This window comes from Dreissena polymorpha, chromosome 6, assembly GCF_020536995.1.
Source record: "Dreissena polymorpha isolate Duluth1 chromosome 6, UMN_Dpol_1.0, whole genome shotgun sequence".
In the NCBI taxonomy this organism is placed as follows: domain Eukaryota; kingdom Metazoa; phylum Mollusca; class Bivalvia; order Myida; family Dreissenidae; genus Dreissena; species Dreissena polymorpha.
Genome location: NC_068360.1, coordinates 14,273,077 through 14,342,070, shown reverse-complemented (window position 1 = coordinate 14,342,070; position 68,994 = coordinate 14,273,077). Strand labels below are relative to the sequence as shown.

Here is a 68,994-nt window from a genome sequence, read left to right as displayed (position 1 = left end):
AGAGCCCATATGGGGGCATGCATGTTTTACAAACAGCCCTTGTTATCTCTAATAATGCATAAAGAACAATATTGAAATCACCTCCAATTAAAATGTTTTTATCTTTGTTATTTATTTTAGTGGAATGTAATGTTTCATAAAATTTGGATTGATCTATATTCAGGCCGTAAACGTTTATTAATGATAATTGTGTTTCGTGTATTATTATCCCCCGCCAGAGGCGGAGGGATATTGTTTTGGCGTTGTCCGTCCGTCCAGCTGTCCGTCCGTTGGGCACTTTTGTGTCCGGAGCCATATCTTGGAAGTGCTTTGGCGGATTTCATTGAAACTTCGTATGAGGATATATATATATGCATAAAAGGATGATGCACGCCAAATGGCATTGTACACCATCTTTTTAAAACAGAGTAATGGCCCTTTATATCTTGAAAAAATGCTTTTTACAATAGGAACTTTTGTGTCCGGAGCCATATCTTGGAAAAGCTTTGGCGGATTTCATTGAAACTTGGGTGTGTATATATGCATAACAGGATGATGCACGCCAAATGGCATCGTACACCATCTGTTAAAAACAGAGTTATGGCCCTTTGTATCTTAAAAAAATGCTTTTTACTATAGGCACTTTTGTGCCGGAGCCATATCTTGGAAGTGCTTCGGCGGATTTCAATGAAACTTGGTACGAGTATATATATGCATAAGAGGATGATGCACGCCAAATGGCACTGTATACCATCTATCTGTTGATACATTCTGTTCATTAAATGGATCTACGTACTTGTTCATTTATTATGCCCCCCTTCGAAGAAGAGGGGGTAAATTGCTTTGCACATGTCGGTCTGTCGGTCGGTCCGTCCACCAGCTGGTTTCCGGATGATAACTCAAGAACGCTTGGGCATAGGATCATGAAACTTCATAGGTACATTGATCATGACTCGCAGATGACCCCTATTGATTTTGAGGTCACTAGGTCAAAGTTCAAGGTCACGGTGACCCGAAATAGTAAAATGGTTTCCGGATGATAAATCAAGAACTCTTAGGCCTAGGATCATGAAACTTGATAGGTAGATTGATCATGACTCGCAGATGATCCCTATTAATTTTGAGGTCACTAGGTCAAAGGTCAAGGTCACAGTGACCCGTACTAGTAAAATAGTTTCCGGATGATAACTCAAGAACGCTTAGGCCTAGAACCATGCAACTTGATAGGTAGATTGATCATGACTTGCAGATGACCCCTATTGATTTTCAGGTCACTATGTCAGAGGTCAAGGTCACAGTGACCTGAAATAGTAAAAATGGTTTCTGGATGATAACTCAAGAACACTTACGCCTAGGATCATGAAACTTCATAGGTACATTGATCATGACTCGCAGATGACCCATATTGATTTTCAGGTCACTAGGTCAAAGTTTAAGGTCACGGTGACCCGAAACAGTAAAATTGTTTCCGGATGATAACTCAAGAACGCTTTTGCCTAGGATCATGACACTTCATAGGTACATTGATCATGACTCGCAGATGACCCCTATTGATTTTCAGGTCACTAGGTCAAAGGTCAAGGTCACAGTGACAAAAAACGTATTCACACAATGGCTGCCACTACAACGGACAGCCCATATGGGGGGTATGCATGTTTTACAAACAGCCCTTGTTATTACCGACTTACAATTTCTCAAACACGATCGAAGCTTTCAACTTCGAAGTCTATGCACTTGTAAAATATCAACACCTTCATCTACTGACAACAGAAGACAACTATTCACCATTTTGTAAGATTTATTCCCCTTTTCCGACTTCAATTTCTCAATCATTAAAAGCTTTCAACTTGAAATTCAACACTCTTGTAGAATGATTATGTGATGACCTTCTTCTATTGACATGAGGAAACTATTCCTCTTTTTGGATTTGAAACTTAGTCTGTGTCAAGCACTTGTATTCCAGCGTCCTGCACCCGTTGGCAGTGCTCTTGTCAACACTTGATACTGCTTGTCCAGAGTATATATGAGAAGCTTGACATCCGATTAACACTTCAGTTAAAGAAACCTAGCCTTACTTATGAATCTTCCTCTTCATCTCTTAAAAATGTTTGTCTGTTAAATACAACCATAAATCTAATATTTAATTTAAACTTGTTCATACATACATTGTTTTAATGCCCCAAAGGCAGGCATATGGTTTCTGAACTGTCTGTCCGAAACATTATACTTTTGCCATAACTTCCATACTACAGGATATTTTTTTCACTTGATATTTGTACACAACTCTTCTTTATCAACACCTTCCCACGGACATATTTCTTGATAACCTTGGCCCTTGAACTCAAAAGTCAAAGCACCCAATAACTTAACATTCAACATAACTTTGTGGTTCATGATTGGATTTACTTTATTTTTGTCCTTAACTCCCCTTTGGACAAGACCTTCCCACTGACCTATTTTATGATGACCTTGACCATTGAATGACCTTAGCTTAAAGGTCGAAGTGTTTAAAACTATATAGACATATTGAGCACGATTAACATATTAAACCTTCAACTTCATAACATCAGCATACATGTACACTGTATCTGGCAGTAAAATAGCGTGGATCCGTTTACATTGACTTCAGTTTAGTCATTACACTTCTTTCCAAGCACCCTAAATCTAGCCCCAGGCCTTCAGCGCCTACGGCGCTTTGATTTTTGATGCGGACAAATAATTGTTACTACATTTCAATAATAAAACCGAATACAAGTGTTATAGTTTAGTTATTCACAGCAATTTTATACTTGAGTACAACTATTTCTATGTCAGTTATTAATCCATGTTGAAATAATAAAACATTGACAAAACTGCGAGAGCATTTTAAAATTTTGCACTTCCAAAGTTAAAAAAAAGTTTCTTTCTTTTTTTTTGCGTGAAAACGTTTTCAAAGTTGTGAATATCATTATCTAAGTACTTTCTCTTTCTCTGAAAGGATCGATAAATAAAATGACACTGTTGATACTATGATAATATAATTTATAAAGATAAGACATATTAATTTCTAAATATAAATTAACAATATTTATTTTCGCGGAAACGAATGTTGTTTACTGGTGTCTATAGGTACGATTACGGAATACTTTTGTCCGTTTCGTTATGTACGGAATGCCTCGGACAAGTGATATTACGTCATTCCTCCTTTTACAACTGACTGTGCTAGCGTTCAGATCGGCACAACACTTGTTTAATTATTAGCTCGAGTAATCTTCGGAAATGCCTCGCGGCAGGAAAAGATAAACAAACGGAAACTCTTGAGGAGACATTGGAGGATAACAACAGATTACTCCAACCAGATCAAGGTAGTCATTTTATTGATTTTGAGGAGATTTTAAGTGCTTCTAAAATTGTTCCTCTTAATACACACAACGAAGCGGGGATGCGGTGTTATTGGGCAATCTGTTCCAACATTAAGTCTTGATTTGGCAAATAATCGTGGGCGACCCCTGAACACGGGTAAGTCGCACTAATTATGGCGTTTAGCGCACGATGACTTGGCCGCGCACGCGCCAGTCTCGCTTGAACAACAAATTGCGAGGGGCGATTATGTGAACTTGGCCTTGTTGCTTAAAGGCGCTTTAGAGTTGTCAGATTTTTGTGGGGGATAAATTTGTAAAATTTATTGTGGCGGAAATTCTGTTTGCCGGGGGCATGCGCATTTATTCTAAACATTTATCTCTCGAATGGACTTCTCTGGCTACATGCGTAGTATATCAACGCAGTCCTTTCGGGTGTAGCAATTTTTAAAGTTATTAAAGATTAAGCTTTAAAAATAGAAGCAATACCGTAGGGGAAAAACGTTAATGTGTCATTGGTATTTTAAATGTCCGAGTAAGTATGTGAAAATGGAGTATCGCTGGTTGTAAAAGTGTGATCGCAAGTGTAGCGATTATTGATATTGAAAGAGTCAAGTAATAGTGTGATCGCAAGTGTAGCGATTATTGATAATAAAAGAGTCATGTAAAAGTGTGATCGCAAGTGTAGCGATTATTGATAATAAAAGAGTCATGTAAAAGTGTGATCGCAAGTGTAGCGATTATTGATATAAAAGAGTCATGTAAAAGTGTGATCGCAAGAGTAGCGATTATTGATATTGAAGAGTCATGTAAAAGTGTGATCGCAAGTGTAGCGATTATTGATATTAAAAGAGTCATGTAAAATAATCGTAAGTATAGCGATTATTGATGTGTGATCGCAAGTGTAGCGATTATTGATATTAAAAGAGTCATGTAAAAGTGTGATCGCAAGTGTAGCGATTATTGATATTAAAGAGTCATGTAAAAGTGTGATTGCAAGTGTAGCGATTATTGATATTAAAAGAGTCATGTAAAATAACCGCAAGTGTAGCGATTATTGATGTGTGATCGCAAGTGCAGCGATTATTGCTATTAAAAGAGTCATGTTTAAGTATGATTGCAAGTGCAGCGATTATTGATATTGAAAGAGTCATGTGAAATTGTGATCGCAAGAGCGATGCTAAATGGTCAAGCAATTGGCAAAACTAGGTTTAGCCCAGTCAAGTATATGGTTTTTCCTAGTTCGGTCGCTTGATGAGCAATAGCATTTTTTATTGTGGGAAGGCGGTGTTGCTGCTATAACGGCGTTACTTCACGTTTGTAATTCTAACGTGAGCTCAACCACCTCCGGTAGGCATATTTTTCATCCCACTTTTTACTTGTATAATAAATTAAGTAGCAGGTTTCCACGAGAGAATCGCCGATCTTTCGGGTCTCGTGGTTACCACCGACCGTTTTTTTCTGTTTAACGCTACGGCCATTATATACCACTTTTTACTTGTATAATATATTTAATAGATCTGTTAGTGAATACTTTATGCATTCTCTTACATTTTTGTGATGTTTATGGGAGACAAAATATATTGGAAAAGTGTCATTAAACTAGTTAACTGAAGTAATGTGTTTTATTCGTTGCAGTCGTTAAATAATTACTTTCAGCACAATCATAATTTACAAACTAACTAAGATGTCCAAAAGTCAAGGCATGTCCTCTAATAATTCAATTTGGTGCCAGGAATCAATATATGCACAAAACAGGACGGGATGTTGTTAACACGGTATGAAAACAAAATATAGTCTGTATAATGCTAAATGTTCATTCGCAGATTGTGTTATTAGCGTTTAATCGGTAAAACAACACAAAAAGAACTGGGTTTCAATACTAAAATTCATGTTTGAATATGTTTATCCTAACACAAAACCAGTTATATTGTATAACATAATATATAAACAAAACAATATTATCTGGGTTAATGCATACAATAGTTTGATTTCGTTGACATGTTACATGTATTGTAATTATTGTATTCAAAATTATAATAACATGTAACTTATATAATTATCAGTTGTATACTAAATATTAAATATTAAAACATATAAGCAATCGTCATGGATCATTGATGACGATAAATATGCAAAAATGTATGTAACTTATAACTGCACATGAGACAATCCTTACATCAATCTAAAGTTATACTAATAAAAACTACAAACGCGTCACATATTGAGAGCTGTTAAAATACATAGGACAATTAAGTAAACCAGTATTCGCCGTTCGATTGACGCGCTGACTGTATTTGTTAGTCCATGCGGCGGATATACAATTCATGAACGTTTCTTCTTCCTATACAACACTCTTTCTAAAAAGAAGATTTTGTGCCAGAATCAATTTATTTCAAGATTTCAACGTTATCAACACATCATACTGTTGATCGTTAGCAACAAAAGTCGTGTTGGAAAAAAGACGAAGTAGACGACACAAACGTAGATTGTGACGCCGAAATACATACAAGTAAAAAAGAACACGCACACAGACAAGCAAACAATGTATCTAATGCCATTAATAAGATTTAATCATGATTTGCATAAGTAACAAACAAGGTAATTAAAATAACAATATTTACGGAAAATTTGTCTTACGCCGCTTGCCATAATTTGAAACATGATGGTATAGAATGTCTAAGTTGAAGAAGTGGCATAACGTGTGTTACTTTTAAATAAAGGGCGACACAAATCACACAAACACAATTTCATATCCTAAGAAAAATATGCAAGCAAATTTGAATTTTGGACGCGGTATATTTAGGAGAGCACCTGTCAGCAAGTTTTTGTCAACATATGGACAGACTGACGGAAGGAAGTCCATAGTGATTTAATGGTGGCACAGTGGAGGGGGGGGGAGGTATAAATTACCTAATGGCATACCATATTTCCGTTCAGCTATTGCTTGATTATAGACTATTTGACAACGGACAATACTACTGTGAAGCCGTATTAACATAATGTAATGAACGTTTTTGTTTGCTGTTCCAATATATTATGAAAAACATCGTGGCATCAATGTATCGTATTTACATTGTAACACGTAGATTTCATAAAAACCATTTATTTCCAAATGCGAAACCAATGTAATCGATTTGTATAAGTAACAAACAATGCAATTTATTTAAATAACAATATTTACGGAAAATGTGTCACAATATGAAAAATACCATTGACGTTCAGCTATTGCTTGTCATATGATTAACGAAGCCATACGCGCTCCAAGGACGTTAAAATTAACCCTTTTTAATAGAAATGATTAGAAAAAAAGCTATAAAGGGAGCTGTTAATGTAGCTATATGAAAGTTCACGCGAGTCTATTGGACAGCGGACAAATATGCTATTCTGAAGCCATATTAAAATACAATAATGAAGGTTTTTTTGTTGTTCCAATATATTATGAAAACCATCGTGGCATCCATGTACCGTAATTGATGTAAACATGTATTCACACATCATCAAAATTATACCCGAATATAGAAAACAAGCACTGTTTATATTGTGTGAATTTCCTTATCGCTTGATGTTGGATGTGTTTCAAGAATTGAAATTACCTAACAATGTACTTTTGCATGTTTATTTTCCTCTTTGTGTTATATGATGTGTATTCAAATAAATTCACATACATACATGCAAGCATAGACATAGCGTCCCATAAGCCCTACATAAACACATAAACAGTACAAACACGAGCAATGTTATAAAATGATTGTTCCATTCTCAACAATTGCATCATATGAGAAACGCGAAAGTGAATTAATAGTGTGTGTATGTTTGTGTGGATATTCTGATCAGCACGTTGTATATACATCGACTTTAAAACTTTCACAAAATAATAGTTTGCAGGGCATTGAAATACAGTATTTTCATCTCAAAATTAATGGCAAATGTCAGATATTAAATTCAGGATGACACATGACACATAATTGTGTTAAAACGGTAGTAAAATGATACAATGTGATTGCCAAGATTAATGGGTCCGACATAACAACGGTAACGTAAAAAGATAAATTAAGAAGACACAATAACTCATTAGTAGTAAACAGGACTGTTAAGTGCTCTGTTTGTACTCGTTATGACACTTGTCGTAATTTTGATATACCTGCACTGCACTGCAAATCAGCAACGTTGTATGTCAGAGACAAAGAGCTTCATTATGTTAATATGTTTAAAGCAGATTTATTGCTGTTAGTTGCTGCTACTGCTTAAGAATTCGTAGTTGTAATAGTAAAAGAAACAGCAGTTTAAGAAGAAGAAATAATAATTATACAACATACGCCATCATAATACTGATCAACATTTGGTTTGATTGTCACAGCCGGAGTCAAGAAGGAGACATCCTTCTCGATTTGTTGATAATTAAGAAAGTAAATTCCGTTTTTTATCCTTTATATTTCATGTGTATCGTGGTCGGCCACCACAAACCTCCATTTTTCTATTACGTTGATGAATGAAACAGGAAGTAAAATTTGGTCCATTGTACGTTTAATATGTATTATGTATTCGTCAGTAAATGCAAAATATACAGTTTTTTTTCATTTGCGGCATAGCCCTCGTCAATATTCTACGATGTTGTAAACACGTGCTGAAATATACGATTCAACGCTCGAGACGGATACAAATCATATAATGTCTGTCTTCATGTATTAAAGAAAACGGTAAAAAACTGAGTGATTTAAGTAACTGTTAAAGATTTTACACTACTGTAAACCTTGTTTTGTTCTTCAGTATTTTCAACAGTTCCGTTCAAGTACTTTTTGCGAGCTGACCGGATTGCATTCTATAAGGTTTCATGCGAGCCATACATGTATAAAGGCACATGACCTTTTGACATGTGTTCTGGGTCGTTGGCACAGCGGAAGTATGGATTCAGTCAATAATTAAGGTCGAGGATGAAGAATTACGTCTAATATTATTTGTAAAGACATTGACCTGCAAATAATTCATTATACGCTTTTTGTGAAAATAAAAAAGAAAACAAAGACACACGTAGACATTCAGTTTGTACAGGTTCGATTATTAAAGTCACGCGTTTCAACTTCAACATTGGAACTTAAAATGTATTTCCGCCAGATTACGTCACCACTTTTCAAACATCAAAGCTGATTTAATTGGTATGAATATGCGAACGCTTTTTACATGACGAATTTGTATGCCCCCGGATAGAAAGAGCGGGGGTACATTGTTTTTGGCCTGTCTGTCTGTCATTCTATGTGTGTGTCTGGCACAAAACTTTAACCTTGGTTAAGGTTTTGCAATAAAGTTTGCAATATTGAAGATAGCAACTTAATATTTGTCAAGCATGTGTATCTCATGGAGTTTCACATTTTGAGTGTTGAAAGGTCAAGGTCAAGGTCATCATTCAAGGTCAAAGGTCGAATATATGGCTTCAAAGCGGCTCAGTATTGGGCATTGTGTTTCTGACAAACGCATCTCTTGTTAAAACATGGAATTAATATCTTGTTTGAGATAGATATGTTTTAATGCAATCATTATATGAATGATTATATTGTTCACACAAGAGCAAATAATCAGATTCCTCTTTTATTGATGATTTCCAGGGAATAAATCAAACAAAGACCGTCTAAAGATATTGTCTCTTTGTGTTCCTAACCATTTCATAACCAGGTAGTGTTATTCCCAGGAGGGCAAAGGGGCATGGCGCCTTACTTTCAAAAAGGGCATTTTAGCGCGCAGTTTAGGCAAAAAAGGGCAAAAACGTTCCCGGAATACCTGAATTACGGGGAAACATGTAATCGCATCAGAAGCAGTTGTGGAAAAAATAACATATAAACAAGCACATTTATTGGTAATAGATGTACAAATGTATTTAACTTACTATGATTTATATTAATATATTTACCTTGCAATGTACATTTAAGTCCCATGCTGTTTTAATAAACTGTACAGCACGACAAACATAATAAAGCAATATATGCATATAAATCTGATTATACACAGATCCACTAACATATAAATGAAACCATGTTTGTCTTATTCCATTTTCTAACAATAATCTTGACAGATGTTTAAAATAACATTGCGAGTAAATTGATCGCTAACAATATGCAAACACTCTTTTCCGTGACATACATCCACCGAGTAGATTACAAATAAATGAATAACGTTGTTGCTATCTAAAACATTTTTATGCATCGTTGATTATCACAGACATTTCATCAATTCTTTCTTAATGTATAATCTCCATCGTTAATTCGATCGTTTACGACGTTATTTGCCATTTTTGCCGAGTCACAATTTAATTCTGTATAGTCCGCCATGTTGATAAAATGTCAAATGATGTAAGCGACAGGTGCGCATAGCAACGTTAAATCGTATACGCGATTCGCATTTTGTTAAATTAGCATACGTATCAGTTATTATTTTAATAATTAGATCTAATTATCATAAAGACAAAAAAGATAAAGAATAAATTTGTTTGTGATTTTAAATGTTATTATGCATAAAAATATATGTTTTGATATAACTGAATAATGCATGCAATGCACAATTGCCACGAGAATAACATCGAGTTTTTCATCAAAAGTCTCCGAAGTAATGATTTTATCGTGGAGGAGTACACATTGCCGACCGAAAAGTGCGCTTGGTATAACATAGCCTCCGGCATTATCGATTGATACTGATACGGGGTTATTCACGCATGACTAATTCACAGCTTAGGAGCAGTCAGTTTGACTACCTATAAATCTACTCGATTAATGTAGTCGATTAGACGTTGACGTCTCTCGAGTAAATCAAGCACAGTCGTAGCGCCACAGACAATCAAGGAAGCTGATTTTGCGGACCAAGTTAGATCGTAAGGCAATAAAGACGTTATTGATAAGGGCGCGTGGCGAAATTTGCCTTTGAAAAGAAAAGCGCGTGGCGAAATTTGCCTTTGAAAAGGGCAGAGTGGCGATCCGGGAGGGCGGCGTGGCTTTTCGCCACGCTAAAATGGCCTGGGAAAAACACTACCAGGGAATCCGTTAATATAAATATTCTTATCTATTAAAACAAATACTTTGGTATTGTTAATGTCATAAATGTTTTTCTTTGTGTTTATTCACATAAAAGCCCATTTGTCATCAAACTCGTAATTGTTAATATCCTAATATTGATTTTTCTTCTTGTCGATACGAATCACTAGTCAAAATTTTGTGAAATTTTTATTATTACAATTTAAAATGTCTTATTAAATCAAGCGATAATATTCAACTGACTTATATTAAAGATTGAGAAAAAACTTAAGAAAATCATACTCTTACCATCGGTCCATGTTACACAGGCTTAATGATTCCCATGAAACGCCTAACCTGGATTTTATTTAGGATAGTTGTGTCTGTCGGGAATCCGTTCGCAAGCTTTGACCTGCTCAATACTTTTTGTCACGAAGAGTAAATACTCTCTACGAAATTAAATTGAAGAATACATGTTTTCTTTGCTCCTTGTTTATATATAAATTCGAAGTATTCTAAGCTGATACTAAACTGTACCTTAACGTGTGTTCAGCATTCGAAAATAATCTAAGGTGAACTTAAGCTGAATAATTCAAACGTTGAAACTGTGACCTTTTTGTTCAAATCTCACAACAATATGTATAAAATCATTTCTAGATTAAAATTGATGTTGTTTTTTTCAAAAGGAGCCAGACATGCCCCGTTTAAGTGTTTTAACACACACATTCCGCACGTCAGATGTATATATTATGAAGTTAGACTAATTAACAATTAATCATTAGTCAAGTAAGTATTACGAACATGCGATGATATGACTATGTCGATAAATAAATCATAGACGAATATTTTAGGTTTCTTGATAGTATTATCACTCGTCATAATTGTTATTTTGGTGTGAGGCTGTAAACGGTTAAATATTAAACAAGAGAACAATGATGGCCCTGAATCGCTCACCTGACTAACCAAATACAATCCCAACCCAGATTTCATCAAGATAAACATTCTGACCAAATTTCATAAAGCTTGGATGAAAACTGTGACCTCTAATGTCTACACAAGGTTTTTCTAATATTTGACCTATTGACCTAGTTTTTGACCCTAGGTGACCCAAATACAATCCGAACCCAGATTTCATCAAGATAAACATTCTGATCACATTTTATAAAGATTGGATGAAAACTGCGACCTCTATTGTCTACACAAGGTTTTTATATTATTTGACCTAGTTTTTAACCTAGTGACCTAGTGTTTAACCTCAGATGACCCAAATACAATCCCAACCCAGATTTTATCAAGATAAACATTTTGACCAAATTTGATAAAGATTGGATGAAAACTGCCACCTCTATTGTCTACATAAGGTTTTTTAATTATTTGACCTAGTCTTTGACCTAGTGACCTAGTATTTGACCCCAGATGACCCAAACACAGTCCCAACCTAGATTTAATCAAGATAAACATTCTGACCAAATTTCATAAAGATTGGATGAAAACTGTGACCTCAACTGTCTACACAAGCAAATTGTTGACGGACGCACACACGCACACACGCACGCACGCACGCACAACGAACGCCGGATCATCACTTCGTGACAGGTGAGCTAAAAATGTGCGCGAAAAACCCTGAAATAGGGAAAAATTGTGTTGTGTAGTCTTCATATGGGGAAATTGGTGTATTTGATTTTTTTGCTCCCAAATTATTTTAAAAACAAATTGATAACTAAGTGTTTGTAAGTTGTCAATATTATATTTACTTAAGTTCAAGCCATAGAGTTGCGTAGGGAAACTAACTAAATGATGCATTTTATTTAAAAAAATAAATAATATATATATATATATATATATATATTTTTTTTTATATATATTTATTCGAGACCCTCAATTGGGATTTTTTTTAGAGCAATTGGGAAATTTGTATTTTTTTCCTCCTTGGAAAAGTGCCATTTTCCGGTGCTTTATAAAGAAGGAAAAAATCGCTGCATGCCAGTAACTGACAACTTTTCTGCTTAAATGAGAGGTATGGGGAAATGGCCATAACAACCGCAGATTACGTGTGATTCTTAGATTTGTAGTCAATCACTCTACCAACTAACCCTTTAAATCTTAGATACCTATTATGACACGTATGTAGTCCATCACTCTACCAACTCACCCTTCACCACTTAGATACCTATTTTGACACATTTGTAGTCGATCACTCTACCAACTCACCCTTTACCACTTAGATACCTATTTTGACACATTTGTAGTCCATCACTCTACCAACTAACCCTTTACCGCTTAGATACCTATTTTGACACATTTGTAGTCCATCACTATACAACTAACCCTTTACCGCTTAGATACCTATTTTGACACATTTGTAGTCGATCACTCTACCAACTCACCCTTTACCACTTAGATACCTATTTTTACACATTTGTAGTACATCACTCTACCAACTAACCCTTTACCACTTAGATACCTATTTAAACACATTTGTAGTCCATCACTCTACCAACTAACGCTTTACCACTTAGATACCTATTTTGACACATATGTAGTCCATCACTCTACCAACTAACGCTTTACCACTTAGATATTTTTACACATTTGTAGTCCATCACTCTACCAACTAACCCTTTACCACTATGATACCTATTTTGACACATATGTAGTCCATTAGAAAGATACATTTAATTGAAAACCATCTTTACTAAATTCAAGTTTTAAAGGCTTCATTTCGAACCCTTAGTTGTTGATGAGGAGCAAACAACATAAATTATGAACAGAATGCGAGTTACTCGCAGGCTGTTCTGATTTTATGCTTGTTGCAAAAGCCATTTTCCCTTTGCTTCTAATGGGGGAAAGGGCTAAGCTAGTGGGTCCTTTAGTCGCTTTTTCACTTCACAATAGCCAGTACAAATTCAGCTGTTACCATATTCAAGAACTTAAATCATTCTCTAACAACGGCATTCAACAAGAGCCTCAAGATCTGTTGCTATTATATATTGGTGCATTTTCTTTTTTTAACAAGATGACATGAAATTTACTAAACTAGTACATATGTACCATGTTCCCAGGTTATATAACATTTAATTGGCTCTGGAAAAGGTAAAATAGTGGGCTCTAATTAGCTGATGTGGTTTCTGTAATGTAGGTTTTATTTCATTACTTTTAACCAGATGGAATTGGTTATTCATACTGCCAGATGTACCATGACTCTAACTGCAGGAGTACTAAGGTACTGTTATATTTCCTCTGGAAAAGGTGAAATCTGACGAATGGTGAGAATAAAAGATCAAATCTATTGATTAAACATTTGAGTCTTGCTCCAGAAGAAATGTTAATGTGATTAAAATCTAATAAAATAGTGTCGAGTTTGTCAACAAATCATAAGACCCTGTCTAAAATGTGGTACAAAACAAAAGTCTGTGTTTGACCAGCCCTGCGTTGCCCCACAGTTGGTACTGGTTACGCAATTTATATGACAAGGTAAAGGTCAAATTAAAGGTCATGTGATATATGCAGTGTTTTTTTTCACCATTTTGGAAACCTTCCATTTGGGAATTTTTAGCTCCCATTTGGGAAAAATATATACTTTTTTCCATTGGGAATGGGGCCGATTAACGGACCCGATTTTGATTGAATAAATAAAAACATTGCTACGGGTTGGATCAGGAATGGTTACAAGCAACAACTGTCTACGTCTCTCAAAATATTTGAACAAATCTTCATAGTCTCTCATGCACAGAGAGACGGACGGACAGAGAGTCAAGTCGATCACACAATGTGTTCTGTATTATGATAACGGGGGCATAAGGGATGTTTACTATTGTCACATAATACCATGTCATACAATGTATGGAAAAAATAGTGGATTTCATGTAAGAATGCCAAGCTGGTATACGAGATTTGCAAACACGGCAAGCACAAGTTGTCAATAATCTTGTTTAAATGGAAAAAATATGGTTAATTATACTGTTAAGTACACATTTATTTTATAATTTCGCTAGAAAAAGACATCATTACCAGCATGATGGCACAAAACGTCATTCAATTGCTTCACTTACTTGGTCGCCTGTAGAGTATGAAAGTAATGACATTTCTTGTTGGCACAAAAATCAACGAAATAATAAATGATATATCTACCTGTAATACTATATGCAATGCGTAGGAAGTTGTATTTTATGGTCAGCGATAGTTATTTATGTTCTTGTCGGAATAACTGTCAGGCAGTTAGAAATTTCTTGAACAATTGTCATGTTTTTCATCTTAAACACCACCCAATACAAACACTTGGCATTCTAATTTGGCAGTTATTGAAATAGCGTGAGTAAAGCGGAGAATTTTCCAGGTTCATGCTGCGATTTATTTTTATCAAGTTGAGTGAACACTGGATAAAAACTGAATACTACAGTGAAAAAGAACTCACATAATTATCATGAATAAAATGGACATTCAGATTTTACCTTAAATGATAACCTATGATTCTCAAAGGTGGGTTGCAAAAAGTAAAATTGTGTAACGTTAGCAGCAACAAACATGTGCAAAGGTGCATCTGTACTTAATGGCAAGGCAGGCGTGAAGGTGGAACTATAAATGATCTTAAGAAAACAAGGGTTAATGAAATGTGCGTCAAGAATTGTCTGCACAGGCTAATCAACAAGACACTTCACGCGTTTATGTTATTTTCCGTATACAGCATATGTCTTATAATCAAAATCTACTTTAAGCGGAAAGTGTTGTTGCTTGTTAGTCTGTGTGCTCATGGTAATCCGGAACAACAATTTCATAAACTGCAATAAGCCCCTTTTCTCAACGCAAAACTCAAAAAAATAAAATGAGCCGCGTTCTGAAAAAACTGGGCTTGATGCATGTGCGTAAAGTGTTGTCCCAGATTAGCCTGTGCAGTCCACACAGGCTAATCAGGAACGACACTTTTCGCTTTTATGGTATTTTTAGTTTCAAGATAGTCCCTCCTTACCAAAAATCAAGTTAAGGCGGAAAGTTTCGTCCCTGATTAGCCGGACTGCACAGGCTAATCTGGGATGACACTTTACGCACATGCATTAAGCCCAGTTTTCAGCCAGAACACGATTCAAATAAAAAAGATCAACTTTGAAATGTGTCTCTGCATTCTTAAGAAGGGTCTGAACTAAACAACAACTGCTGAGTTCTTTATGTTTGGAACATGAATCAGTAATCTTGATTTTTATCTTAAGATGATAATTCTTCATACGAAAAAAACGAAAAGCATTATTTAATTTTTGCAAATAAACCTAATGGCTAAAAAATGATCTTCACAACATTACAGAGCAGTCTTAAAGATCCGATCAGGATCACATTCACCAGCAAAATCATGTTATAAACTAAAGACAGAGCAGCAGAGGAAGCCTGTGTAGTAAACTATTAAACTCTTTGGCTAATGCATCGTAAGCACTGGTGCCATTTAAAAGCAAATGAGAATTTGATTAAAAACGTTGGAAATGTCTCAATCTAGCGATAATGCACACGTGCAAATTTGATGACTATAGAAAATCAAATGTACATCTCATAAATCAGACACTGATTTCTCGACTTTTATTTTCTAACAGGTTGAAGTTTCTTTATAATGGTTGAAAATAGAATTTTGCAACGTAATATAATCCTCAAACAATTTAAATATTTATTTATTTTTTTCTTTACAACAGTATTAATAAACACCTCATAACACGACTATGATGCATTGACTTTAATTAGGATTTCATTTTATTTGAATTGGAAGGTCTTTCACAATAACTCTTCTGGACTTTGACAAACCTTGTAGACTGTTAACAAATATTTTACTATCATGATGAACATGTGGGAAGCAATTAATGTCTTAGTTTTCTGGAAATGGAATAGTGACACAAAAAAGATAGGTAATTTAAGAAGAACACATTTAAATGTTCAAACCCAAAAGGATCCATTAACCCTTTCCCACTTAGAAGCTAAGTGAAAATGGCTATGTGCAAACAGCATAAAACCAGAACAGCCTGCAAGTAACTCGCAGTCTGTTCAGGTGTTATGCTGTTTGCTGCTCATCCGTATCTAAAGTTTGGAGATGAAGCCTTATAAAATTGAATCTAGTAAGAAAATTCTTAAATAAACTATTATTAACTATAACTTTCTCAAAGTGGTAAAGGGTTAAACTGTTATCAACATTCATTTCTTGAATATACCAAGCTATGTCTCAGCAGTGATTTATGCAGTGTAAGAAGAGATGTTCCTAAAACATATGTGCCCCCAATTTGAATGTCAACATAATTTGCAAATGTAAAGATTTTGATTTAACAATCATGCCCATGTGACCTTGAACTTTGGACTTTTAATCTAAAACACGATTTTGCACCATCCTTGGTAAATGTTCTTAAGATATTACGTGGAAGCATTTTTCATACCTCCGTAACCTTGGCCTTGAACTGGTTCACCCCAGAATCAATAGGCTTCTTCGTTAGTCCAAAATAAAATGATTATTTGCATGTTCTCTATAAAACAGGTAAAAAACACAAATAGAGTTAAGAAAAAAAATGTACATGCATGTGATCTTGACATTTGACCAATTAACCTAAAAGTTGATAGGTTTCTTCCCTCGATTCCTAGAAACTGGCATGGGCATTTGGATGATCATGAAAAAAAGTGCTCTATAAGCATTGTGCAGACACACATTTCATACTAAAATCAGCTACGTAGACTTTTGACCTATTTAACCCAATATCGACATGTAGTTTCCCTTCATTCCAACTAACCAGTATACCAATGAATATAATCATAGGTAAAAGCATTATCTAGTCACTATGTAAAAACAAATTTAATGCTAAAAGCCAATGCAACAATGAATTTTGACCTACTTTACCAAAATTAACAGGTAGTTTCCCTTCATTCAAACTAACCAGTATTCAAATGAAGATCATCATAGGTAAAAGCATTACCTAGTCACTATGTAAAAATGAAAGGCCCAAAGTGGCTCACCTGAGATAACAAGATATTATTGGGATAAATCTTCTGACCAAGTTTAACGAAGATCGGAAAATAAATGTGGCCTCTAGAGTGTTAACAAGGTTTTACTATAGCCATAGAAGGAAAAATGCCCCGCCCCTGGCAGCCATGCTTTTCAACCAACCGGCATCATTTTTGAACTCGTCCAAGATATTATCGGGATGAATCTTCTGACCAAGTTTCATGAAGATCGGACAGTAAATGTGGCCTAAAGAGTGTTAACAAGATTTTACTAAAGCCATATAAGGAAAAATGCCCCTCCCCTTGGAAGCCATTTTTTTCAAGCAAACATAATTATTTTCAAACTCATCCAAGATATCATTGAGACCAATCTTCAGACCAAATTTTATGACGATTGGACAATAAATGTGGCCTCCAGAGTGTTAACAAGGTTTTACTATAGCCATATATAGCCATATAAGGAAAAATGCCCCACCCCTGGTGACCATGTTTTTAAACTTAAAAGCAACCAAAACCATTTTCGAACTCATCCAAGATATCATTGGGACAAATCTTCTGACCAAGTTTTATGATGATCGGAAAATAAATGTGACCTCTAGAGTGTGAACAAGGTTTTACTATAGCCATATAAGAAAAATAGCCCCGCCCCCGTGGTGGCCATATTTTCAACCAACCGGCATCATTTTTCAACTCTTTCAAGATGTTATTGGGATGAATCTTCTGACCGAGTTTCATGAAAATCGGACTATAAATGTGGCCTTTAGAGTGTTAACAAGATTTTACTATAGCCTAATATAGCCATATAAGGAAAAATGCCCCGCCCCTTGGCGGCCATGTTTTCAAGCAAACGTAACCATTTTCGAACTCATCCAAGATATCATTAAGACAAATATTCTGACCAAATTTCGTCAAGATTGGACAATAAATGTGGCCTCTAGAGTGTTAACAAGGTTTTACTATCGCCATATAAGGAAAAATGCCCCGCCTCCTGGCGGCCATGTTTTTCAACTAACCGGCATCATTTTCAAAGTCGTCCAAGATATTATTGGGATGAATCTTAGAACCAAGTTTCACGAAGATTGGACAATAAATGTGGCCTCTAGAGTGTTAACAAGATTTTACTATAGTCATATATAGCCATTTATAGACAAATGCCCCGCCCCTTGGCAGCCATGTTTTTCAAGCAAAGGTTACCATTTCTGAACTCGTCCAAGATATCAGTGGGACAAATCTTCTGAGCAAGTTTCATGAAGATCGGAAATAAATGTGGCCTCTTGAGTGTAAACAAGGTGTTACTATATCCATATAAGCAAAAATGCCCCGCCCCCTGGCGGCCATGTTTTTCAACTCACCGACATCATTTTCGAACTCGTCCAAGATATTATTGGGATAAATCTTCTGACCAAGTTTTATGAGGATCGCACAATTAATGTGGCCTCTAGAGTGTTAACAAGATTTTGCTATAGCCATATACAGCCATATAAGGAAAAATGCCCCGCCCCTTGGCAGCCATGTTTTTCAAGCAAACGTCACCATTTTCGAACTCATCCAAGATATCATTGAAACCAATCGTCTGACCAAATTTGATGAAGATTTGACAATAAATGTGGACTCTAGAGAGTGAACAAGGCAAATGTTGACGTCGCACGACGGACGACGGACAACGGACGACGGACAAAAGGCGATCACAAAAGCTCACCATGAGCACGTTGTGCTCAGGTGAGCAAAAAACAACATAATAACACTGTGCACTTCATTCCTATAGGTTCGTGAATGTGTATTAATTCGTGATTTTTTTTATGACGTAATTTTTAAGCCGTCCGTGCACTGCACGCTTCCGAATTCGATACAATTACAACCCGAATATTTTTCGCTGTCAACAAAATCCAAAAAATGAGGACAAAGAAGGTAAGTAGTTGTGTTTTCACCATAATAATTAAACACAAAATGTACACAAACACCAAATAAATAGAAAAAAATCACCTTTTAAGTAAAATATTTCCAATATGTACGTTTTCGAATTATCCGGGTTCCTGTGCTCGTATTTGTCAAGGTCATTTTACTGTACATTATCGACTCAGATCGGCGTTGTCATATTACAGAGGCCCATAAAGGGGTTTATGGTATCCACTCGAAAATCAATTAAAATCTTAATAACGCCACGCGGATTTTTTAACGTTGTAGGCCAATCCTCAGAGATACCATGGCGGGTATGGAGCATACGACCCCGATATTCTGCTTAAAGCAGTAGCTGATGTTAAGATGAAAAACTTACCTGTTCGTCGAGTGGCACTTCAATATTCCATCCCATATCAAACATTAAGAGATAGGATTAGCGGACGTGTAGATCCCAACAAGTTTCTGAAGGAGACAATTTTTACACATGACGAAGAGTTAGGCCTTGTTGAGCATGCTGAAATTTACGCAAGGCTTGGCTATGGGTTAAGCAATACAGCCATGCAGAAGTTGGGTGGTGAATTGGCGCACCACCTAGGGAGGAGTGATACGGAAAAACCACTAAGCAACTGTTGGCTGTATGGATTCCTTAAACGGTGGGAGTCAAGAATCTCTACCCTCAAACCATCAGCGCTGGAGTCCAACAGGGCAAAATACTCAACCCCAGAGGTTGTTGAGCAGTTCTTCAACAATCTAGAGGCGGCTGTGGCGGAATACGGGTTACAAGAGAGGCCGGACTGCATTTTTAATCCGATGAAACCGGAATCTCCCCAGAGCATCGTCCCCCTAATATAATCGCTTCTGTGCATGAAAAGGCACAAGCAGTAACATCACCACGCTCAGCGACAACAACGCTGATCGCATGCGCCAGTGCGTCTGGAAATCACCTTCCGCCATATTTAATATTTAAAGGTTGATAATAATACGATTAACAAACGAATATGAAACTATTTTACGAACAATATCACCAACATTAGTTCAATTCTTACTTCATAAAACTTCTTAAACACGTAATATAACAGTATACATTCAGTTAGCCCAATTAGTAAATTAGTAAAGTCATTTAATACATGATAATATGCTTTCATTAATTAAGTGTTACAAGCTGTAAATATAATCAGATTTAATCAATTCAATTAAAACATAAATTATGATAAATATGTAGCTTCAAATGTTGATATCTTTCATAACTGTAGGGAAGCGAACCAATGAAAATCTGGCGAAAGACCTGACGCCAGGTGCGAAAGTCACAATGTCTGAAACAGGGTGGTCATCGACCTCGACATTCAAGGACTACCTTGAAAATCATTTCTTGACAAATATCAATAGGGGTGATGGCAGTCAACCCGTGATCTTATAACTCGACGGACACACAGCGCACACGTCAACGGAGATGATGAAATGGGCCCGCGAGAGAGAAACATTCATCTGTTCTGCTTGCCAGCGCATACTTCTCATATCCTTCAACCGCTTGACGTAGGTGTGTTTGGTCCTTTCAAACGATTCTACTACAGCGAATGTGCTTCGTACATGAAGGCCAACCCCGGGAAAGTAGTAACGAAGGCACTTAGCCCTTGGAACATCGTGTCAGCCTTCAGGAAGGCCGGTGTGTACCCACTAAACAAGAATGCAGTGCCTTCAGAAAAGCTCGTGCCATGCGAGTCATTCCGAGACTCGACACCTCTTCAGAAGTTATAAGCAGTACGGGCTGGCAAGCAGGCAGTTGAAGAGTATCTCCGGGCAAAAACAGAGTCACCAACCCCTACCACATGCAGATGCCAAAAGAAAATGTCGTCGAAACCAAAACCTGGCGGGAAATTGATAACAAGTGATGCATACATCGAAGAGGTGGAGATGTACGACGCCAAGAAAAATGCCAATGCCGTCATATCTCAAAGCCAGATGATGTGTAAAAGCCCGATGTCGTCAACAAGTGGCATACAAAAGTTTCACGCCAACGTTGTTAGAGAAGACTCTGATACCGAATCGGACACGGACGATTCCGAAAAATGTTGCGTATGTGGACAATTTAAGTTGTAAGTTTTTTGATGTTACGCATGTTTGTTGACGATTTTTTTTCATTGTTTTATGAAACATGGATATTTTCCTTTTTAAATCTTACATTTTTCTAATAATACAGACGCTCATTGTACGCATGCGCGAGTTTGAATGCTTAGGTGGCCGAACCAACAGGAAAAGTGGCTACTATTTTATTAGATTTGTCCAATTATAAATTATTATTTTGTATGCTATTTAGCAAGGAATAATTCGTTAAAAAAACATGTATGCAACGTTGGTTATAAAATGAGTAACACAATAAATTATTGACGGGTTTACAACAATAATGCTACCAACAGTATGCAGACAAGTGAAGACTACGTGTAGCAAGTTTAGTCCGTCATTTTCCCGAGTGGGGGGGGGGGTATATTTTCAAGAGGATGTGGGGGGGGGGGTATATTTTCAAGAGGATAATCCCCCACAAGACCGAGCACGGTCATCTGGCGAATTAGTTGCTAGTCATTTGAAAATACAATGTGGTTTACTTCCAAATCACCTGACATAATTGTATTGAAAATATATGGTTACTCATTGAGAGAAAATGGACTTAAAGAACAGTATATTAAAAAGCAACAACGATAATTCTGTCTCGCGGTCAATGATATTTGGGCCAGCCTTGGTCATCGGTTTATACAAAGTCCGAATGCTACGTAGCAAAAAATAATAATCTGTAAAATACTATGAAAAATGTTATATTTTTGTTTACGTTTTGATGTTAATGTTAGTGTCGTTTGGTTTACTGTATAACATTTACTGTACATTAGTTTATTTACTCAAATGCAATAAATCAAACTTAAAGAAAACAAACTTGCTACGTGTTCGAGCATCAACAAAGCCGATGCAACTTCGTTTTACAGTGAAGGTCAATATCTAATCTGGTTATACGTTTGTTTAGCTTTGATCCCATCGATGAACGTCAACAATTAAAATTCACATCGCAACAACAACATATTGCCTTTAGTAGTATTTTGATTACAAATGTATCCGTATGATACAACGAAATCACAATAGGTGTGCAAACGTTTGTTGTCAGAAATTCATTTATCTTTTATAACTGCTTAAATGATATAGTTTAAAAAAATCATTTTCACAAAAAAACATACATACATTAAAATGAGTGTTTGCATGCTCGACCTTTCCATACATAAATCATAAAATGTTCTAACAATTGAACTTTAAAACATAAAGCATGTCTTCGTTCAGTTTATTGTAGAGATGGTAGAGATTTCTATGACAATAGTCAGATAAGAAACAAATTATCTAAATCTTTTCGCTGCATCATATACTGTGTTTGTGTTATTGAATGTACCTAATGTTCTTTTTGAATGATTGAAACAGTCGTAAGGTTTCTTTCTTAAGTAGCGATCATCTTAACTTTGACCTCAAATCATTCTTGCAAAATCATTAAATATGTTTTGTACTAGTTTTACAAAATTAATGACAGAATCTAATGCAATGCTCGAGTTATCACATTTATCATGTGAGGAATTAAGGGTACATTGTGTAAGTTTATAAGCTGTATTCGATAAAATAATTTATTAGCTTAAAATCCACACGTTCTTTAATCTAAAACAGCTGCAAGCGAACGTTACGAAAATTATGCAAAATAACAAATTAAAATAAAAGCAACAATTGCCAAAATATAGACCAATACAGAACCCCTAAAGAGGTAAGTGTCAACTTTGTATGCAAAATTCATTCTGACCACATTTGATGAAACACCATTGGACTTCTCAGCATTTGCGTCATTAAATTCGTCTTTATGACGATCATCTCTTCTCACATCGCATTCGTCTTCATGTCTATTCAAATGCACATATCTTACGATCGCTATGGACATAATGGTTATACATTCCGAGAACAAAATATCAAGAATAACAAACACTTGAAGGAATGCCACGTTTGAAACCTTAGGCGCAGAATCACTCACTGCGTTCAACAGAACTGACAATGTAAGAAACAACGAAACGCAATATGAAACCCGCTCGCCACATTCAGGAGGGATCATCAAGCTTAAAATATTTAAGAAACACAAACGAGTATGGGAATGAAAATGTTAATAATGTAAAAGGCCGGTTTTCGGCGTATATTTATTTCACTAGCTATGTCTGTAAAATTGGGATGATAGACGTACTGTTTCATTTCAGTAGAGATTATAGACCATTCATCATGATTTCTGTTCCAAATCTTCAATCTTTCTGTTTCCTGTGCCATAATCATTTTCTTGTCAGTGTCGTACAGCTTCACAAGTATTATATGACACGTTTTGCACATCAAATGGATACATTGTAATTGTTACCTCACACTTTGTAACCAGGTTAAACCAAACAGAAAGTTGTACACGTCCATTCGAATGAAGTAAGACCATTATATCATCTGAAGCCTCAGTCAATGGTGAAAACGTTGTCATTGTGTTCAGTACGTGAATTCCATGTATCCAGGTTTGCTCTTGTGGCATTGTAACCATGTCCATATCACTAAATTCTGACATGTTCCAAGTAAATATATCCTGACTCCATCTAAGCTCTAGACCAAACGATGTTTTCAGTATTTGTTCCCTTGCATCTAACTGAATAAATGCACTAAGATGTGGAATAATTGTCACGTTAATTGCTTTAGTCTGATCAAGAGTCGGCCTTATTCGCGGATCAAATGAGGACTTGATTAAGTCATACAAACGTCTTTGGTCAGCATATGTTGTACAACTACAGCTGTGCAGAACAAAAAGTAATAAAACACCAGTGATAACCATTTTCAAAGAATGCATTTTGTATTGAAAAGCTACATGCATGTCAACTTCTATATCCTTTAACGAAAATGATACAAATTACGTCCTAGTTCACTGTCACCCAATTCAAATATTATTTTCTATTCGCGTGCAATAATTTCATAACATATTTAAACAAGTTATAAAGTACGAAATGGAAAGTTTGTTAACTTTTATAGGGATAATACACGTTTTCGAGGGCATGATTCATCATCGCAGATGATCATGTCCGAGAAAATATGTATTTTTGCTATTTTTGCATAAACAAATCACACATACCAAAATTATTTTAAATAACATTGAAAACAATGTTTGTTCATTCGACATCGACAGAATAATTCGATTATTTCAATACAGTTCAAGGTTGTGTTTTACATATGCCTCACTCGGTCATCATCCGAAATGACGAGGCTTTACCTTCGGATAGGCAGTTTTCGATTTAAAATGTGTTTAAACAGTTAATTAATGCAAAGTTGAAATGCAGCCGCGCAAAGTAAGAAATGAGGAATTCACTGGGGGCTGACGAGGTCAAAGCGTAGTCCGTTTCGCAACGACGTCGGGTATATGTTTTACTACGAAAACATTGTTAAAATACACATGACATCGATAACGGAGTAGTAGAAAATTATGTTTAAAACATGTAAGATTATGCTTTTCTTCTAACAAAACTCTGAATTTAAGCACAATGACATTTCATAGGTCTGTTACATCAAATTATAATCCAAGATGTGTCTGGTTTATGCGGTTAAACATGAAATATACCGCTGATTTATCAAACCGAAGTCAAGTTTCACTTTAAAAAATGCAATTTAGGTTTACAACTGTGTTTAATGACACAATTTTACAATTTCCAAATTTATCTATGTATCGTTAAGCCACTGGTGTGTTTAGAAATGTGTAGGGTGACCCAGTTATCAGAAGTAAAGGCTATTATTATTACTTTTATTAGGCATGATCATGTCTCTGACAGTATACGTATATGCCTCGCTACGACAACGCTTTAGCGTGTATGCGTTTCTTACAGAAGACGTATTGGTTATCTCTCGAAGGCAAAAAAAGAAAAGTTTTTTCAATACAGAGTCATTGAGTGGCTGGATGTTTCCTTTGAGGACGAGGTAGTAACAACGGCACAACATGATCCGAAGCGCACAGTCGACATGGTAATGCACATTATTATGATATAATTAAATTCACGACAAGGCCAAAGGAAACGATTCAAATCGAAAATCCATATATAAGATGACAGTTGAGAGTCGAGAACCTAATGTCGTCGGTCTCAATAAAAATGACTTATCTTCTCCTCGTGACAATCCCTTATACGTTTATTTTGATAGAGAGCGATGATAGGTTTTCAGCATACGGTACTCTTTATCAAATAACATTCGATTCTCGTTATCCCCAACTCGCTTATCTCGAAACGCTGCTTATGTCAAAGTAAATCCCATGTCCCAACTTCGATCATTATTTATCAAATACAGATTTTGATTTTTACATTGTAAATATCAAAGCGATTTTCTTGAAAATCGGTTATCGTCAACTTATTTGAGATGAACTTTATGTTCGTGTACATGATTTCACCTGTAAAATCCACACCTGTAACAGCCGTAAGGTGTGGAAAGTAGGACCCCAATAGCACAAATCCGCAATTGCATAACCAATATATTGTTGTAAAGGTGTGGCAGTGGGTTTCTGTCACAGGTTATTGTTTACTGCGTACATGACGGCTGGTTAATTTACCTCGTGTTACAATGCGGTTAAGGCCCAGTCTCACTATGACGCCGGCGGAGCCCTAGTGCGTGATCAGGCATCTACCGGGATGAACCGGGGCCCTACCGGGATGATCCGGTGCTCCACCGGGATGAACCGGGGACAACCGGGGCTCCACCGGGAAAGTATTGAAATGTTTAATACCTATGGGATGAACAGGGAGTCACCAAGTAGGACCGGCAACGACCGGCGTGGCACCGGGAACAACCGGGACTGTACCGGGAACAACCGGGACGGCACCTTAGCTCCACCGGGGCCCAAACACACCCCAGCAAAGCCTAGGCAACGCCCCGGTGGAGCCCCGGTGAATGCCGGCAGAGTCTCTTTATAGCTACGTTACATAAGTAAACTGGTGCTCTGACGGTGCCGTCCCGGTTGTTTCCGGTGAAGTTCCGGTTGTTTCCAGTGCAAAGCCGGTCATTGCCGGTCCTTCCCGGTAACTCCTGGTTCATCACGGATGTATTAAACATTTGAATACTTTCCCGGTGGAGCCCCGGTTGTCCACGGTTAAACCGGGGCGTTGCAGCAGCTCTGCCGTGGTTTGATGCCGTTATAGCCCCGGTGAGTGCCGGCGGAGTGACGGTATACCGGGGCTCTGCCGGGACTCTGTCGGCTTTCACCGGGTTCAACTTTTTCGTTTGGATGTTAATGCGCACAGTGAAGCACGGCATCTTTTGCACTGGAAAATAGCAGTCTGCAGTAACTGCAAACTGCATGTGATATGTCCTGAAATAGATACAGAATCTTCGTTGAGCAACCTATACATTATATTTGTACTTCGTTGCGCAACCAATACATACTCTGTGCGAAACCTATACATAAAGCGACTTGTAATTTCCTTCGAAACAAAGCATTTGAATGATTAAAAAATATGTTCGTAACCTGTTTTGTACTTTAAAATGTGAAATGTACACTGAATCAAAGTAACATGTAGTTTTATTTAAGTTACCGTAATTGGCTAATTTAACAGAATAACCACCTTATGCATTGCTTCAAATCGAAATATTTCGATTTTAGCTCAAAATAAACTTAAAGGTTGCAACTACGCGCATTTGTTATTAGTTTATTATTGAAAATAAGTACCTACCATTACTGGATGTTCCGTTCTCTAATCCATAAACACCAGAAAAGATGAAACTCGCCTGATTAAGTAGTGTATTTACACAATGTTTTCGTAGTAAAACATATACCCGACGTCGTAGCGAAACGGACTACGCTTTGACCTCGTCAGCCCCCAGTGGAATTATTTTGGAATTTACAGCAGGAACGTTGAAGGTACATAAACACTTACATTTACAGCATAGTCTTTTGAAAGTGTTGAGTAAATAACCTTAACTTCATTGACGTTGCCAATAAAATAAAGCTGTTGTCAAGAGAGTGCAGATGGTATAACTTGAAAAGTGGATTAAAATAGTCATTATCCCTGCATGCATGAGGAAACTGGTGCTTATTCAGTTCCCCATTTATGCTTGGAAAGTCGTCGAAGGCTGGAGAAGGGAAGTAACTGCGCGTGGACCAGATTATGGATATGAAAAACACATAACAGGGCTTGAACGGCACGTGAATCGCATTGTCAATACACGATTTCTCCCGTTCAAGCCCTCATTTTGCCAAGTTTCTGCACCCCGCCAGAGGGCATTATAGATAGAGTTTATGCAATAATAATGTATGAATACCATATATATGTTGAATTGTCCATTGTGCGTTATAACATTCGCTTATTGTCTCAACCAACGTCCTATTCTTTGAGTCTACCCGACCGATTCAAACTATTCTGTCACATCACATTATCCATTAAAAACATAATAATGTGTCGACATCGACATTGGAAGTATTCATTACAGATCTCATACAGCCATACAGTGTCGGGGGATTCGACCAATCGCTAGCTCTGGCAAAGTTAACATTGGATTATTACAAACAGACTGCAGGACATGGGTTGGTTTTACTGTCGATAAACATGGCATCAATTAAAGCGATAATAGCGATGAAAGACCGTTGCCAAGAGAAATGATGACACAATAGTAACAATCTACTGATTGAGATCTACATGTATTCAATTTAAAATCTTACTTTTAACAAGAGTGTCGTATGTTGCCATAGTAAATAATGGGATAGTAACAAAAGGAAAATCAGAAGAAGTTACATTTTAACAGGGTACTAAACAAACAAGCGAATATGTCCAAATATGGTCCAGCTCAAAGAGAGGTAGGGTTTTGTAGGAAGATTGGGAATGGTTTAAAGAAACACACGTATAAGTAAAAAGGAGCCGAGTGTTGGTCCTAGACGATCATTTAATCTGCAAACTGTCACAGACGATAACCAGAAAATATTTTTTATGTTTTTGTGCGCTACTTAAATTAATCAAAGCGCTGAAGGCACTTTAATTTTTTGCTTTTGCATAATATTGCATTTTTTTCAAATTTAGGTTATAACCTTTTAAACATCAAGTTTGAAATAAATACAACCCATTCAAATTTATAAAGAGAGAGTCTTAACGCACAGTTCGAGATCTGTGTGCACTGTTTATCATCCTATTTATTCATCCTATTTATGTTATAGAGATAACTGAGACAAAATAGAAAAATGTCCCCATTAGACATTCTGAAAGCATTGAAAATATAATGAAAATGCTAGGACCAGTTAATATACAATAAAATTAGCAATCACCATCATATTAATTAACATTGTTGGCATATCGAATACCCATCACACTAAAAATAGAATTTCATGATAGGCTTGAGCTACGCTAGTCAATACGCCATTAAGACCCGTTTTCGCATGACGCGGCTATGAAAGTGTGATTTGAATTTTTTCAAAAGAAAACTGTGTGTTAATCAAATATTAACATACGATATAATTCGATGGTGAAGAAATAAACTAATTATAAGCCATATGAGGACACATGATAAAAACTCCCGTAGTATATTTTTTATCTCTACACTATTGTGTTTTATGACTATATTAACACACATTCCATGCGGTGAAAATGCGACATACGAGTGCAAAACACGCTATTAGTTAAACTTTTGTTTTCTATTTAATTATTCGTAAACGTACATTTTTAAACTTAATTTCAAAGTCAGCATTTATGCCGAATATCTATTTAAAGATATTTCTTGTTATTTTATAATTGAGAATTGTGAATATATACAAACTTAACCATTTACTAGTTCGTTGTTATCAATTGAGAATACAGGAGAAATCGCCTCTACCTGTTGAGCACAAAGAACTTTCCCGGGCATATCAGATTTAACGCCGCTGTACTAGCAACCACTATCCACTAGGTTACGCAACAGACGCAACAGACGCGTAAAAGCGTATTGAACTCTTCATATCCCACTATACTCACTGGGAATAAACAAAAGTTGTAACATGACCCTCAAGTCAACGTTAGTAGGCGTTGTTTTGAAGATGAACTTGGGATTTCAGTCGGACCAAAGTCATCGTCCGTGGAACCAACAATAGAAAAATGCTCTCCGCTAAATTACTCCACTTTGGATTGAGGCATTGATTCAGTGTTTTTAATAAGGTAGTTTGCATGCTTACGTATCTTGTGAGTCCAACATGGTTCCGTCAACGTCATGAGTAACGATAGAAAGAAACACAAAACAACACGATAACTGCAGTTGTAATGGGGTATAGTCCATAAACAGGTTTCTTGCATGCAGACATAGCCATAGTTTGCATATGAGGCCATGGGACCCACGTCGTGGTCAACATTACAAAAACGTATGTAAGGATGGAGGTATAGCGCTGAAAGTTTGAATGTAGGTTGCTTACATGCGATCCTAGCCTGGGATTGCACAGTTTTTGAATTAAAATAAATACCTTTAACGTTGGAAACCCGGTTTTATAGCATTGCAGTTGTTCGTACTCTTTATATGAGGGAAAGTTTGATTGCAAAGAAGCGATCACAAGCTTACTGTCGACATTTATTCCCAACTGATCATGCCTTTAAAACAACGTATGCTACTTACATTTTGTGAGCGGAGTCAGGTTGAAGAAAACACTGACCGACATCAAAAATTGTGACTTGCGATCAAAAAGAAATTGTGAAATCGGGTAGACAAGAAAAACAACACACACATATCAAGAGTGTTTTTTAAGCTTCATGTTGTATATCTACACATAAAGGTAATAAAGAACATAACTGTAGAATGAGATAAATGAATGAAATGCCATACATAATAACACGGAAGTGACATATTCTCTGAGCGCAATATACCCTTTGAATGAAGCTGAACTTCAAAGAAATTGTAACTTGAAAATGGGTTTGGCTTTATGCAATAAATACTGTAGGTAAATAAAAGTAATAAAATGATAACTTTTCATAAGGAACAAAGCATGATATACGCTGAAAGCTTTATACGTAAATGGACATCTGCGGACAAGTTTGCGTCTACCGACGAACGGACGTGACCGATATACGGACACAGCGAATCCGGAATACCATCTTCACCTCGTAGAGGAGGTAAACAGAAACCAAAGTACTGACAGTACTGGTGTGACGATGCTTTTGAAAAGGATGGATATAAAAGCATCAATCTAAGTTTATCTACATCACCACAATTGTGTATGTGGGTACACAAATTTTGGGTAAAAAAAAATGTGTACGAAAAGTGTGGGTACAAAAATTATGCCAAAAAAAATTGGGTACGAACAAAAATTTGGTTACGAAAAAAAATTGGGTAGGAAAAAAAATTGGGTAGGAAAATAAATGTTGGTAGGAAAATAAATTTGGGTACGGAAAAACATTTGGGGGTACGGGGAAGTAGTACCCGTGGGGAACTTGACCCATTCAGCGAATCTGGGAGGCGGGTTACATTCTTGATCAAATATAACAAGAAATATCTTTAAAAAAATATTTGACGTGTATTTTCTGTACCACTTATCTTAAAAAACGTTCTGTTACAGTAAAACATTTGTGGGTTAGAACATTTCGTTTCAGCAGATATATTCAAAACTTGACATGCTCTTTAATTACACCATGCTCTTTAATTTCACAAGTATATCATACCAAACTTTATATTTCGTTGTTTCCTTTCCTTAGTTAATGATGATTGTGTACGGATGTGATTTCACATGCCCATGTGTATGAACATGTAATTTTTTCTCTTTTGATTATTGTTTTTTTTTCTAATTCAATAAGCTTACGCATGTTTGTTCGTTAAGTACGACAATACTTTAATGATGATTCCCGAAAGTAGGTATGAGCACATAGTCGTAAGATCACTTGAATACGTGAGTTCGCCCATGAACACATGGTAAGGTTAACTAAATCTCCGCGATACGACCTCATATGTGTTTAAAACAGCAAACAATATCCAACTAACGAATGAATTATCAAACATAGTATGTGCACTGATGTGGCTCTGTAATTTCTGTTTGAAAAGTTTATTAAATATGCAAAATGAGAGAGCACGCATAAAAGCGAGTTACATAGATATCGTACGACTATTATGTTGTTTATATACCATATTCGCTCTAACGTTTACAAATGGCAGGTTCGAAATAATTCGTTTTCTTTACACTCATGATCGCGTTAAACGTTAATTATACACGTTTTAATTCGCAATTTATTTACAAAATCACGACAAATGTCAAATACAATACAGAAAATGCATAGTTGTTTCTTTGATCTATAAACATATAATAGATTGAATATAACTGATTTAAAATTAATGTTTTCAAACTATTATTATATCTTTTTCTCACAATATGCTGTCCTATTTATAGCTGAGCTTCCTTTACCTTTATCAATTATAATCAGCGAGGTATGCCGATGAGAAAAATTGAGCTATCTCAATCGGACTGGCTCGGACTTTTACATAGGTCGCCATTGTGAAGAATGTTTTCATGGTTTGATAACTTAGACAAGCTGCTTCGCAGCATCTTCAAAAAATGTAAATTGTTCTGAACAAGGATGGTGCAAAACATAAATTATATTCAAATGTTATAACCAAGCTTTGTTAAAAACCCCCGCTATATTTCAGGTGCGAAACAAATTGATTACAAGTATATCATTCACATATACACGAATGTAGGTTACTAGCTATACAGCAGTTGTGTGGAATAATTGCTTGCTCATTTGACATCAAATGTTGTTTATGTATCTAGACATAAATTATTCTAATTTTTACTTTCAAAATATTTCCCGACTAAACTTGAGGGAATTGGCCGTTCACATTTGATCCCTGAGAACAGTTTTCTTTCACGAAATCAAAGTGTCTCTTGCCATCCAGATAAAGCATAGACTCTGAAAAATACGAAACACAAAATAAGAAATACTTCAATAAATACTTTCAACACAATCAAGGTACTAGTTCGAAGTTTGGAGTAATGACAATTTAAACAAAATTACCATATATTCTCATACTAAAATGAATGCATAGTATTGAAAAAAGCAGAACTAAGAAAATTTCAAACATATCGGTTTGTTTATTGATAATCATCAATCGAAATCGTTGAAACATCGAAAATGACTTTTAAATACGAACATGTGTGAATAAGATCCTTTAATATTGATTAACTGATTATTTCACTAATCGCACTTTACAAAATGTGAGTCAGTCAAAAAATCGAAATTATTTAAGCCTTTATTATTTGTTTTCATATGTGTTGTCTGTTTAAATTAATGGTGCATGAAATGATCAAATGTAGTTTTGTTTTCAAAAAGCATTCTTTAAAATAAAATATACCAATGTAGAATAAATGTGTTTTGAACAATTTATGTACATTCCATTTAGATGAAAATAGTTGTGTTGGTGTTGATTCTGTCATACACTTAAATTCAAAAGTTCATGTCAATTAAGTTAATGTTTCGCTCATTAATTCGTACCACTTAACTAATTATTTTCAGACATAAATTAGTATCTGTTATTTAAAGTCTAAAACCGGTTATGGCAAAAGTCACGATATGACATGTTATAGTCGATAAATGGCACATACTCACGTTAAAAAAACCTAGTTTAAATAATAAAAATGTAATAATTTTTTAATGGGTTTGCAAAAACTATGTTAACCACACAAAAACTCATTACGTAAACAAACAAGTCCATTAGTCCATCCATAAGTTCATGGGATTCGGATCAATAGAATGTATTCTGTAGTTAATGTGTTCGCATTTAGGCCCTTGTCACAAGTGTTCGCATTTCAACAGAAAAACTTCAACATTTATGTCAAAATCAGATTTATAGCTTTATATCGTGCTGGTACTGAACACAATAGCTATTGCAATACTAGTAGTAGCAGTAAAAATAGTAACAATACAATCAGATTATTATATCAATAACAATAATATTAATAGTAAAAATAATAAAATAAGCTATTACTTGTCACAAAATACGCAGGTTACACGTATGAGTTACATCGATCTGTGTGGGATGCATTCATTAGATGCACAAATTATGGCACAAAAATATTGGGTACAACCGCAAACATTCCAGTGTTACGAAACCATGTCTTAAGCTAGCCATACACACCATTTTATTGCAATTTCAGCTTACAAACTCAAGAGATTAAGAGAACAAAGATTTTATTTTTTGTAAAAGTGAGCTTGACTATATAACCTGACTGGCCCCGAATTCAATGCCTAGATCGGTCTGCAATTAAGCTACTTACACCCAATTTACATGATAAAATTATTCAGTGGACGTTGACCCGAAATACCGCAAATGCAAGCCATTGTCTTGTAATTTAGAGGGAATAACTATGAATTGCTTCATGCAGTCTTGCTGGTAATCAACTCTGCCCAGGTGTTTTGCACACAAAAATTATCACTAAGTTAAATGATTATCTAATTTAAACTGTTTTGGAATAATTATCGGAAATCGTTACCCTAGACGCCGCTAGTTTCAGGTGTTCCAAAAAGGCTCCATTTTTAAGAACGGGCGTATTATAACCAAACTAATATCACCACTATAACAAATGAAAATTCTTCAGTAACAGCCCATACGTATTTCCAGATGTGTCCATGCCCGCAATGGGGTATTCTAATTTATTTTGATGAAATATCACATAAAATATATGCATAGTGTAAATATCCATTTGAATACTATCTAACCATTATGTCATTTTTACAATAGTTTTCTTCATTCGAACATAACACGAAGCAAATCCTGGCGATTTCCATCATCAGTTCCAGTTTTCATTATTCTCTTATTTATATTTTTGAATATTGCTAAATATTCAGTTAAGATTTTCCATGAATGCGCTTATACTCACAAAATTTTCATATTCTCCAGTGACAGTAGCCACCACATATTCAGTGCAAAATCTAAGCTTTAAGAATTAAAGGCAGTTTCATACCTGCATAAGACTTCGGTATCACTCTCGGTACTTCTGTGGTCTGCCCCGCAAACAGGAAGTATAAGTCATTGGTAGTCTCCCTTGAATCGTCTTTCGGGTTGACAACCTCTGCGTGTACCTTCACCATCATGTGATTGCCCAACGTGTACACAACCTGTATTAAAATGTGATATTCAAATCATTATAATGTGATTGGCAAACGTGTGCGTATACAATATTGATTTATATTTCACATTGATTTCATCATATTGTGATTGTCCTCATTGATTTGAATGATATACATTTCATAATCATGTGATTTTACAAAGTCAACTGCAATCTTCATACAGTAATAGTGTAATTACCACTTTGTACACAACTTTTGTTATATATTGACGTTGTTTTTTTATTGCCGTTTATTGCCGTTATGTATCGCGCTCCCAAGTTATCTTTAATCATGAATATTTGAACGTAGCGTTTAATGAATAAATACATATTCGTATTGGCATCTGATTAAACATATATGACAGAACTATGATGGCCCTAAAGAGCTCGCTAGTTGAACGTACAACCATATAAGTTAAAGGCACAACCATTATTGAAGATAACCTCTTGTGATCTTGTTTTCAAATTTATGTGACCTTGTTTTAAACTGAGATATGACCAAGACAAGCATGCAGACTATGTTTCGTCGTAAAACGGTATCAAAAGATGCATTAACAGTGTTGAGAAAGTTTTTTTCTATGGTTTGGACCGGTGCCTTAGTTTTCAAAAAGATCATACCCAAAATTGAACTTATTGTCAAGATTCAGACCAGTATCGTCAACGTTGATTATACGACCTCCACCATGCGACCGTCAATCATGCCGTTATAAAATGACATGAATGTGCTTATTTTGAAATAAAGCTATAGTAATAGAGTGTCTGCAACGCAACAATTTTATATAAAATACTACGATATTTGCATGGATGTATCAACTATGAACAGTTAGTTTTCAAACGTAGTGCCGGATACAAAAATTTGGATTAAGCGTAGACGATCAAATACACGGACGAAACTATTTCGAATAATATTTAGCTAACCATAAAGCTTTTAACGACGATCGGAATAGTACGTAAATACATAGATACCCGGCACAAATATGAAGAATTGTTAAGCTTAATATACCTGTGATGAAAGGAACAAGAACGAGCCTATTTCCACTGATTTCTTGAAGGCAATATTGTCGACCACCAGGACTTTAGCGATACCTTTACTACAACAAATTGTATTTTTAACAGAACCGGACATATGTGCAAAAAAGTACGTGTTTATCTTTATGTTATTACAAAGGTATCATCATAACCATCTTTCTCATTGCCATCATGTGTATGATAGTCATTTTACTTGTATACCATCTTGCCAAGGAAAATCGAGGCACGTTGTTTGATTGCAAGTCGATGACTGGACAATAACTGACACAGTTTAATATCGCCGAATATGCTAAACATACCCAGCACAACATACATTTGCTATATTATTAACTTGACATATTCAAAGGTAAAGCTTATTAGAGATTAAAAACGGGCGTACCACCTTTGACAAAGATAAATAAGTTGTTTGAATAGGCATATACAATATGTGTAAATTCTTTAACATATGTCAAGCTAAAAACAGTGATAGGCTTACATTAAATGCTGATGTATTGCACAGAGCCATCAATATAGTCCGCCTTTGTTAAGAAAATTCGTGCTTCGTTTGATTAAATATTCACGTACTGATTTAAAGCCTTTAACACTCACCAATGGAAACAAGCATTTACAAAGGCCAGCTCAAAAGCCTTTCGCATCAGAAAACCGCCAAAGATCTTGTTGTAGAGATTACGTTCCTAAAATGTAAAATATTTCGCACGTGTTAGTTTTGATTATTCTTAGCCGATACCACATTCCTGGTTGTATATGCATTCATTTGAACATACTAAATTCGCCTCATTTATATTATCAGTAATCTATAAAAATGTTAAGACATCTCAACAAATATCTTACATCAATTACATTGAACTGTTTGTTGCACATTTTATGGATGAGGTAAATAAAGAATAGGAGAAAAAAAACATACATGCTTTTCTTTTATGAATAAGCAACAAAAATCTAATCACACTTTACTTATTGAATACGCGTGAGTATGGACGCATATGTCTTGAATGCTAGTGTAAAGCTTAGTTTATTGTTCGCTTTATCCAACCAAGTGAGATGTGTGATGCATATAAAACAAATCAAGGATAAGAATTCAGTGAATTAAGTGATACAGTGAGTAATGATAAAAATCTTCGTTCATTATAATCCTAAAACGTTATAGACAAACGTAGTTAAGTAACAGACATGCCAAAGTCAAATCTCTTCCAAACAAAATTTGATATGTATAAACTTTTAACTAAAACGGCTCTTCCCAATCACACCAACATTGCATGGAAAATGATAGAAGTACAATAAAACATATATAACCAGCGCAAATATACCTTAATTAAAAAAAAATCGTTTATATCGTGTATACATATATGAAAACATAAAGATAATACATTTAATATCGTAATTGTGGCAAAACCCAATATTATGTAAGTATACCACACATTGAAATCATTGTTTTGTCCCTGAAATACGATTTTACATTTCAGTATAGGCCCAGCATTAGGAGTTAAATTAAATTCATACAAATTGTAAATAGTGTTACATTTAAAGCTTTATATTTATGGTACTACATGTTTGTCCTGTTTGTAGTCACCCTCAGGGTTTTACTGTAAAAAGTATGAGCAAATTATGATCTTTGTGAATATGAACTCACAAACACAAAACATAACAGACTAAAGCGATGGTTGAAGCTTATAACAGGTAATCGAACACGTATACACAACTTACTTCTGGAAAGCAAATGACCAGCTTCTTCACGATGGTATCCTCCATCCAAACAGAGCGTTCTGGTTTCACCCGAACTTTGAACGTGGATGCTCTAAACACGGAAACATAGTATTATTGGTAAACGAGCTTTCCTTCAATATCATTAAAATTAAATAAAAATGTGTGCTGCGTTTTAAGGCAACGACGGCATGCTTAGTACATGAGTACTTATAAAATATACAGACTCCTTCTTAACGAGGAACACAATACATGTACAAACAAAACCATTTTTAGCCTGTAAGAAATGTATCTAATCATTTTGTATCGGATTTATGAAACATACCTATGTGATGTAATGCAAAATGCGAGGAAAATCGATGGTTTTCATAGAAATTTTAATTCATTGATTAATGCAGTACATGTTTAAGCTGAATGTATAATTGGTCAGCTTAACATGGCCGTAAAGAACAGAAACGGTTTACGGTAGTTTTTTCAAATATACTTCGGATCCAGGGTCTCTAGGAACAAGTCATGTATCAGAAGACGTTCGTTCTCGTCTGGTGGTGTCTTTAACAATGTCTTCTGACTTTCCAACATCCGCTGAGCCTTCGTTTCTAACACGAATTAAATAGAAGAACATATGCATCGGATATGCAGTAGTGATAGGTACATAGTAAATAATGAAGTTATTAAAGTTTGCCCACCAGGTCACACTATACAGCAAGTTATTGTCGATTATACATTATGCCGTGTTAAGCAACTAACTTTGTTTACCTGCAACGGAAGAATTGTACTTCTGTTAAGGATTGAATACAAATTCCAAGTTGTAATTCTTATTATTAAATGCATGGGGTAGTGGTATAATTGCACACAGATTGTATAATTCTTTGACATGCGTCAATATGCGTAAATGTGTTTTCTATTCTTATTGACACATACTTACTGCTTTATCAAACTTCAATGCAAATCTCAAATCTACACTCGAACGATGCACAGAAGACCGACAATCTTTAAGTATATATTTTCCATTACTAAATTTGGCTCAAATGTTATTGATATGTTTACAAGATAAGGTTTGGAAAGCATATAAAAACGATCAAAATCATTTGAACGCGATCATAATTAATTAAATAGTACAAGAGCATGATATATCAATATGCCCTTTGTTCGAGTTTTTCATATGGGCAATGGTGATTTTCTTAAAAAGATATTTGGCTTTTGCGCAATGGCAGTAGTATGCGGTAAATAAAAAGTGTGCTACTTCTGTAAGCGTGACATACCTTCACCGAGCTTGAACAATGCCTCCTCTTCGGGACCTTCAGGTATAAGCTTGTTTATTACAGCAACACTAGTACGAAAAAGATAAAATTCGTGAGCAATCCATGAATTAAAGATTAATACATCATTAAACATGATATCGATTTATGTAGAATTTTAAAAAAGGCATCAATTGAATGTTGATGAACTTCAAAAACATCTGTGTACCTTTTAGTAGCGGCATTTCTTGCAACCATCACAAATTTTGCTTCAAGCAAATGCTTCCAACTCTGATCAATTTCCTTAACAACAGAATAGATAAACATTATCACACCAAAGCTATGAATAAAAACACACAAGAAACGAAAGAGAAATGTGAGGGCAAAGCAACTTTGATCTCAAAACAGTTCATTTGAACATATTACTAGCATAAAATAGTATTTCATAGCAGTCCATATTAAATAAATCTCAAGTTCTATTTCTTATAACAAAAAAATAGCATACCAACTCGGTCAATTATTTTGAATAAAGTGCATAACTTATTCAAAATTCCTTAAAACAAGAGATGTGTTCGTCAGAAACACATGCCCCCTACTGCGCCGCTTTGAAATAAAATTTCTATTTATCATTTGACAGGTATAGAAATCATCTCCCTTTTAAGCTTATTACTTCCTTGGATTTTGTCCAATCCAACCGCGGGGGAGGGGGGGGGGGCTGTAGACAGTAAAAAATGACCAAGTCAGACATCACTGACAACCAATGCCTGTGGTTTATCAAAGACGTCATAGCCAGAGTTCATCATGTATCTTTGGACATAAGTCCACAGGTATGTAATGAACCCTACCATTCACAAATTAGTACAGGAAAGAAATGATAATTATATCATTTAAAAAAAATGACAAATCAATCATTTGAGTTATAAATAATCAAAATAAAAAATGTGTACAGTAACTGTAAAGAGAACTTAAATTCTTGCTAAGGAAATATATAATCTGAGATTTATAATTATATAAATTACTTTCCTTGAAATTAATTGTCTCTAACAAATTTCTATTTTTAGTAGCAAAAAATTAAAAGCCACTACTGTGACTGTAGATTCACTACTCAAAATGTGAAGCTCCATGAGATACACATGCATGCCAAATATCAAGTTGCTATGTTCAATATTGAATAATTATCTCCCTTTAAAGCTTATTACTTCCCTTGGATTTGTATTTTTGACCTTAGACCTTGAGGATGACCTTGACCTTTTACCTCGATGTGTTTGTCAGAAACACAATGCCGCCTACTGCGCTGCTTTGATTTATTTAACAAAAATATATGAATAAGCAGGTCAGATAATTATATCCATTTAAAGCTTATTACTTCCCTTGGATTTGTTTTTTTCGACCCCTTGACATAGTTTTTGACCCGGCATGACCCATATTCGAACTTGACCTTGATATTGTCTAGATACAACTTCTGACCAAGTTTGGTAAAGATCGGATGAAAACTATTTGAATTAGAGAGCGGACATGAAAAGTGTGACAGACTGACAGACGGACAGTGCGAACACTATATACCCCCTTTTCTTCGAAAGCGAGCATAAAAATGCTTAGTCTTACAATTGATGAGTTTATTTTTTGGGAAGTTAACGGACTGTTTTTCATTCATTAAGCTTTAAACCTTTAACGCATCCTAAAAGCAACGTGATAACTTGGTTTTCTTAACATAAGCTAATTTTTAAATTATCAATATTCTCATCATCATTCATATTGTCAGTGTTTGGAAACATTAAATTTCTTAGTTTCAATTTTAAATTGAACTAAGAACAATGATTCCAAAACCTTGTCAATTTTAAGTCAGAGGCTTTTGGTAAAAGGTATCTGTAAAGTGATTGGGGAAAAATACTTTTCGAGTGTTAGTTGCTACGAACAGTTGAATTGTTTGTACACTAATAACCAGGGGCGTGATTTAAGAACCACCTCAGGGGAGAAAAACGCTCTACCCCCTTACAAGCTTCATATAAACTCTTCGTTTTTATATAGATTCAGCAAAGTTCACAACTATTTGTACAATTAGTTTGTTATTGTAAGAGAAGAAATCAGCTTAAAGGGGCCTTTTCACAGATTTTGGCATATTTTGAAGTTTGTCATTAAATGCTTTATATTGATAAATGTAAACATTAGATCTTAAAGGCTCCAGTAAAAAATAAGAATAAAATTAAAACAAGGAAAAAAAGGCTCGAACCAGAGACCCCCGGAGTCATGGAGTTAGTCTGAAGTAAAAACGCATTAGCCCTCTCGGCTATTCCGCCGAATATACACAGAATAAAATTTTTATACTTTATATAAATAATCTTCGTAGTTTCGTAAATTTAAACGACAACAACAGAACTCTCCAACTTATTCAATCGTTTCGCGTTGCAACGCTTTATAATTTTTAGGTTTTCAAATCGTCAAAAGATACATATAAGGGCTATATTGGACTATGGTAAATGTTCAGTAATACCGTTTCCTCACAAATATAACTAAATCGAAAATTTGCGAATCTGAAACAACTTTTTTCAATTTTGTCAATTTACCAAACCGTGGAAAGATCCCTTAAAAGGAGGAAAAATCACACCCCTAAATACCACATTCAAACCTCAAACAGACACATTTACATATGTTTTAATATCAATGATTAAAATAAAATGTGCAGCAGTAACTTAAAGGAAACATCAAAGATAAGCACAAAATTCTACATCGTACCTGGTCAAGCTTCATTGTGACCTCCATAGATGTCTTTCCGGCCCAGGTCACTTTGCCTTGCATCCTGATGTCCCGGTCAGGAAGTATTGGCTGCTCTGACAGCACTGACATATAGGAAAAACGGGATTTAAATCCTGGCTATCATAATATGGCTCCTGAATAAAGTTTATAAGTATGTAAACTTTTATAATCATCATCATTTTCAGCATCAATATCATCATTATCATAACCAAAGCCACTGTAATATATGCTTCGAGAAAACAATGAGCAAACAAACTGGTAACATAAGTAGAAAATGTGCAAACATTGATGGCACAGCAGGCAGTTATAATCTGTAATATTTAACATTTAAAACATCAATACAGAAAATACATTTAAATAAATAAACTCCTGGAGTCGTGGTGTATAAACTATGGATCATTAAAACAAACCAGTATTATATAATTCAATATATATTGTCAGACAGAAGTTAAATAAACTAAACACAAGAATCGATATCTATACTTAAGCCATGTTCAAATGCATTCAAATATATGAACAACTTAAACCAGCATATCACCATTTACAAAAGTAACTCACCTATTCTGTCCACCAGAGCTGTGACAATATTGAGTGGAGAATTCATATCACGATGTACAGGGTCGTGGGAGTGCACGTAACAAATGGCAACTGAAACAATAAGTAACCTTTGCATAACATGAAAGAAAACATAAAACAATAAAAGCGGGTAAAGACTCGCAATTTGAAATAAAACATGGCCAGTTTCAAACCCAGGGGATTAAATGGACAACAACTTGATGTTACTAACCACATATCGAAGCAGCTGCGTGGTTTCATAGTTATTTTGCTATATAATTCGCTGTTAAAGATTTTCATCCTACACCCAAAGACTGGGCTAATTTTGACCACAGAGGCATGATTTGAATAAACATAGCAGAGGCTTGTCATATGATGTTGCAAGCAAAATATAAAACCACTCGGCTTTGTTGTTTCAGGGAAAATTTTACAAATATTTGACTATATAACATTATTAGTGTACAAAAACCATGTGACCTTTGAGGTGTGGCAGATTAGGACACTAACGGCATGATAATAAGAGGACTTCTTTAATGTTACACATCAAATATATAGCCCCTGACCTATTCCCTGTCCAAGGAGGACATTTTTAGTTATATTGTGTAAGTCTCTCTAAATCATGTGATCCATGGGTAAAGGCAAGTTTTAACCACAGAGGATGTGATTTTAACAAACTGATTATAAGAAAACTTTATGATTTTATGCATGACCTATCAAAGCCAAGAGGCTTTGTTTAGAGAAAAGATTTTTTGCATTTACTATATAAGTCTTTAAACATCATGTGACCCTTGGATGAAGCCAGATTATTAAAAAAAGGTACAACAGACAAGTCAGTCCCAAAAGCTCACCTCTTGCATTGCACAGATGAGCTAAAACAATCTCTACAATAGTAATGATAATTTTGGCAAATGAAAATTGCGACATAAGCTGACTGGAGGACAAAATATACCTGCAAACATGTCAAGGTCTTCCAGAATTCTCCCAAATCGGATGCCTACCAAGGGGTTGATATATTTCTCCTTCACCATTGGGTTGGTGCCCAGAGGGATAACAACCTTCCGGAAGCTGTGTGCCATCGTTCTAGGTGGTATATCATCCTGACTTGTTGCAACAGGGGCGAAAAGTGAGTCAGCAGTCGATGATCTGTTTAATGCAGGAAAATACTGTGGCTATTGCTCGCAAATTGTGAGAAAACTGTTAAGCCCAAGTCTCACTATTGCCGGTAGAGCCCCGTTCCATACCGGTTTGCTAAAAGGCCGGTCGACCGGCGAAAACTAGAATGATTCGTATTTTTTTAACGCGGTCACTATTTCCCGGTGCCGCCCCGATTGAAGAGGGACAACAGCCTGGCAGAGTCCCGGTCAACGCCGGACTCGCTTCGGTTTATCCCGCTGAAGCCCCAGCAGAGCCCCGGTTGTCGCCGGTAATGCCTCGGTGAAAGCCGACAGCGTCCCAGCAGAGCCCCGGTTGTCGCCAGTAATGCCCCGGTTGAGCCCCAGCTAAAGCCGGCAGCGTCCTGGCAGAGCCGCGGTATACTGAAACTCAGCCCGCACACACCGGGGCTATACTGGCATCAGAACTTAGCAGAGCTACAGCAACGCCCCGGTTTAACCCCGGCCGTCGCCAGTAATGCCCCGGTGAATGCCGGTGGCATCCCGGCAGAGCGCCGGTTTACTTACGTACAGTAGCGATAATGGGGCTCTGCCGGCATTCACCGGGGCGTTTCCGTAGCTCTGCCGGGGTCTGTGTGGGCCCCACTGGAGCTACGATGCCGTCCCAGTTGTTCCCGGTGCCGTCCCGTTTGTTCCAAGTGCTGGCCGGTCGTTGCCGGTTCTTCCCGGTGACCCCCGGAGGTATTAAACATTTTAATACTTTCCCGGTGGAGTCCCGGTTCATCCTGGACGTCCCCGGTGGAGCCCTGGTTCATCCCGGTAGAGCCCCGGTTCATCCTTGTAGATCTCGGATCACGCACTGGGGCTCTGCCGGCATCATAGTGAGACTGGGCCTTTAAAGTCTTAATAGTTTATTTCTTGTGAAAATGCAGTTAAGTGTGCGTAAACATAAGAGACACATAAGAAAGATAGCACCACATGCAATTTAAAGAGTCAAGAATTTAGTGATCTATTGTATTGTTATAAAATGTATAGTTTTGCTGAGGATCCATCAAGTGTTTCAATAGCTAAGTTACTGTTAAAATGAAATGTTAGCATCAATACTAAGGTTCAAACCATAGTAGTTAAAACAAACTGACATCAAAAGTGTGTGCAAATGGTTGTGCTGAATATTATTTCATTTAAGTATTATATTACCCGCATCTTGTCCGTTCTCCTACAAGCAACTTTAATTTCTCCGTTGCTGAAACAGTAATTTCATACATTTTGTTTGACGTTTATCATACAAAGTCACATGTTAATTTTTGTTGTTTTTAAGTCAATTTGTGTGTCGTTCCATGTAAAATCTATATTTATCATATTTATGTACATGATGTTTAAGAAAAAATATTTTCAATATAGATTTTATTATCTATAGCTATATATCTTTTTATATATAGATTTTTCAAAAATAAAGATTCATACTTTGTATAAATTATAATTATTATTTTGTTCTCATCAAAAGGAAAACTATTTGCAAACAGCAAGCATACTTTCTTCAATGGTTAAAGTCTCCCTATTACTAGCGTTGGATATGAGTGTCCTTCGAAGAATATCAACTTTACATGGCCTCCTTAGCCAATGAAGGATGAGTCGCTGCATCTTAAATATAAAATAGAACAAGACATGTGTCTATAGGACAGTCAGACGCCTGCGCTTTCCACTTTTGTCCCCAAACTCTAAGAGTGAACTTGACCTTTAACCTGAACTTTGACAGACAATACACACTACATTCAGCTAGTCTCCTAATGTTAGTATACAGGGCTCGAATTAAACACTCGCAAACGGGCAATTTGCAAGTTAATTTTAAAAAATGCGTCTAAAATGCGAGTGCACAAATTAGGTACTCGCAATTTTTTGCGAAATGGATAAAAATAAAAATTATCACATGTTGCATATATTTCCTGATTATCCCGGATAATTATTTAATCCAGCATTTAAATATTTAAACACAAATGCAGACCAAGAATGAACGAAAATTTTGTTTCAGAATTGAATAAACACAACCGGTCGTCATCTGTCGGAAGTGCCAGGGGCGCGTTAATAGCACGAGGGAACACGCGATATGATGACGTTAATATAGGGTATTTCCATTGAACATGCGAAAAAAACACAGAGTGATGTGTGCTCATCCGACCGATAAACGTCATAATTTTAAAATGGCAACCAATCTAAGATTGTTATATGTTTTGTGTTCTAAACAAAAAGCATGATGAAACCCCTACCGATTTTTCAGATGCGTACTATATTCGGTTTTTCACTGAAAAAAAATGTTAAAGCGTCGGGTTGTTGATCAGACAGTTCATGTTTGAGCTGTGCAAGTAGTGTATACTTTATTTAAAAACAAAAATACTCGACACGATGTCACAAGGGCTGAATGAATTGCTGAGAAGACCTACAATGTAGATCATAGTATACCTTTAAATAGTGTTATTTGCACTTTTCTTGCATTTTTAAACCTTTTAAGTTAAAATAAACATAGTTCTACCAGTTTTATATTTGTGTATATGTTACCACAGTATCACTACAACTTCAGGGCTTTATTTTTCGAGTTTAGGTCTACCAAAGGATGCATTTTTTTGAAAACTTGTATTGCGAGTTGAAAAGAAAAAATGCGAGTAAAAATTTTAACAACTCGCAATTTTTTGCGAGTTGATAAAATAAGCAATTCGAGCCCTAAGTTATTTGTGGTAAATTGTTTTAAAGTTGAATTGATGAATGAACAAGATTTAAGGTAGACTCACACACACACATCAGGTAAGTTTCTGAAAGTATTCAGGAAAAAATTCTGAACAAGTGTTTTTTAACAAAAATTGTTAAGTCCAAGACAATAAACTTTGTCAAAGATCAATGGACCATACGAAACTCGAACTTGATCTTCCAGTCATGTAGATAGACTCACACACACAAATCAGGTAAATATCTGAAAGCATTTTGGATTGTTTTTTTCAACAAGAGCTGTCTGAGGACAGCTCGCTCGACTATTCGAGTGCTTGACAGTATAATGTAAGCCATTATGGGGAAATTGTTCATATTTAATAAGGTCAAGGTAATATAGTCATATTCTTAAGTGGAAGAGGACCATAATTGAAACCATGTTTCAAAGAAAAAAAATCTTTTTGGGTGGGGGTGGGGTGGGGTGGAGAGGGGGTATAATATGGGGGGTCATTTATTAGAGGATCTTTCAAAAATAAAAAAGGAAACCAAAATTTTGTTTGGGGGGGGAGGGGGTGGATCCTGGGGTGGGGAATGGGGGATGGTTTGGGTAGAGTCCATTGTGATATGTCAGCTATGTATTGTTATGTCGAAGTATGAATCAACTCTGATCATAAATAAAGAAAGTATGGCAATTTAAATAAAATTTATAAATTTGACCTTGAGAGTCAATGTCATTCAAAGGTTAAGGTCAAATTCAACTTGCCAGGTACAGTACCCTCATGATAGTAAGAACGTATTTGAAGTTTGAATGCAATAGCCTTGATACTTTAGAAGTAAAGTGGATCTAAACACAAAATTTTACAAAATACTCAAAGTAACAAAGACAAAAAAGGGCCATAGTTCCGTAAAAATGCCAACCAGAGTTATGCAACTTGCCCTGTGCAGTCCGCTAGCGATAGTTAGAAAGTGTTGCAAGTATGAAAGCAATAGCTTTAATACTTTAGGAATAACGTGAACCTAAACACAAAACTTTACAAAATTTTAAATTTTCTAAGTATAAAAAGGGAACATAATTCTTACATAATGCTTGATACAGTTGTCTGCTCTTGTTTATAGATTGTGATCATGTTGGTAAAGAAGTATGCAAAATATAAAAGCAATATGACAAGGAACATAGAAAATATTTGAGGTGGTACGCAAACATTAACATAGATTTATCAATAATATGCACATTCTAGGTGGAAAAATGGTCATAATTGTTACAAAATGCTTGATACAGTTGTCTGCTCTTGTTTATAGATTGGGGTCATGTTGGTAAAGAAGTTTGGAAGATATGAAAGCAATATGTCAAGGGACATTGAAAATATTTTAGGTGGTACGCACACTTTAACATAGAGTTATCAATAACATGCATATTTTAAGTGGAAAAAGGGCCATAATTCTTACAAAATGCTTGATACAATTGTCTGCTCTTGTTTATAGGTTGGGTCATGTTGGTAAAGAAGTATGCAAAATATTAAAGCAATATGTCAAGGGACATAAGAAATATTTGGAGTGGTACGCAAACTTTAACATAGAGTTATCAATAATATGCATATTCTAAGTGGAAAAAGGGCCATATTTATTACCAAATACTTGATACAGTTGTCTGCTCTTGTTTATAGGTTGGGGTCATGTTGGTAAATAAGTATGCAAAATATGAATGTAATATATAAAAGGACATAGGAAATGTTTGGGGTGGTACGCAAACTTTAACATTTGCACGCTCATGCTTACGCTAACGCCGGGGTGAGTAGGATTTCTCCTCAATATATATATATTTCATGTATAATAGTCGAGCTAAAAATGTTATTCTAGAGAAAAAATTTAAGTTCAAACATCGTAATTTCGCCAAAATTCCACGGTCCAGAACGAAACTTAAACTTGATGTGCAAGTCCTGCAGGCAGACTCACCCACACAAAAAAACAGGTCAACATCTGCAAACGATAACAAAAAACAGGTCAACATCTGCAAACGATAACAAAAAACAGGTCAACATCTGCAAACGATAACAAAAAGTCCGAGGCCTCTACTAGATCTGTTAGGAATGCTGGGCAGACATAATGTTATATGCCTCCCTACTAGTGGCATAAAAATCAAATTACTTAACAAATATTTTAATCAAGATAATTGTTAATTATTTATAAAATAGTGGGAAACAGAAATATTGAAAATGGGTGTAATTTCCGGGTGTGTATTGAACTATCGTCTTTGTCTGGTTAAACACCCTGTAGATAAACAATTTTGGCTGATTGGGTCATTGTCAACCTGAAATGGCCCACAAGTCACATGGGGATGACTAGAAGCGGATTCTTGTCACCCTAGGGTGACTTCAAGCCGATTCATGTCACCCTGGGGTGACTTCAAGCCGACCGAGTGACTAGAATCGGATTGAAGTCACCCCAGGGTGATATGAGTCGGCTTCTAGTCACCCCCGAGTGACTTCAAGCCATTTCAGGTCGACAATGACCCGATGAGCACAATTTTGGCATGGATATAACGGCAATAATTAAAGCTTAAAAGGTAAATCGTTCAATGCGGCATTGTTTGCGTTGATTCAGAAATTCCTTTAGGGGAAATCCGGGAAAATACGGACGATGTCTGCAACCCGTTCCTCGACAGGTTGTGATGAGTGGGCTACCAATACGCCCGGTGCCAGTCATTAAATAATGCATTTGCGAAACCTTTTCCTCAGATATTATCGTCAACATATGTGTTTGCGTCTAAAAACGAGAAACAACACGGTTTTTAACATCAGTGGAAATCGGTATAATTCGGACGGCACAGGATAAATACTGACAAGACAGGGTGAAAATACGGACATCAAAGTTTTGATAGGGAAAATACGGACAATTGTTTTATTTTTTTTAAATAGATTCTGATACTAGGTTATTTAATTATATATATATTTTATATCTGTTTAAATTTAAAACATGCTTATTAAACATTTCTATCGACTTCATTTTCAAGAGAAATGATTGTTACGAGATGATGTTTTAACAGTTTATTTACGCTTGCCTATTATATTTTGTAGGCTAGGTCCTACGTCACTCACTTTTTTCCGCTCAAGATTTCAAATTCTTTGGTTTAGACTTAGCACTTTTGCTAAGTTTCTTTTCCAACTTCAAACGCTTCTGTAGCACCACGTCTGCACTTTTCAAAAGCATGTGGCCTGTGCAAATTTCACGTTTAGACTGGCCGACTGGTCTTTCGGTGGTTATGGGCGGTAGAAACGGCATCAACGGTGCTGAGCACTGTAAGGTCGTCTAGTCTCACCTGGGAAGGTATACTTCGTTACCTGATGTAATGGGTTCTCCGTTAAAAAATGTTAAACATGCGGACCAAATACGTCAAGTGGTTGAAGATAATGTGTGCAATGCGGGGGGGGGGGGGGGGCAAAAGGATTATGTTTTCTTTAATTGCCCGTTCAATTATAGGGTTGGTTTCATGGGAGCCATGACCATCCAGAAGGAGAAGTTGTGGTCTGTCGGGTCTACTATGTTTGAGAAAGAATTGGTTAAACCATTCCTCACCGATGTCATCCATAGTCTGGCCTCTCTTAGTATGCAGATACCGCATAGGCATAGCTGTAAAGGACAGTCACTGTAGTATATAGAGTTAATATGTATTGTCCGCCTTGTGTCCAGGGGTTGCAATTATTTGTCAAAGGTGCTTTTAACATATGTTGACAAACACCCTGATGATAATCTTAATTTATATGAAGCTGCCATAGACATATAGCCTATTTAAAACGTTACCTTAAGATTATATTTTGCAATGAAAATGTGTGTGCATTGATAATTAACATCGATTTCAATTAGAGAAGCGTTATGTTATATAATGAGGATAATTGGATATTGTCTCCATTTTTAAACTTTGAAATTTTTATTTTTTTCATATAAAACAATATTCAACAATAGTTTCGCGCGTTTAAAACAGTATTTCAGTCACAGGTATACCTTCTATTGACCGCAGATCCACGATCGTTAAAAAGTGTGATGCTTGAATGTTCGTATATGATGCAAAGAAAGTACAAGGATATATCTTTTTATCCTGACACATGCCGTTAAATCAGCCCGATAACCAGGTAACCTTATATCCCAAAAGATATTAGGCTAATGGACCACGTGACCTCGAATATCCGTCAGTTGCTCTCCGCGCATGCGCATGTCTTTACTATTTTCTAATAATAAAATATACTTTTTTCTATTAAAAATACCAAATAAATGTAAAGTACTGTTTGTTTAAACATTTTTATTAAAACAGCATAATTTCGTCTTTGTATATTAAATTAATATCGATGAACACGATTTCTGTGCTGTTTAACAAGGCGGAAGCTAGCCTTAGCGCTTTGCATGACGTGACGTCACTATGTTTTTGTCCGCGCGTGCTTTTTCCCATATTAAATATTTAAACACAAAATACTCAAAAACTAGATATTTTAGAAACATTTCAACGAAAGTTGTAAATGTTGTAAATGTGACAGGATAAATAGAATACTAGGTTGGTGACGTGGATGGAGAATGGTTATCTGTCTCGTCGGAGGATCTTATCGGGTGAGCCAAAATTCCTCCGACTTGCAAGATAACCATTCTCCATCCACGTCATCAACCTATTATTCTCTATTTATCCTGTCACATGCTTTTATATCAGCCCGATAACCAGGTAACCTAATATCCCAAAAGATATTAGGCTACAGAACCATGTGGCCTCGAATATCCGTCAGTTGCTCTCCGCGCATGCGCATGCCTTTACTATTTTCTTTTAATATAAAATTCGTTTTTTTTATATTAAAAAATATAACATACATGTAAAGTACTGTTTGTTTAAACATTATTATTTAAACAACATAATTTCTGTGTTGTTTAACAAGATGGAAGCTAGCCTAAACGTTTTGCAGGACGTGACGTCACAATGTTTTTGTTCGCGCGTGTTTTTTCCCTTATTAAATAGGTAAACACAAAATACTCGAAAGCTAGATATTTTAGAAACATTTCAACGAATGTTGTAAATGTGACAGGATAAATAGAATAATAGGTTGGTGACGTGGATGGAGAATGGTTATCTGGCAAGTCGGAGGAATTTATCCGGTGAGCAACAAAATGGCTGGAAATTGGGTTTTTTGTCACGAAAAAGAATTATAAAGTCGCTGCTCACAAAAGGTTTCCTGGTCTTCTCCATTTGGTATCCATGTTTTCCCAACATGGTCATTAAAAACGCAAATTTCGTTACAAGAAATAGTTTTCTGGAGAAACCCTGCTGAGAGGTTATGGCAAACATGTGTTAGTTTGTATACATCCTTTAATTATTGTAAGGGCTGGAGGTCGTGGGTTCAATCACAGGTATTGGGCGCGTATTTAACACTATCAATTAGCGATGTCAACGAATACCGATTTATGTATTCGAATATTCGGTCATCGTTCCGAACGAATATCGGATATTCGGTCATTATCTGTTGGAAAAAAATCAACAAAATCAACTTTGTTTACCGTTCTCCATAAATTCTACTTTCGTTTTTACCGGAAGTTCACCGGAATTGACTAAATATTGACACAATGTTGCCGTCGCTAATTAGAAGTTGATTTTGTTGATTATTTTTTATTGTTAAAATTGAATGACAAAAATTGTTTTTAAACTTATAATATTGTACATCATCAATAGAACGAGAAACATCATATTTATTACTGAGAAGATTGGACGTACCGCCCATGTACGTAAGATTAGCTCCACACAAATTTCACGTTGCCAACTTCTTATCGGATGATCTCGTGTAATACTTCCAACTAGCGGAAGGTGTAGATGGCATTTTGATTTGACAGAGATTTACTTTATTCGTGTAGCAATGATAATACTTTCAATTAGATGGCGGCGAAGTCCCAAAAACAGTTCTTTAAGTAAAAAAAACCTGATAGAATATTGAGTAATTAATTTAAGTTGGGACCTTCCGATACGCAAATACTAATTAGAGGTTGAGGAAATTATTTTCTAAAAGCTTTTTTGATTGAACAACGTGATTGTTACAATACGATATGCATTTACTCAATTTAAATAGAGCAAAAAAAACATTTTCGATTGGAGAACGCGAATCACGTCAATCAAAAAAATTTTGCATAAGTTCTTGTTGTTTTTTTATACCAAGTCGGCTTTTCTTTTACTCATTTAATCTTTGGTCATTTTAAATGTAATTTGAGTCATTAGATCAAGTGCAGGTCGGTGTTATAATTGCCGACGCGATTTGCACCAATCATAATTTTGACACAAAGTTACTCATTATCGCGCCTACCGGAAAAAACACTATGACACGAGGAACAACTTATTTAAACAATGTTTGAAGCAAATTTCACGAATACAAAGTCTTTGAAATTACTCGATTTTTTTTTCTTCCGAATATTCGATACGGAAAATAGTATTCGAATATTCGGTGCGGGACCGAATATTCGGATATTTGTTGACATCCCTACTTTAAAGCTTATTACTTCCCTTGAATTTTGTCCAATCCAACCGGGGGAGGGGGGGGGGGGGGGTTCTCACAGTCAATTATGACCAAGTCAGACATCACTGACAACCAAGGCCTGTGGTTTATCAAAGAGATAATAGCCAGAGTTGATCATGCATCCATGGACATAAGTCCACAGATATGTAATGAACACTACTATTCACAAATTAGTGATTGAAAGAAATGATAATTGTATCATTTAAAAAAACCTTTGACAAATCAATCATTTAAGTTATAAAACAATCAAAATAATAAATCTGTACAGTAACTGAGAAAAGAACTTCAATTCTTGGTAAGGAAATATATCATATGACATTTGTAATTATATAAATTACTTCCCTTGAAAATAATTGTCTTTAACAAATCTCTGTTTTTAGTACCAAATATTTAAAAGCCACTGCCGTGACTGTAGATTCACCACTCAAAATGTGCAGCTCCATGAGATACACATGCATGCCAAATATATCAAGTTGCTATGTTCAATATTGAATAATTATCTCCCTTTAAAGCTTATTACTTCCCTTGGATTTGTATTTTTTTACCGTAGACCTTGAAGGATGACATTGACCTTGACCTTTTACCACGATGTGTTTGTCAGAAACAAAATGCCACTTACTGTACCGCTTTGATTTATTTAACAAAAATGTATACGTTGGCAGGTCAGATAACTATGTCCATTTAAAGCTTATTACTTCCCTTGGATTTGTTTTTTTCGACCCTAGACCTTGAAGGATGATGTTCACCTTGAAATGTTACCACTCCAAATGTGCAGCTCCATGAGATACACAAGCATGCCCAATATCAAGTTGCTATCTTCAATATTTAAAAAGTTATGGCCAATGTTAAAGTGTTTTTTTTTCGGACGGACGGACAGACACACTGACATACTGACGGACAGTTTAACTGCTATATTCCACCCTACCGGGTGCATAATATACAAGGTAGGTATCTCTTGACACAGGAAAATCACCTATATCGACATTTTTAATTCATTATAATGATTAAGTGCCTAAATGGCGGTCGATATTCGTAAACTATGTACCATTTTGTTGGGAAAGGATGCCTCGTGACGAAAAATGACCACGAACGGCTACTTGCCAACATGAACTACAAGAAAACTTCTCGAACTCGTAGAAATGCTTGGTCGGCTCCGATCTGACCGAACGTTCAGTGCCAATTTTTACAAGAGTAAAAGTACCGAAAAATCCCTGCTACCGAACATAATCCGCATTATTACAATAAACAAATAGGAGTTTATCAACTAACAACACAGATTTGTCATTTTGTCCACACCAAACAGTAAAATAATCGTTAAGTTTGATTGCTCATTTAAATCGTGTACGATTATCCGTCCTTCACGTTACGCTATTGTTGTTGTTGTTGTTGTAAGATTCTCCCGTTGACTTGTTGGAGTACCCAAGGTGTAGAGCTATATAGTTATGCCTTTGGTAGTTTGAGGTTGGCGGCCTCTGGTAGTGAATGAATGAATCCTCACAATCACAAAATTATATACGTACGCGATAAAAACATGCCTTTGTACATTATATCAGGTAGCCGGATGTTAAAAAAGTGTCCATCACGATAAAATGTAAAATATGTCTGGTACACCGACTTAAAGGATAATACGGAACGACGGATTGGCACAATAAAATAGATAATACAGAGTTTGTCGACTAGTGTGCCTCAGTTAAGTGCGGTAGGTGTATGGTTAATATAATGTCATATATCTCCCTTTTCATCTAGACGACTCGAGGACCTTTTCAGTTCATATGAGTTACACATATGATAAAAAGTTAAAAAGTTAAAATAACAAGGGCTGTTTGTAAAACATGCATGTCCCCCATATGGGCTGTCAGTTGTAGTGGCAGCCATTGTGTAAATACGTTTTTTGTCACTGTGACCTTGACCTTTGACCTAGTGACCTGAAAATCCATAGGGGTCATCTGGGAGTCATGATCAATGTACCTATGAAGTTTCATGATCCTAGGCGTAAGCGTTCTTGAGTTATCATCCGGAAACCATTTTACTGGTTCGAGTCACCGTGACCTTGACCTTTGACCTAGTGACCTGAAAATCAATAGGGGTCATCTGCGAGTCATGATCAATGTACCTATGAAGTTTCATGATCCTAGGCGTAAGCGTTCTTGGATTATCATCCGGAAACCATTTTTCTGTGTCGAGTCACCGTGACTTGACCTAGTGACCTGAAAATCAATAGGGGTCATCTGCAAGTCATGATCAATGTACCTTTGAAGTTTCATGATCCTAGGCGTAAGCGTTCTTGAGTTATCATCCGGAAACAATTTTACTGGTTCGAGTCACCGTGACCTTGACCTTTGACCTAGTGACCTGAAAATCAATAGGGGTCATCTGCGAGTCATGATCAATGTACCTATGAAGTTTGATGATCCTAGGCGTAAGCGTTCTTGGGTTATCATCCGGAAACCATTCGGTGGACGGACCGACGAACGGACGGACCGACCGACCGACATGTGCAAAACAATATAGACCAGTTGACGCGTGACGTCACGCGCACCTGAAAAGTTTAGACTCCGCCCACTGGTTGGCAAAAAGAGGTGACATTCATATAAGCGCATATAGAGGTTGACAAAATCATCGTTTTTAATGATAATCATGCACGATATCAAATATAATTTTACTAATTTTTGTCTAAACAAAACATTAGCATGCAAGGAAATGCATCTTTGGAACGATTATATTGTTGTTATTATTCGTTTTTACTATCAACGAACTCGGGAGTGGAACACAATCTAAGAGCTCGATATGTGGCTACCACAAAAATCTCTCTACTTGGCACTTCTACACGACCATTTTGAGTTAAAAAAAATCTCAGAAATTGAAATTCTTTCAGAATAAAATTAATTTAATAAACGAAAACAAATAGGGATGAAAACATACAACCAATAGGTCAATTTTCTGTACGCGACATTTGGTAACTGATTTGAACCTTTATATGTCTGAAAAAAAGTACCTTGTTAAACATTAAATAAATTCTCTTGACTAATAAATTTGTTTTATTTAATTGTTCACACTAATTTTGGCACTCTTTGTTGTAGTTTTCCCTGCATAAACCACATGTGGCAGACGAGCGTCTGGTCATTAAACACAAGTTAGATACCTCCATGTCATCTCTTGGCATATTGAGCAGTCATTTAAGCCAAATTTTAAAGCTAAAATACTGAACACTTGCTTCAATAAAAATATTTTAATATATTTTTTTAAGACATTTGTCGGAAATGGATAAACAGGAACAAGTATGTAAGGTATACGGACCATACGGACCAAGGACCATACGGCCCAGACTATACGGCCCAGATTAGCGGACCATACGGCCCAGATTATCGGACTATACGGCCCAGATTTGCGGACCATACGGCCCACATGTTTCTTTACGTCATGTACATTATTCTAAAACACGAATACACTACAATACGCTTTTAAAAATAAATACAGTAACACGGGAAATGAAATAGTTTTTATTTCTCTCAGATTTTAAATTCATGTTAATGTTGTCATCAACTATTTATGTAAGCAGTACACATCACGCAAACATTCACTTTAATCGACAAAATATATTTTAATAAAGTTGTAAATTAATACTTATTAAATTTAAAACATGCCGCGTGGTGAAAACAGTAATAAAAATTTATAACATAATTATTAAATTTAATACATGCCGCGTGGTGAAAACGGCAATAAAAATTTATAACATGATTATAAAATTAAATACATGCCGCGTGGTGGAAACGGTAATAATAATTTATAACATAATATTAAATTTATTACATGCCGCGTGGTGAAAACAGTTATCAAAATGTATATCATAATTATTAAATTTAATACATGCCACATTGTGAAAACGGCAATACAAATTTATAACATAATTATTAAATTTAATACATGCCGCGTGGTGAAAACGATAATAAAAACGTATAACATAATTATTAATTTAATACATGCCGCGTGATGAAATATATTATAATTGCAATACGGGTATGACACTCGAATAAGTGACTCGTACGTTTGTATATTGGATACGCCCTATTTATGACACCTACTGATTGATCTTATCTATTACAGTAATTGATAATAGACCCTAATGGATTAACACGTCTGTAATTACCAATTAAAGGTAAAGTGTGATAAGAAATTGCAGCGGCATCAGAGTCGGCAAACACGTGCCACACAAGGGCGTTTGTGCGCGGCTTGGGACCGGTACGGGAAAAAAGAAATTAGTACGAGTGAGCTTCTGAATGAGTGCTGTAGACTGTATGGACCTGTGTAAATGTGTACGTGTGTTTGTTTGTTTGCTAGTGTGAACGATTGAGTGAAAATGTATATATCTGTTTGTTTGATTGTATATAAAATATATTTGTTTGATTGTATGTATGTAATACAACTTTGTTCTTGTACACTGTTTGCTGACATTTCACAAAATTGCTATAAATGTTGTTTTTTGTTGTACATATATATGTATTTGTTTAGAAGTGTTCTATATATATATGTGCCTGAAATTGTTTTTTTATTTGTTGTACATATATTAGTATTTGTTGTGTATTTTGGATGTCGATATTATATTAACAAACAATAAAGGAATTTACTAGGGTATCCATAGTTGTGTCCTTACACGATGAAATAATATAAAATATGCTTGAATGAAAATGAAATTCTATAATTTTAATATGTTCTTAAATTTATTCATAAAATATTTAAAGGAACACTTAAGAAATATTAATTAAAATATGGTCCGTATGCTTTGCAAATCTGGGCCGTATGGTCCGCAAATCTGGGCCGTACAGTCCGCAAATCTGTGCCGTATAGTCCGATAATCCTTACACGATGAAATAATATAAAACATGCTTGAATGAACATGAAATACTACAATTGTAATATTTTCTTAAATTTATTCATACAATATTGAAGGAACATGAAAGAAATATTAATTAAGACATGGTCCGTATGCTTTGCAAATCGGGGCCGTATGGTCCGCAAATCTGGGCCGTATGTATATATGTTTAATATAATTTATTTAAGTAATACTATCAGAAAGAATACGGCTAATTTATTGTTTTGTTTTGTGGAATGTTTGTATTTAGTTTTCCGATCACGTTTATTCTATGCTTATGACTACTTCGTATTTTTATGACGAGAAAATTTTATTTGTGAATATACATTTATTCAAAGACCTATAGGTCTTTGATTTATTTGGTACTAAATATGATATATTTGCACTATTTTTTAAGAGTTTTAATTTTTATTGCGGTCTTATTACCAATTTATTGCGCGGAAAATCCCGAATGTAAACAATAACATTCAGCTGGTCTATTCCCCCTCTTCTTCGGAGGGGGGCATAAAACCTTACCATGCAAACTCAGTAGTTTTAAATCCAATTGGCTAAACTCAATGATCAAACTGCACCGCTAAACACAATCGCAATGTCTCAATACACTCTTTACATATATCCTGATCTAAACAAACACAAAGAATGTCAAGTTACAAAAATCCTGATCACTAATTCCTTGCACTCCACTGAATGGTCTATACTAGCAAATGTACAGTCAATGCACTGATCTTGACTGACCTACTTACAAATCACTGAACGTGTAGTGGTCAGTTACTACTGCCCAGGGCATATCGACATGTGCCGGTCAGGGCATATTGACATATGCCGGTCAACCACATTCAGTGGGGCGCTCAATGGGGGAAAACAGTCTTAAAGCCTGTCAACCACCTTCAGTGGGGCGCTCAATGGGGGAAAACAGTTTCAGAGAAGCAAGCAGACTATGACCACTGTGGTAAAAAAAATAAATCAAGAGGTTCAATTAGTTAAAAGTAATTTATGAAAAATCTTTATTATAGATATTAGTTACAATTACTGATAAAAAATTGTTTTAATTGAATCTCCGTTTAAGAAGTACTTCTTTTCCATTCATTTCATTTGAACTATTACCTGCTACCCTTGCTGATACAGCATTCCAAAGCATGTGAGAGTATGCATGGTTGTACACTGTGTGACGTAACGTAGCAAAATTATATATAAATAATTTTATAACCAAATTGTAATACAAGAACAAGAAATATATATCAATGCTAAATAACAACTTTATAACTAAATAGATACGATTGGTAATTTAAGGGATCTTTTCACGTTTTGGTAAATTTACAAAATAAAAAAAAGTTGTTTCAGATTCGCAAATTTTCGTATTAGTTATGATATTTGTGAGGAAACAGCAATAATGAACATTTACCATGGTCTTATATAGCCATTATATGCATCTTTTGACGATTTAAAAACCTGAAAATTATAAAGCGTTGCAACGTACGCGAAACGATTGAATAATTTGGAGAGTTCTGTTGTTGTCGTTTAATTTTGTGAAACTACGAAGATTGCTTATATAAAGTATAAAATACATCATTCATATATACTTGGCACGATGGCCGAGCGGTCTAGTTGGTTTTTACTCCAGGACTCCGGGGACCACTGGTTCGAGCCCTGATGCGGTCTACTTTTTTTTCTTTTCTTAATTTTATTCTTGATTTTTTACTGGAGCTTTTTAGATCCAATGTTTACATTTATCAATATAAAGCATTTAATGACAAACTTTAAAACATGCCATAATATGTGAAAGGCCCCTTTAAGGTAACAACAAACAAAACAAAGTGATTCGCATTTCATGACAGGCAATAAGAACTATCCCAAATGATACAGAATGTCGTGACTTGCTAAATACATGAAAACAATTAGTAAGAACATTAAGCGGGGGAAAGCGACATTCCGATGTATCTCCAAGGTATGGACACAAATCGGAGATGTCAACGCAAACAGAAATCCGCACGTACAGGGACATAAAGTCCGCCGGGGTAATATGTCACCTGTCCAGGAACAGCGAGGATCGCATACTTCGGGGATGTTAAATAATGACAGGCGTAAGTCACGAAGTAATTAAGTTCTTAACGAAATGGTATATATACTCTGTCAAACATTGTACCCCTGGCTTCCCTTAGGATTAATCTTTGCTTTTGTTGTATTTGGTTTTGTTTTTGAAATTATTATATCTCGTGAATAAAGAACTTTAACTTTAATAATCTGACTTGTGCTTCGTATTACGGAACAACTGGTTTAAATACATTCACACAGGGTAATGACTTGAAATCCGGCGTGTTTAAATATGGGCCGTGCTCTGTGAAAATGGGGTTTAATGCTTATGAGCAGTCCCCACAGGCCAATCAGGAATCACACTTTCCGCTTTTATTGCATTTTTCGTTTAAAGAAAGTCTCTTCTTAGCAAAAATTCAGTTAAGGTGGAAAATGTTGTCCCTGATTAAACTGTGCAGACTGCACAGCCTAATCTGGGACGACACTTAACATACATTCATTAAAAACCCCTTTTCACAGAGCACGGCTTACACAAATTATTAATGGAAAAACGCCCCAAATTTAGCTAATTTTGACATTTTATAACACGATTTAACAAAAAAAGAACTCTCATCATTATATATAAAGAACCTAAATATATTAAGATCTATTGTAAACAATTGAAGAGTAGATATTGCATACAGTATAAGTTCTGTCCGATTACTGCACAGTGTTTGGCTTGCAATCTGAACAGACAGTATAATCTCTCTCCTCTGATGTAATGTCCAAACAACCCAGCCCTTTGTTAACAGATAGGAAGAGAGATAGCAACATCAATATGAAGATAGATTGTGTACATGGCACAGTTTGTGTTGTAAATGAAATGTCATGATGTGACCTTCTTACCACTTTCAATACTGAAGCTACCTTAACCCTTTGCATGCTGGGAAATTTGTCGTCTGCTAAAATGTCGTCTGCTGAATTTATAAAATTAGCATTTTCTTCGATTTTTTTTCCAAAGAATATTATCAGAATAGCAAACAGTTTGGATCCAGATGAGACGCCACAGAACATAGCAAACAGTTTGGATCCTGATGAGACGCCACGTTCTGTGGCGTCTCATCTGGATCTAAACTGTTTGCAAAGGCCTTCAAAATTCGGTTCCCGCACTGAAAGGGTTAAATCTGTAGACATAATTAAATTATAAATTCTATATTTCTTCATTTATAATTCAAAATTTGGATTTGAAAACCATGTATCATCAGTTTGTTCATTAATGTAAGCAATTTGGCTACTGTATGTGCAACATTACAAATGATCAAATATTCATAACATTATTAGTTTAAGGTCTAGGCATGTCTTTCATTAGACTGCTTACTCAGTTTCAAGAAACTAACCCAAAAAATAATTTCAAGACACACACCTTCACTTCCACACAGCAATGAAATTAAGTCATGCTCTGGGAAAACAGGACTTAATGCACGAGCTTTCAGTGTTGTCACAAATAAGCCTGTGCAGTCAGCAAGGGCTTATCTGGGACATCCCTTTCTGCATAAACTGGATTTTCCCTTAGAAGAGACTTCCTTAAAATGCAAAATACCATATACGGTCGAAGGACGAAAAAGACGAAAATTAATGTCTGACGAATAATAATGGTTTCACAGTAAACAGAAAGTGTCTTCCCTGATTAGCCTGAACGGACTACACAGGCTAATCAGGTAGGACACTTTAAGCTCATGAATTAAGCCTTGTTTTACTAAAATTTTGCTAAAATTATTTATAAAACATGCTAAATTTTAACATCTTTTCCTGCATCTCAACCTCTCTAACTCTCTTTCTCCCACTTCCTCTTGCAAGTCTAGCTTAGCATTGTTAACCTTCTTCCTATTAACTCTTGCAGTGCTGGAACCGAATGTTGAAGGCCTTTGCAAACAGTTTGGATCCAGATGAGACGCCACAGAACGTGGCGTCTCATCAGGATCCAAACTGTTTGCTATTCTGATTGTATTCTAGCAGACGACAAATTTCCCAGCATGCAAAGTGTTCACCTTCTTCCTATTAATCATAACATCCCTGTTCTTGAAGCTGAGTGTTAAGTAGCAAGCTTTTGTTTTTATTGTATTCTTCCCAATATTACCTCATGCAAATGAGCCTCGCTCTGGAAAAGACAGGGCGCAATGCATGTACGTAAAGTGTTGTCTTGTATAAGCCTGTGCTGTCCGCACAGTCTTATCAGGGACGACACTTTCCGAATTTATTGTATTTTTCGTTTCAAGAAATGTTCTTAAACAAGAGCTTCGTTTGTAAAACGCAATGCCCCCTACTGCGCTTTGTAGCCATACAGCAGCTGTATCCCAATTGAAAACATCATAACTTTGCAAAATATCAATGGACCGGAACGAAACTCATACTTCATTTGTTTATTATGTAGGTAGACTCACATACAAACATCATGTCAATATCTGAAAGCGTTTATTAAAAAACCTCCGGATAACGGATTTTTGTAAGTGCAATGCCCATAACTTCGCCAAATATAAATGGACCGCAACGAAACTAACACTTCATTTGTAAGTCATGTAGGTAGGTAGACCCACATACCAAAAAATCAGCTCAATATCTGAAAGAGTTGCGTAAAAAAAACCTGCGGAAAACTGTTGTTATGGAGAAAATGTCTGTGTATTATAGAGAAAATGTCTATGTCCAAGGCTCATGTCTTCGGCAAATATTAATGGGCCGGAACGAAACGCCTACTTCATCTGTAGGTCATGTAGGTAGAATCGTATACCAGAAATTAGCTCCATATCTGAAAGCGTTGCGTAAAAAATTTTGGGAAACGTAAAATTTCGAAGTCAAAGGCCAATAACTTCGCAAAAATCAATGGACCAGTACGAAACTCACACTTCATCTGAAAGTCATATAGGTAGACTCACATACTAAAAAAACAGCTTCATATTTGAAAGCGTTTCGAAGTCAAAGGCCCAAAACGTTAACAAAAACCATAGGCCGAAACGAAACTAACACTTTATCTGTAGGTCTTTTAGCTGGACTCACATACCAAAAATCAGCTCTATATCGGAAAGTGTTGCGTAAAAACCCTCCGGAAAACGGAATGCCGGACGGACGGTCCGACTGCTCCATGCCACCCTTCCGGGGGCACAACAAAATTAATCCCCGAAAACTTGCCGCTCAGCCAGAGTGAAATGATGGAGATTTCATTCACATGTATTCTCCGCTTATTTATATCATAGCATGAAATAATATCATGTCATACCGATCGAATGTCGTCTATTGTTCTACTCTCCAGCGTCCCGCCTTGCGATAAAAACCTGCGATAGAATGATAAATTGCAAGATGCTATTTTTTTGGTTAATTATCATTATGATTTCAGAGATAATTATACTAGAGCTCACACGTCACACACATAGTAATACTTTCCCAAACAATGAACGACTCGTGAACATATTTCTTGGCATAGCTGTTTAACACAGCTATTCACCTTAAATGACATTTAACTGTTGTTTCTGTTTTAATCATATTTCTGTATTAGATTTCAATGTACCAGATTCATTAAAAAAAGGGTCGGTCGGTCGGTTACGCCTGCCTGCCTGTCTACCCGCCTAACTGTCTACCTGCCTAACTGTCTACCTGTCTGTCTGTCTACATGTTTGTCTATCTACCTGCCTGCTGTCTACCTGCCTAACTGTCAACCTGCCTAACTGTCTACCTGCCTAACTTTCTACCTGCCTAACTGGTCACCTGTCTGTCTGGCTACATGTTTGTCTGTCTACCTGCCTGCCTGTCTACCTGCCTAACTGTCGACCTGTCTTTCTGTCTACCTGTCTGTATGTCTAACTGTCTGCCTGTCTACATGTCTGTCTGTCAATCTGTCTTTCTGTCTACCTGTCTGTCTATCTACCTGTCTGCCTGTCTACCTGTTTGTCTGTCTACCTGTCTGTCTGTCTACCTGTCTGTCCGTCTGCTTGTCTGTCTGTCTACATGTCGGTAAATTACATTATTATAAAACGTGCGCTAAATCAAAAGTAAAACTTGTTACCGTTTTGTCAACCACGGTAAATAGCGACGACTTCCTATATTCAGTGTTGTATATGTCCAACCCAACCTGCAAAGTAAAATATCGGGTATTCGATGTTTGAGCGAGACAAGAGGCCGTTTCATTAAGCAATCGTACTTGGTTTACGTCTAAATCACTGGCTCCGATTCTTTCATCCTAAAATTTTGCGTTCAAAATAAGGGCATGCAACTGGATTACTAATTGTTACTAATTTATGGGGCTTCGTGGAAAAGGTATCCAGACTTCCGCCAACTCACAGCAATTACGTCCCTTGTAGGTGAACGGTAAGCGCTGCCGTCACAAATAAAATCCATCCCCATCTGGAAGGATTTTTAGTTTTGTATAGCTTTTTCTTATTTTATCAAGATCAGTTTGAAATAGAACAGTCATTATACATTACAAATACTCGCGCAATTTCGCAATTCAATCAGTGCAAAAGTTGTGGACTAGTAAAATGAATCTTACATTTGTGTCGGTTGCTTAGTACACCATGATCATGTCCTAATACAAAGAGCTTCCCGTTGATTTATTGAATTAATTGCCATAGTCGCAGGGCATATAGCTCTGCAAAAAAAAGTATTGGACGTTTTGCAGTGCAACTTAGTATGAAAACATATCTTTGAAGTTTCATGTTGATACACAGAAAACTGAAAAACGAGTTTCCGAAACAATCACAATGATGTACGTATCGAAAATATGCCTTATTTCAAGGGAACACAACTCAGCAAAGAATATCGCGACATACACGAAAACAACGTTTAGCGCGTCCGCATAGTATACCAAATTTACAAAAGTTTTTATGTAAATAGGACAAAACTGAGACACTATTTGGCGACACAAAGTACCCATGTACAATGTGAAAGTATTTAAATTTGCTTAAGTTCAAACTCTGCAAAGAATATTGCGACACGCACAAATATTACTTAAATCGCGACTGCATAGTATAAATACCATACGGTATCTTTACAGTTTTCTGTTGATAGTTTTACAGTTAAGGGACAAGTCCGCGACGCAAATAGACAGCGTGACAGACCAATGACCACACACTACGTTTGCGGGGTTACAACTCTCATAATTAGTCTTTTTATTGGGGTTTCGAAGACACTGCTGTAAATACTAGCAAACAACAATAACAACTAAACATAATAAAAATATATATTACATAACATTGTTCGTTATGGATTTATAAAAGTTATTTCTGAACGAGTCAAGTTTCTGCGGGGAGTTTAAGCTGATCCGGTTTCCAGTTTATTAGTTTGTCATCTACGTTGTATATTCGATTCCTGGTTTTATTCACAGCTTAGATCTTAAGTTTTAATCATATGATAAATGCCATCACGGTATAATCTTAATACAATAAGCTCCACAAATACTTTGAAAATAACAAGTACAATCAAATTAAATGCACAATTATAAACTATCGTTGTTTAGCTGCCATCAATTTGGAGCTATCGGCGCTTTGATATCAAAGACTTCCGACAAACTGAATAACAATGAATTTTTATCTCACAAAAAATATACGTTCATGATAAATATGGACCTATAAATAAAAGACAAGGGAAAGAATAAAATAAAATCGATTACTTATCCAATTGTCAAGGAGTGTGGTGCTATACTTTTGCAAATAGTGTACACGTATCTTCATAAAAATAAATTACAGTGTTTTACAAGATGGGCTCGCGATAAGAAAGACTCAAACAACGATGGCGTTGGCCCAGATTGTTTAATAGGAAAATAAACTTAGAAACCGCTCGTTTCAGTAAAAAGAGAAATGAACGAAATTGAGGTTGCCAAGTAGGCTCTTTAATTCTTGGTCCGTCAATGTCCAGAAATTGTAGATTATGTCGTGGTGAAACGGGAGCTACGATAAAAAATAAATAATGGAGCCTCGCTCTGGAAAAAACGGAGCTTAATGGATCTGCATTAAGTGTCGTGCCAGATTAGCCCGTGCAGTCCGCACAGGCTTATCAGGGCAAAAACTTTTCGAATAAACTGGATTTTCGTTTAAAAGAGACGTCCTTCAAATGAAAACATTCCATAAAATCGGTAAACTTGTGTTGTCCCTGCTCAGCCTGTGCGGGCACATGCATTAAGTCCAGCTTTTCCAGACCGGGCCTCATACACAATAACAAAACCAGCAACAGAAACAACGATAACATTTGGACTATGATGGATGCGCTCACCTCAGCACTGGCACAGATTACAATCACGATACCGCTTTGAGCGTATTTTTCTGCACGGGGCTGTTGTAATACTCGTACTAGGCCTTAGCCTGTGGCTAATAGTACCTACCTCGCACAAATAAAATAGCCTGTACCGAATCCCGTACATGGTTTGTCTGAACTCTCTTATTACCAAGTATTGGCATACTTATGATAAACTGTATTGTAATACAGTTTGTGAATTCATTGACGAGTGAAGTTTCCAAACATAGGGCTTTAATGGTATTTGTTTATACTGACATACCAGAAAGCTAGGTTTACGTTATTCATGAATAATGTTCCATCTATGACTTTTTTCCAACTTTAATTATATATAACATGACATAAATCATTCAAATATATACTTGTATGCACAAGTCTTCCTTGTAAAATTTAATTTAAGGAGTATGATCAAAATGTAGCGAATGTGATCAACAACGAAACACCGACGTTTTGGATTGACGCGTGTCATTTATAGGGTCAATCGGGATACATGTTACGCCGAAAGTTTAAACAAATCATATCATACAATGTATAAAACTAAAATAAACCTTTTCACTTGGTTGTTTAAGAAATTGGTACCCGGTTACTCTGCTAACGCCGGTTTGCGCCGGGTCCGACTCGGTGTTCAAACGGTGGAACCAGGCAAAAGAATCTGTACACCACTTCCTGAAAAAATAAATGTATTCAGTGATAATATTAGAGTCACGTAGGTTTCTGAGACACGTATTAAAGTGTAAATCGATTTGTTTTGTTAAATATTGATTAATTACCACTTCCTTGATTTCGCTAGTGTATTGGCTGGTTTCGGTTTAAATTTACTCAAGTATCGTATTTTATTTGAGGTATAGTATTATGACAGGTTATTTTATATCATTGAAATATTTATTTTCTTAATTGACGGATAACAACATACCATATTTGAGACTTAAGCACTATTTCCGTTTTTAATTATGGTTTTTGTTGGCATTCAAATCGATATCTCTTTGTTCGAACATTTGCCGAAAATCACACAAATGATTACGTTCTTTCATATTTAAGTAACACAAAAATGACAACTCGTTTATTTAATGATTTTTATATTAAACATTATTCTTTTGATTAATAAATTCAATGAATGTAAATTTCAATAAGCAGTAACAATTTTAAACGGCTACAATGATAAGAAAACATATTGAAACAGTGGGTAATTTTGGAAAGAAAATCAGTGCATACACAGTGCGTTTTTCCTTTTTAGAGATGGGTCATAGCCCGTTGTTCACAAATTTGAGCAGTTTGCGACTCAAAATTTCACAATTATAAACAGTTTGAGTGTCATTTTTTCACAATTTTGAACAGTTCGGGACTCATTTTCTCACCAAGCGGGGCCAAGGCCGCTTCACAATGATCGGAAAAAATCACTGCATACCTGAACTGTTCAATCGATTCCACAGGCGTTTTTACCGTCGTCGGCCGGAAGATGCCGGCGGCGCCATGGCTGGTCGTCTCCGTCGTTAATTTATCTGCGATAATTGTAACTTGGCGACCCGGAAGTGCATCGTGGATGCAGAAGGCGGTCGAGAGGCCGACGGCGCCCGCCCCTAGGACTACGATATCGTACATAACCGGAAGCGATCCCGTTGGCCGGTAACAGTATCTGAAATGTATGCGCTTGACAATCACATACCATCATTCAAGTTAACACGTATGTTTTTCGTACAAGGATACAATATTGATAAGAAATACAATAAATACAATATCAAACGTGCACTACATAACTAATCATCACCTTTTTTTCCCACTGTTTACATCTTGCGGCGTCTCATCTGGGTCTAGCTGTTTGCAAACTGTTTAAACTGGTATGTACGAATAAACACATAAAGTATTCGTCATCATTTAAGAATTAATAAATTTGTTTCTATTATCTTTTTGTTCTGTGTCGATCTTGTGCTAGTCTTATCCCTCGTGAATATATTCATATTAATCACAGTTGAGTAACTCGTTATTTGGCCAATACGCATCGATGAATCGAAATTTATTTTTAATGAAAAAGTATGAGGTATTTGCATGGCAATTATTATGTTAAATGGGTCTTTTCACGTTTTGGTAAATTGACAAAATTAAAAAAGAGTTGTTTTAGATTCGCAAATTTTCGTTTTAGTTATGCTATTTGTGAGGAAACAGTAATACTGAACATTTACCATGCTGGAAAATAGCGATTATATTTATGCATCTTTTGACGATTTAAAAACCTGACAATTATAAAGCGTTGCAACGCGAAACGATTGAATAATTTTGAGAGTTCTGTTGTTGTCGTTACATTTAGTGAAACTACGAGGATTGCGTATATAACGTATAAATTAATATATCCGTCAGAGTATGCGCACGGACGGCCGAGTAGTCTATGTGGAAGGGTTTACTCCAGGACCCCAGGGGTCAGTGGTTCTAGCCCCGTTGAGGGTTACTTTTTTTTCTTTTGTTTTTAAATTTTATTATTGATTTTTTACTGAAGCTTTTTAGATACATTGTTTACATTTATCAATACTTCAATACATGCTAAAATCTGTGAAAAGGCCCCTTTAACATATCGGTATCTCGTTATTATGACGTATCCTTCTGTTTAAAACATGAACATGTATCCTTTCTTATAAAATCATCTTCGACCATTTAAGCTTTCGTTGTTCATACAAAGTATTCGTAATTACTAATTATTAAGTATTCTAGCAAAGATTTCGTACATACGTCCTCATTTTTCGGCCTTTCACTTATAAACACTGTTGAATGATAAACGAACATAAACAAAGGCCGGTTTAAACCGTTCATAGAATGCAATTAATAATTCATTGATTTCTGTTTACAACATTTTTCAACAATAACATGGACATAACATGAAGAGCATAAATACTACAAAAATATATTAAGTGTCAGGGTTCCAATTCCTGCTCGTTATCAATACATATACATACCTTCAGGCGAAACACAATCACGCTTCACCAGCTATTAACTGGCACAAACTTATGGAACGCCAATGCTGCCTTCTGATGGCACTGGTCTTTATGTTCTGTGCATTTACTAAGTTGTTTTGTTTAAACTACATTTTGTCCTGTAGAAACATAATTTTGTTCTGTACATTTTTCATTATGCTATGTGCATTTGCAATATCGTTTTGTACTAACGACATTTTGTTAGGTGCATACATCATTTCGTTCTGTGCATTCGTCATTATGTTGTGTGCATTTACCAACCCGTTTTGTTCTAACGACATATTGTTAGGTGCATACATCATTTCGTTCTGTGCATGTATCATTATGTTGTGTGCATTTGTCAGTCATTATGTTGTGTGCATTTGTCATTATGTTGTGTGCAACTCGTTCTGTATTAACGACATTTCATTTAGTGCATACATCATTTCGTTCTGTGCATTTGTTATTATGTTGTGTGTATTTGTCAGTCATTTTGTTATGTGCATATGTCATTATGTTGTGTGCATTTGTCATTATGTTGTGTGCATTTGTCATCAGGTTGTGTGCAATTGTCATTATGTTGTGTGCATTTGTCATTGTGTTGTTTGCATTTGTCATGTTTTGTGCATTTATCATTATGTTGTGTGCATTTGCCATTATTATGTGTGCATTTGTCATTATGTTGTGTGCATTTGTCATTATGTTGTGTGCATTCGACATTATGTTGAGTGCATTTGTAAATATGTTGTGTGCATTTGTCAATATGTTGTGTGCATTTGACATTATGTTGTGTGCATTTGTCATCATAATGTTGTGTGCATTTGTCGTTATGTTATGTGCATTTAGTAACTTGTTCTGTACTTACGACAGTTCGTTCTGTGAATTTGTCATTTTATTATGTGTATTCACTAATTCGTTCTGTACAAACGACATTATGTTTTGTGCATACATGCAATTGTTTCCTTTTGTGCATTTTCATTATGTTATGTGCATTTACCAAATTCGT

General features: G+C 35.9%; 1 protein-coding gene across 4 annotated transcripts; it reads right to left on the bottom strand.

The window, feature by feature from the left end:
- Window positions 1-29,913: 29,913 nt before the first annotated feature.
- Window positions 29,914-68,661, bottom strand: LOC127836594 (acyl-coenzyme A thioesterase 9, mitochondrial-like). Of its 4 annotated transcripts, XM_052363257.1 has the most exons (19): window positions 67,992-68,661; window positions 66,815-66,881; window positions 66,455-66,682; window positions 65,598-65,715; window positions 62,828-62,893; window positions 62,045-62,099; window positions 44,196-44,304; window positions 43,861-43,906; window positions 42,501-42,694; window positions 41,555-41,644; window positions 40,976-41,079; window positions 38,472-38,545; window positions 38,267-38,334; window positions 37,489-37,600; window positions 37,008-37,098; window positions 35,895-35,980; window positions 35,281-35,368; window positions 34,134-34,287; window positions 29,914-32,082 (listed from the first exon to the last, which is right to left on the bottom strand). In XM_052363257.1, exons 7-19 carry the CDS (start codon window positions 44,302-44,304, stop codon window positions 31,985-31,987), a joined length of 1,314 nt encoding a protein of 437 aa, XP_052219217.1. In that variant the 5' UTR covers window positions 62,045-62,099; window positions 62,828-62,893; window positions 65,598-65,715; window positions 66,455-66,682; window positions 66,815-66,881; window positions 67,992-68,661; the 3' UTR covers window positions 29,914-31,984. The 4 variants fall into 4 exon arrangements, with proteins under 4 accessions (XP_052219217.1, XP_052219218.1, XP_052219219.1 ...); XM_052363258.1 differs by lacking the exon at window positions 66,815-66,881; XM_052363259.1 differs by lacking the exons at window positions 62,045-62,099; window positions 62,828-62,893; window positions 65,598-65,715; ... (1 more) ...; window positions 66,815-66,881; window positions 67,992-68,661 and adding an exon at window positions 57,507-57,565.
- Window positions 68,662-68,994: the final 333 nt, after the last annotated feature.

Bases quoted from the DNA above. Each gene is read 5' to 3' on its own strand.
- LOC127836594 (XM_052363256.1), bottom strand. The intron at 38,335-38,471 runs GTACACAGATGT...TTTTCGTACTAG, and splicing joins AGAAATGCCGCTACTAAAAG to TGTTGCTGTAATAAACAAGC. The intron at 35,369-35,894 runs GTGAGTGTTAAA...AATTTGTTGTAG, and splicing joins GTAAATGCTTGTTTCCATTG to TAAAGGTATCGCTAAAGTCC.